This window comes from Oncorhynchus gorbuscha, linkage group LG03, assembly GCF_021184085.1.
Source record: "Oncorhynchus gorbuscha isolate QuinsamMale2020 ecotype Even-year linkage group LG03, OgorEven_v1.0, whole genome shotgun sequence".
Lineage (NCBI taxonomy): Eukaryota > Metazoa > Chordata > Actinopteri > Salmoniformes > Salmonidae > Oncorhynchus > Oncorhynchus gorbuscha.
In genome coordinates this window covers 81,631,971-81,704,059 of record NC_060175.1, presented here as the reverse complement: position 1 = coordinate 81,704,059, position 72,089 = coordinate 81,631,971, and the positions used below count along the sequence as shown (strand labels likewise).

Here is a 72,089-nt window from a genome sequence, read left to right as displayed (position 1 = left end):
CTTTTGTGGCACTTTTATACAACAATAATACTTGGGAACAACTTTGCATACTCTTGGCATTCACTCAAACAGCTTCACCTGGAATGCTTCTCCAACAGTCTTGAAGGAGTTCCCACATATGCTGAGCATTTGTTGGCAGCTTTTCCTTCACTCTGCTGTCCAACTCATCCCAAACCATCTCGATTGGGTTGAGGTCAGGTGATTGTGGAGGCCAGGTCATCTGATGCAGCACTCCTGTTGTCCTGTTGAAAAACAAATCATAGTTCCATTAAGCGCAAACCAGATGGGATGATGTATCCTTGCAGAATTTGGGCCAAGTCTTTTGCTCTTGTTTCTTGACCCAAGCAAGTCTCTTCTTCTTATTGGTGTCCTTTAGTAGTGGTTTCTTTGCAGCAATTCAACTATGAAGGCCTGACTCAAGCAGTCTTCTCTGAACAGTTGAAATGAAATGTGTCTGTTACATGAACTCTGTGAAGCATTTATTAGGGCTGCAATTTCTGAAGCTGGTAACTCTAATGAACTTAATTGAAATGCATCACACCTCATGAAGCTGGTTGAGACAATGCCAAGAGTGTGCAAAGCTGTCATCAAGGCAAAGGTTGGCTACTTCGAAGAATCTCAAATATAAAATATGTTTTGATTTGTTTAACACTTTTTTGGTTATTACATGATTCCATATGTGTTATTTTATAGTTTTGATGTCTTCACCAGTATTCTACAATGTAGAAAATAGTACAAATCAAGAATAACCTTTGAATGAGTAGGTCTCTCCTTTCGACAGGTACTGTAGCTAAAATGAAATGCAACACATATGGGCTCATCTGAAGTCACCTTTCAGTGAGATGGAAGCATTTCCTTTCTATTCTAAGATTTGAAATCTCCAAAATGTGCTTTCCTTGGTTGCTTTCCACAGCTACTTTATTTGGTTTTTACCAAAAAGGCAGACCCAGCTTTACTTCAAAGACACCCACTTAATGAATCATCCCAGATTCCATTAGGATTTTGGTGTCAAAAGGACATATTTGATTAGTCAACACAGGTCCATCTTTTGTCAATTGCCAAACATGCCAGATGCTTACTCAGATAAATCTGTGGTTTCAGTGTAAATTAGTTCCAAACTTTAAATAATCTACATTTTCACAATTGATCATCCAACTCATTAAATAAGCAGATTTCTCTTAGATTCCTTATTGAAGTATTTGGTCAGGACAGACATTCAAATTATAATTTCCTCCTTTACTGACCACAATCTGCTTGGTGGTCGTGTAGGCCTATAATTGCACAATCAAAGAATGAAGGTTAGGAAGGATTTCCCTGTAACTTGACAGTGAAGCTGACCTTTTAGTAATAATGCAATTTTATCAAGACGATACAGGCGGCAGCCTGGTTCCTTGCCTGGGGATCAAGTGGACCAAATTTCTAAATACTCCGTCTCGAAGATGACAGTGTTTGATCCTGGAAAGGGTCCTCTCAGGTCCTCTACAAGCCAGAATGTTGAATAAAATGATATTTGAAATCACTCTGGTGTTGGTCCTTCAGCTGCTCGAAATTTAGGACAAAATATCCTCAGGAAAGTATTGTTTCGCCGACCTTTTAAGGCACTGGGACTGAAGTTCACATTTCTATCACCTGGCTCAAAACTGTAAACACCGACAAGCATTCGGTTAGTATGCATGGCTCGCGTGCTTGTACTCCATCTCGTGCGAGTGCATTTTGAAGTCGGTTTAATAATACTTTCCTGTCAATATTTTCTCTAACATTTCAACAAGTTGAGGGACAAACACCTAGGATAAGTTTAAATATACACTGAACAAAACTATGAATGCAACATGTAAAGTGTGGGTCCCATGTTTCACGAGCTGAAAGATCCCAGAAATGTTCTATACGCACAAAAATCGTATTTCTCTCATATTTTATGCACAAATTAGTTTACATACCTGTATTTCTCCTTTGCCAAGATAATCCATCCACCTGACAGGTGTGGTATATCAAGAAGCACATTAATCAGCATGATCATTACAGAGGTGCACCTTGTGCTGGGGACAATGGGCGATGGCCACTCTCTAAAATGTGCCGTTTTGTCACACAACACAATGCCACAGATGTTTTGAGGGAGCTGCAATTGGCATGGTGACTCCAGGAATGTCCAACAGAGCTGTTGCCAGAGAATTGAATGCTAATTTCTCTGCCTCCAACGTCGTTTTAGAGAAATCCAAATGGCCTCAGAACCGCAGACCACGTGTATGGCTTTGTATGGGCATGCGGTTTGCTGATGTTGTGAACAGAGGAAAAGTTACAGTGCATTTCCACATAACATGTTGGGGGCGATGAAACAACAGAGCCACATATATTTTCAATGGAGGGAAGTGAAGTGGGCGGGGACCGTTGGGCCATGCAAGAATGGGCGATGGAGCGTGAACAGGGTGGGACCAAAGTCGGGGCAAGCATAGAGAATTATAGAGACTTCTAGTGGCCAAAAGGCTGTTTTAGCATGGACAGCACCATTGAGGGCTTCCACCATTTTAATGTAGTCAACTGGTTGGGACATCAAACTTTATTGGCTTATCCCTCCTGATGACCCTGTTGGAGTCATGTCAAACTGGGTCATCAGGAGGGATCAGCCAATCGTGAAGAAGAAAATTGACTACTTCACAATTGAGATTGCCTTAATGGTGCTGCCGTGCTCTCACAGAAGCCATAATAGGAACTATATAGGGATGTTTTCTCTATCATTCTCATTGTGAAAAACTTTATGCAAATACTCAGTCATATGGCTATGCTATTGACCAATCGAAGCTCACTAGCTTCCAGATCCTACTGGATTGGCTGTTGAGACCTAGCACCACCTATTCTGCTTGCTAGCACCCACATGAGGGTGAGGCTAGAGTGGCTATCCGAATGATCATGTTATATGGAAATTCCCTCTTCTTACACAGACATTTCAGTGTGTATGACCACCAGAAAGGAATAGGCGAAGTGAGAGGGTCGACTCCCCCCAAAATCTGTCCTCTCAGATTAAGCAGACTTGGTCTGTTTAAATGGATACTTTGAGATTTTGGCAATGATGACTTTTTTTACTTCCCCAGAGTCAGGTGAACTTGTGGATACCATTTGTCAGGTTACAGGAGACCACAACCCTACAGATTCTCTCTCAACCCCAACAGAGGAGGAGAGATCTAGGGGTCTGAAGATGTGGGGTTTTTATGACCCCTCACACCCATGGTAAATCTTAGGCCACAGACAAATTCCTTTTGTCCTGTTACTATGGAGAACCAGCCTCAGAACATTAAACATGAAATAAAGAGATTTGGATCAATGGTTTCCATCAGCCACAATGGTGGTCATGACGATTGACGGAATATGAAAATGTATGTCATTTTTGTTTTGTTATTAAAGGTTAATAGATTACGTTATTACAAAAACATTGTAACGTCAACAGTTTACCTAGTATATGTTTGATGTTTATACATTGTACGTTGTACGGAAAATGTCCAAATCAAAGAGAATGATTTGGTAAAATGAAATGTGAAATTAGTTGTCTAAAATTGGATTTGAGTCAAATCTAGACCTTGCCCATAACTTACTACGCCCAGAGAATTGCCCTAAAGGCGGTTACGCCCACTTCTGACACGAGGGTATAAAACCTGTGAGTGAAGAATTTACAGATAAGACTATGTGACCCAAGCTGCAGCCGAGGTCTAAAAAGTCAACGAACCCAAAACGCAACACAAGTTTGAAGACAAATAAATATTTTTCTACTCAAGCTAAGGATGAGTAACTGTGTCTAAGCGGGTGAATTCAAGTCGAACCACCTAGCCTCCACTCCCCCTCGAATTGTGGTATCTACACTGTTTCATTCCTAAGCTTTGAGCTCTGAGCTACAGAGCTGTCGGTCCTCAGAAGAGCCTTTCCAGAGCAAGGGCGAGGAAATTGACTCCTCAGCCAAAATGACACTGACATCGTGAGGGCGACCAGAGAGTTGCGCCGGAGAAGTGCGTCATTGAGCAGCCTGAGCGGTCCACGCGGAGAATCCACAGAGACCTTCCCCACGTAATCACATCATTATATTCTAACCTATAAGAGCGGCAGTTTGGGGCAAAGCTAGGGTTAGAATAAACATAGCTGACAAATTCACCCAAATGTATATTTCTCTCGTGTACTCTTTTTCTCTCTCTTAAACCCCATTTTGGGGTTTTCTAATCAATAGCTTATAATTTGTTTTGTGTATGTATATCTTTTACCATCATTTTAGCGTTCCAGTAAATAAATGCTCAACTAAGATTGGTGTGGTACGAACTCATTGGTGAGACCCGGGTCCGTGCAGATTCCCGGATTATGCGATGTTCAGAACGAGACTGTAGAGGTAACTGATTCGTTAGCGGCTGTTGTAAAATCGATATTCTGGTATTCTTTGAGTTAATTTGGGAAATAGAAACTCAATAAAACAAATTTTCCCATGGTGCCCCAGGTTAATGAGTTAATAATTGCTTGATTCAGTTAATCAAGCAATTACAAACCTTTAATCATTCGATGAGCAACAGTCGTCACATTAACTAATACAATGTCACGACACATTTGTGTGTCTCTGTGTCCAGTATGAAGGAAATTAGATGTAGTTTTGTGAGACAAAACGATGATGCAGCCAGTCAAGATGCTGTAAATTTTGTAGCTGTAGAACATTTTGAGGATCTGAGGGCCTATGCCGAATCTTTTCAGCCTCCTGAGGGGGAGGAGGCGTTATCGTGCCTTCTTCACAACTATGTTGCTGTGTGTGGACCATGTAAATTACAGAAGTGATGTGGACAGCAAGGAACCTGAAGCTCTTGACCTGCTCCACTACAGCCCCGTCGATGTGGATGGGGGCGTGCTTGGCCCTCTGTTTCCTGTCATCCACGATCAGCTCCTTTGTCATGCTGATGTTGAGGGAGAGGTTGTTGTCCTGGCACAAGTGTATTGATATGTTTTCTACAAAAGATCATTGGCTAGAATGTTGCCACCTGATCTTACCTCGTCCCATCCGCCTTCCGCCTTTACGAACATGTCTTTCCATTGTAGAGAGGTCAGTCGACCATCCAACCTGGTCTCCGGCATTTGTTATTATTCTGTACGTAAATCTGAGATGCTCCATTTAGTGTGATATGTTACATTTCATATGTTATCTATTCATTTATGGATGTCCATCATCCATTTCTTAGGATATGTTACGAATTACAATTCATATGACACGTTCATTGCAATTTGTTGTGACTAACCTTAGCTAGGTGGCCAAAGGAACATAACAGAAATATGATGCCAAGTTTTTGATCTACCAGTAGTTTCTTTGCAAAGATATATAAAGCGATCTGTGCATTTGAACAACAGCAGAAATACACCTATTTCACTTTTGCATTTCAAAAATCGAATGACTCCTTCTGCCTGCCCACTGTTTTGAACAGATTAGATAATACTATCTAGAACAAGCAGCCAGCTCATGAACAAACAAGTGCACCAGGGAGAACAGTCGTCACTAGTTACCACAGCTACAAATTGTTTTTATGGGTATCTGTACTTTACTTAACTATTTATAGTTTTAACATATTTTACTTCACTACATTTATAAAGAAAATAATGTACTTTTTACTCCATACATTTTCCCTGACACGCAAAAGTACTTGCTACATTTTGAATGCTTAGCAGGACAGGAAAATGGTCCAATTCACCCACTTATCAAGAGAACATCCCCGCTCATCCCTACTGCCTCTGATCTGACAGACTTTCTAAACAAAAATTATTAGCTTGTAAATTATGTGTTGTGTTGGAGTGTGCCCCTGGCTATCCGTAAATTAAATAAACAAGAAAATGATGCCATCTGGTTTGCTTAATATACGGAATTGAAATTATTTATACTTTTACTTTTGATACTTAAGTATATTTTAGCAATTACATTTACATTTACCCTAACATTAACCACACTGCTAACCTTATACCTTACCCTAACCTTATTAAACCAAGACAAAAAAACTAATGTAAGTTTTCATACATTTTTACAATATAGCCAATTTTGACTTTGTGGCTGTGATAACTAATGGAAACCCGGGCAAATGCAACAAGCATAGTATATGCAATAAGTGAAAACACATTATGTAACTGGGGATAGCTAGCTAACATAATGTCACAAAACATAATGTGTTAGCCAGGTAACATTCATTCTGAAATAACTTCATATTTCCCAAATTAAGTTAGATATTAGTTTAGAAATACTTGAAATTGATATGGGAGATAACTAGCTAGTGAGTTATCATATAGTTCTAGCTAGCTAACTAGTTAGCTGCTTATTTGACCTGAACATCTACCAAACTATTTCTAATTGTTTATTTAAATTACTGTAGTTGGCTAATTAATTTGATCCTGCTTTGTGATACACCAGGTTTAATGCTGTTTGAGTCCACACAACATGATGCCCTGTCACCATAAAACCTCATGAACAACATTTACATACATTACATTTAAGTCATTTAGCAGACGCTCTTATCCAGAGCGACTTACAAATTGGTGCATTCACCAACATGGGAGGAATGAAATTGGCCATGCTTTTTTGTCCTACCAGAGCCAAGATGAGAAGGTTCCTAGTTAGTGTATCCCTCTGTACTTTGAGTCTTGTTGGATGTACTGTAGTTTTCCAGTTTATCAGGTCCCAGGCTTCCATGACTGTTGTGATTATTTATTTACAAGTAAATTACAATGAGCTTTTTGCTTTACCGCCATATGTACCTGATAGAGCAGTTCTAGTCTCATGTGCGGAAGTAAGCCAGCTGTCTGGCGTGAGAGACTCATTGGGAGGAGACTAGAGCAGATCCAGAAGTTCTGACTGGTCGCACATTTGAACACACCAGGACAGCCCATTTACTTTGTGCTGTTATAAATTATGCTATGAAATCCTACGATTTCGTTGGGGCAGTTCCCCCTCATAGAAAATAGCTGGCAAGACAATCCAAGCAAGCAAAATCATGGGCATTGATATGGAGTTGGTCCCCCCTTTGCTGCTTTAACAGCCTCCACTCTTCTGGGAAGGCTTTCCACTAAGATATTGGAACATTGCTGCGGGGACTTGCTTCCATTCAGCCACAAGAGCATTAGTGAGGTTGGTCCCAGATGTTGCGCGATTAGGCCTGGCTCGCAGTCGGCATACCAATTCATCCCAAAGGTGTTTGATGGAGTTCAGGTCAAGGCTCTGTGCAGGCCAGTCAAGTTCTTCTACACCGATCTCGACAAACCATTTCTGGATTGACCTTGCTTTGTGCACGGGGGCTTTGTCATGCTGAAACAGGAAAAGGCATTCCCCAAAATGTTGTCACTAATTTGGAAGCACAGAATCGTCTAAAATGTCATTGTGTGCTGTAGCATTAAGATTTTCCTTCACTGGAACTAAGGGGCCTAGCCCGAACCATGAAAAACAGCCCCAGACTATTATTCCTCTTCCACCAAATTTTACAGTTGGCGCTATGCATTGGAGCAGGTAGCATTCTCCTGGCATCTGCCAAATCCAGATTTGTCTGTCGGACTACCAGTTGGGGAAGCATGATTTATCACTCCAGAGAACTGCTTTACATCACTCAAGCATTGCGCATGGTGATCTTAGGTTTTTGTGCGGCTGCTCGAAACCCATTTCATGAAGCTCCCGACTAACCGTTATTGTGCTGATGATACTTCCAGAGGCAGCATGGAACGCGGTAGTGAGTACTGCAACCAAGGTCAGATTATTTTTACGTGTTACGAGCTTCAGGAGTCAGCGGTCCCGTTCTGTAAACTTGTGTGGCCAAACCACTTTGCGGCTGAGCCGTTGTTGCTCCTAGACATTTCCACTTCACAATAACAGCACTTACAATTGACCGGTGCAGCTATAGCAGTTCAGGAATTTGACGAACTGACTTGTTGGAAATGTGAGATACACAGGTGTTGGTGGTTTGGATTTCATCAGAGATCTGTATATATTGACGAGATGCTTATGCCTCCACCCTAATAGTGGGAGTTGTTGTCCCAAGGCAGGAAGATAGGTGACAAGCTTAAATAAGAAATGCATTGGGCTTATTTTGGACAGATTTGGGTGAGTGTGAAACCTTTCGCTTCACCTCTCCTTCTTTGGTTTCAATCAACAGGTGATTTGGCATTCACTCATTTCACCTGGGTTACAGATGTAACCTTGGTTCTCTGAGTAAAGTAACGGGTCGCCAAACGACCTATAGGAACTCCTTCCCCTTCATCCGATGTTATTGAGATGCTTATTATATAATATGTTTGCCCTCCCTAGAATCCTGTGTTTCAGACATAAGGAAGTGGATGGCGGCAAATGTTTAACTTTTAAACTCAGACAAAACAGAGATGCTTGTTCTAGGTCCCAAGAAACAAAGAGATCTTCTGTTGGATCTGACAAATAATCTTGATGGTTGTACAGTCATCTCAAATAAAACTGTAAAGGACCTCGGTGTTACTCTGGACCCTGATCTCTCTTTTGACGAACATATCAAGAATATTTCAATTACTACTTTTTTCCATCTTCATAACATTGCAAAAATCAGAAACTTTCTGTCCAAAAATGATGCAGAAAAATGTATCCATGCTTTTGTCACTTCTAGATTAGACTATTGCAATGCTCTACTTTCCGGCTCCCCCGGATGAAGCACTAAAAAAAATTCAGTTAGTGCTAAACATTGCTGCTAGAATCTTGACTAGAACCAAAAAATGTGATCATATTACTCCAGTGCTATCCTCTCTACCCTGGTTTCCTGTTAAGGCTAGGACTGATTTCAAGGTTTTACTGCTAACCTACAAAGAATTAAATGGGCATGCTCCTGCCTATCTTTCCGATTTGGTCCTGCCGTACATACCTACACGTATGCTACGGTCACAAGACAAAGGCCTCCTTACTGTCCCTAGAATTTCTAAGCAAACAGCTGGAGGCAGGGCCTTCTCCTAAAGAGCTCAAATTTTATGGAATGGTCGGCCTATCCATGTGAGAGACACAGACTCTCAGACACTCGACCTTTAAGTCTATATTGAAAACTTGTCTCTTCAGTAGGTCCTATGATTGAGTGTAGTCTGGCCCAGGGTTGTGAAGGTGAACGGAAAGGCACTGGAGCGACAAACCACCCTTTCTTTCTCTGCCTGCCCGGTTCCCCTCTTTCCACTGGGATTCTCTGCCTCTAACCCTATTACGGGGGCTGCGTCACCAGGCTTACTGGTGCTCTTCCAGGCCGTCCCTAGGAGGGGTACGTCACTTGAGTGGGTTGAGCCATTTTCTAATCAATAGCTTATAATTTGTTTTGTGTATGTATATCTTTTACCATCATTTTAGCGTTCCAGTAAATAAATGCTCAACTAAGATTGGTGTGGTACGAACTCATTGGTGAGACCCGGGTCCGTGCAGATTCCCGGATTATGCGATGTTCAGAACGAGACTGTAGAGGTAACTGATTCGTTAGCGGCTATTGTAAAATCGATATTCTGGTATTCTTTGAGTTAATTTGGGAAATAGAAACTCAATAAAACAAATTTTCCCATGGTGCCCCAGGTTAATGAGTTAATAATTGCTTGATTCAGTTAATCAAGCAATTACAAACCTTTAATCATTCGATGAGCAACTGTCGTCACATTAACTAATACAATGTCACGACACATTTGTGTGTCTCTGTGTCCAGTATGAAGGAAATTAGATGTAGTTTTGTGAGACAAAACGATGATGCAGCCAGTCAAGATGCTGTAAATTTTGTAGCTGTAGAACATTTTGAGGATCTGAGGGCCCATGCCGAATCTTTTCAGCCTCCTGAGGGGGAGGAGGCGTTATCGTGCCTTCTTCACAACTATGTTGCTGTGTGTGGACCATGTAAATTACAGAAGTGATGTGGACAGCAAGGAACCTGAAGCTCTTGACCTGCTCCACTACAGCCCCGTCGATGTGGATGGGGGCGTGCTTGGCCCTCTGTTTCCTGTCATCCACGATCAGCTCCTTTGTCATGCTGATGTTGAGGGAGAGGTTGTTGTCCTGGCACAAGTGTATTGATATGTTTTCTACAAAAGATCATTGGCTAGAATGTTGCCACCTGATCTTACCTCGTCCCATCCGCCTTCCGCCTTTACGAACATGTCTTTCCATTGTAGAGAGGTCAGTCGACCATCCAACCTGGTCTCCGGCATTTGTTATTATTCTGTACGTAAATCTGAGATGCTCCATTTAGTGTGATATGTTACATTTCATATGTTATCTATTCATTTATGGATGTCCATCATCCATTTCTTAGGATATGTTACGAATTACAATTCATATGACACGTTCATTGCAATTTGTTGTGACTAACCTTAGCTAGGTGGCCAAAGGAACATAACAGAAATATGATGCCAAGTTTTTGATCTACCAGTAGTTTCTTTGCAAAGATATATAAAGCTATCTGTTACGATCTGTCTAACCCTATTACGGGGGCTGCGTCACCAGGCTTACTGGTGCTCTTCCAGGCCGTCCCTAGGAGGGGTACGTCACATGAGTGGGTTGAGCCATTGACGTGATCTTCCTGTTTCCGGGTTGGCGCCCGCGTTGGATTCATAACATGGGGGAGATCTTTGTGGGCTTTACTCGGCCTTGTCTCTGGGTAGTAGGTTGGTGGTTGAAGGTATCCCTCTAGTGGTGTTGGGGCTCTGCTTTGGAAAAGTGGGTGGGCTTATATCCTGCCTGTTTGGCCCTGTCCGGGGTTATTGTCAGACAGGGCCACAGTGTCTCCCGACCACTCCTGTCTCAGCCTCCAGTGTTTATGCTGTAGTAGTTTGTGTCGGGGGGCTAGGGTCAGTCTGTTATATCTGGAGTATTTCTCCCATCTTATCCGGTGTCCTGTGTGAATGTAAGTATGCTCCCTCTAATTGTCTCTCTCTTTTTCTCGGAGGACCTGAGCCCTAGGACCATGCCTCAGGACTACCTGGCCTGATGACTTCTTGCTGTCCCCAGTCCACCTGGGCATGCTGCTGCTCCAGTTTCAACTGTTCTGCCTGCGGCTATGAAACCCTGACCTGTTCACTGGACGTGCTACCTTGTCCCAGACCTGCTGTTTTGGAACCTCTCTCTACCGCTCCTGCTGTCTCTAACTGTGAATGATCAGCTATGAAATGCCTACTGACATTTACTCCTGAGGTGTTGACCTGTTGCACCCTCTACAACCACTGTGATTATTATTATCTGACCCTGCTGGTCATCTATGAACATTTGAACATGTTGGCCATCTACTGTTATAATCTCCACCCAGCACAGCTAGAAGAGGACTGGCCACTCCTCAGAGCCTGGTTCTTCTCTAGGTTTCTTCCTAGGTTCCAGCCTTTCCAATTGAGTTTTTCTAGCCACCGTGATTCTACATCTGCATTGCTTGCTGTTTGGGGTCTTAGGCTGGGTTTCTGTACAACACTTTTTTTTAACCTTTATTTAATTGGCAAGTCAGTTAAGAACAAATTCTTATTTTCACGGCCTAGGAACAGTGGGTTAACTGCCTGTTCAGGGGCAGAATGACAGATTTGTACCTTTTCAGCTCGGGGATTTGAACATGTAACCTTCTGGTTAGTAGTCCAACACTCTAACCACTAGGCTACCCTGCCGCCCCACCCTGAGGCATCGGCTGATGTAAAAAGCTCTTCATAAATACATTTTATTTGATTGAACTCCAAGGGAGTGATAATTCTGGATGAATAGGCTGGTGTGGCAGTCAAGGGGGGACTGGCATGACACCGCGGGTCGACAAGCGCCAACAACAGGTACGACAAGCTAATTAGGTACAGTAGCTATGTGTAGCTATGAGCTAACCTCTGAGGCAACGGGATAGACCCGAAGCTAACACACGAGGATGAAAATGCCCGGCAAAAGCAATAACAGTTAGCTAGTATGGGCAGCACAATTAAGAGAGAGAGGGGGAGTAGAGTCGTTGAATAATCGTAATTCCGTAAAACAGTAATTCAAAGGGGATTAATAGCAATCTTGTAATGTAAAATACATAAACATGAGAGTAAAGAAAAAGACAGTATGTCACAGCACACCACACTGCCTTTTATAGTGACAGGTCACGTGGGTACAGTAACGGGTGTGGCGTGACTGTAAACATCTTTGATATTATTAAGCATCTCAATCACATCGCCTAAAGGGGAAGGAGTTCCCATAGGTCATTTGGCGACCTGTTATGAAAACGAAAGACGATAGTATCTTCTGGCCGGGAGAGTTTTGACGACGCTCGTTCTGAACGTTAAAACGCTTGTGGTACGTTTTTTTGGAAACATAAGGAACAAATCTTTCATTTCAGCTAGAAATCTTTTTTACATTTTGTATTACTACACATTACTACACACCTTTAAAGGGGTAGTGTTGCCACACAACCATGTCTCCATGTTACAGCCCTTGCTAACATTTTAACGACAGATTGTGGTCCTTCTGTAGCTCAGTTGGTAGAGCATGGCGCTTGTAACGCCAGGGTAGTGGGTTCAATCCCCGGGACCACCCATACTTAGAATGTATGCACACATGACTGTAAGTCGCTTTGGATAAAAGCGTCTGCTAAATGGCATACATTATTATTATATATTATTATATATATTATTATTATATATTTATTATTATAAGACAGAAGCGAGTACCTGTGCTAATTAGCTATCTAGCGTGCTTTGAACACCTGTGTGTAAGCATAACTGGGAAGGAAGTGTAGTTAGTCAACTGGAGGCACACACAAGCGTATGAATCTGTGCACATCTGCTACAGTAAGTGTATCTATTTTATTTGGAAGATTCTTTCTCGTTGATATGTTAAGAGTATTAAGCCAGTAACCAAAAGGTTGCTGCTTCGAATCCCTGAGCCAACTAGGTGAAAAATCTGTAGATTTCCCCTTTAGCAAAGCAATTAATCTTCATTTCTCCTGCAAGTCACTCTGGATGAGAGTGTCTACAAAATGACTAAAATGTCAAATGTAATATATGAAAGATAAGGACATATATCTATCTGGCTAGAATAGCCAGTAATGTGAATTCAAGGGCTGTGATTAGTTTGACACGACCTCTTTGCAGCCATCAGACCTATTCCACCAACACTGTTGGTGTCATGGTAAGACAACTATACATACCATAGGCTCCAAACAAGTCTCATGTGAATAATGTAGCTGCATGTATGTGTTTTACATTCATAGTATACATGACTGTCAACTGAACAGGAACATTTTGAGCTCACTTGGCTAGGTAGCTGTAGATCAATAATGAAGGAAATAACTATTCTTCCTCTTTTCTGCTCAATCACAGAGTGCCCAATATGTTTTGCCCATGACCAGGGAAAGTAAACTTTGTGGACATCTCCCTGCAAGGATACGATGAAGAGAAGCATGAAGAGAGCAGCTATAGGATGGCCATGGGCGAGATGCACGGGATTGATGAGAAGAACGAGGTTAACAACTTGAGTTGGAATGACACAGCAAATATGCATAGATAGTCAGCATTAAGCATGGCAATCATGTCTATATTTGATTTTCTTTCTTCTGTTTGCTTTATTAGGTATTTACACCCACAGTATATATCTCCCTTAACTTCTTTCACTGACTCTACAACCTCTTACCTCCCTCCAGGTTCACTGTGGAGTCCCAGCCTTTACAGTCATGTACAGTGTATTGGGTTTAGGCTGGCTGGGCTGCTTCATGTCATACGTTAGACCAGTCATCGACAAAGCCTACTCAACTTTGCCAAAAACTGCCTGAAATGGACCGGACCAGAAGACTGTACTACAGGACGCTGTCTAAAGAAACAACCTTGACCAGGCAGTGCGTTTAAGAATTTAACCATACACAGACGAGACTGTGACAGCATCTCTTTACAGGTGTGGCACCACTTTACTTTAATATAAACTATATTTCCTCTCCATTTCTGGTGCTCTTGACTGGAACTTAATTATAGAGCTTCCGCTCCTTTAGCTGGAACACATGCAAGAAATGTACATTACATAAATGCCCTTTGAAGCCCTATCTCTTTGCAATACAGACATATTTTCCATTTGAAAGCATTGGGCTGATAAGGCATACCTACTTAAAGCTACCACTAGATGGTATCCTTATCTGAGACAATAATATTGAATAGATCCCAATACATTTTAAGTTATTGTTTGTAATTCACTCATGCACAAATTATTTGCTGAAGTTAATTTTGATTCCTCGACTGTATCCCTTCAGAGAGGCACGTCAACTCTTTCTAATCTTCAGAGTCCTTGCCACCTGTTTCCTCAGCAAGGAGTCACTGTACATCATGTGTCTGACAAAGATTGAGATGCATATTGATTATCTATGTTGTTTGTCGAAAATGGACCTGGGATGTGACAGGGTTGGTTCTAGGTTCTTGGGCTTTGGCCATTGTACCTGTTGACCTACTGTGTATTGCCTTATGCTTAAGGCTAATGTACATACTGCAAATATTTGGAACGTAAATTAACAATGCTAGTGGGATGAGAAATATACACTGTAAATGTGTAAACGTTAGATCTGAGAAGCATAACAAATAATCACTTGACTCCCACATCTGTCTAAAACACAGTATGTACTGGGTAGAACATAATTGGACAAAAGCTGAAGAACATTCGCACATCCAGGTACTTTCCGCAGGTGCTGGAGTTGTAGGCAAACTAAAAAAAATGTATAACATAGTTTCACAATATTAACACTCAATGTATGAAAGTATATGATCATACACAGGGAATATTCAATTAGGTTAAAAACATTTTTTTTAGACATATTGAGACTATAATAACGGTTTTAAAGTCGAACTCCTCATTAAGGCCAAGAAGTGTACTGCCCCTATATATAGGACCTTCCATCCCCACCTGGGATTACGGATGCCTGATAAAGACCTAAGAGTCGAAACATTGTTTTAAATCAATAGAACATAATTGTGTCATGCAAAGTGTGACTGACATCCATGACAACTTCCTTAACTCACTTTTAAATCCCTATCACCCCTTCTCTAATTCTAGACATCTACTCCATGTACTCCACAGCCTGTAGTCAGTCAGTGCTGACAGACAGGATAGAGCGCAAAATATTAAGGAAGAAAGGAGGACAACAGGAGGAGATTGACTCTCCAAGTCTGACTCATGTCATATTTGCTGAGAATGTAGTTTCAGAGGTGAAAATACTTTGTTACTCAGTGCCTGTAGTTTAATATCCTTTTGGATTTTTTTAAGCTTTGAAAAAAACTGTTCCTTCGTCCCAAATGCACATACAGTGGCAAGAAAAAGTATGTGAACCCTTTAGAATGACCTGGATTTCTGCATATTAATTGGTAATCAAATTTGATCTGATCTTCATCTAAGTCACAACAGACAAACAGTTTGCTTAAACTAATAAAACATACATTATTGTATTTTTCTTGTCTATATTGAATACATAATTTAAACATTCACAGCGTAGGTTGGAAAAAGTCTCCAATCAATGAGACAAGATTGGAAATGTTGCCTGGCCCTATAAAAAACAATTGCAAAATTTGTGTTTGCTATTCACAGGAAGCATTGCCTGATGTGAACATTGCCTCGTACAAAATAGATCTCAGAATACCTAAGATTAAGAATTGTTGACTTGCATAAAGCTGGAAAGGGTTATAAAAGTAATTTTAAAAGCCTTGATGTTCATCAGTCCATGGTAAGAGACATTGTCTATAAATGGAGAAAGTTCATCACTGTTGCTACTCTCCCTAGGACTGGCCATCCTGCAAAGATGACTGCAAGAGCACAGCGCATAATGCTCAATGAGGTTAAGAAGAATCCTAAAGACTTACAGAAGTCTCTGGAACATGCTAACATCTCTGTTGATGATTCTATGATACGTAAAACACTAAACAAGAATGGTGTTCATGGGAGGACACCACAGAAGAAGCTACTGCTGTTCAGAAAACACATTGCTGCATGTCTGAAGTTTGCAAAAGTGCATCTGGATGTTCCACAGCGCTACTGGCAAAATATTCTGTGGACAGAATTGTTTGGAAGGAACCCACAATACTATGTGTGGAGAAAAAAGGCACAGCACACCAACATCAGAACCTCATCCCAACTGCAATGTATGGTGGAGGGAGCATGATGATTTGGGACTGCTTTGCTTTCTCAGGGCCTGGACAGCTTGATATCATTGACGGAAAAATAAGTTCCCAAGTTTATCAAGACATGTTAGGAGAATGTTAGGCTATCTGTCCACCAATTGAAGCTCAACAGAAGTTGGGTGATCCACAGGACAACGGCCCAAAACACAGAAGTAAATCAAAAACAGAATGACCCGATTGAAATGCTGTGGCATGACCTCAAGAGAGCAGTTCACACCCGACATCCCAACAATATTGCTGAACTGAAACAGTTTTGTAAAGAGGAATGGTCCAAAATTCCTCCTGACTGTTCTGCAGGTCTGATCTGCAACTACAGAAAATGTTTGGTTGAGGTTATTGCTGCCAAAGGAGGTTCAACCGATTACTTTTTCCACCCTGCACTGTGAATGTTTACACAGTGTGTTCGATAAAGACATGAAAATGTATAATTGTTTGTGTGTTATTAGTTTAAGCTGACTGTGTTTGTCTATTGTTGTGACCTAGATGAAGATCAGATCAAATTTTTTGACCAATTTATGCAGGAATCCAGGTATTTCCAAAGGGTTCACATACTTTTTCTTGCCACTGTACATATACACCTTTCTGTTTTAATTACTGTGTATGTACGCAACCTGGTCTCAGAGAATTTTGCATTATTCTGTATGTAAATCCGAGACACTCCATTTATACTGAACAAAAATATAAACGCAACATGCAACAGTCTCAAAGATGTTTCAGCTCATATAAGGAAATCAGTTATTGGAAATCAATTAATTCGGCCCTAATCTATGGATTTCACATTACTGGGAATACAGATATGCATCTGTTGGTCACAGACGCCTTAAAAAAGAAAAGTAGGGGAGTGGATCAGAAAACCAGTCCGTATCTGGCGTGACCACCATTTGCCTCATGCAGCACGACACATCTCCTTCGCATATAGTTTATTAAGTTGTTGATAGGGGCCTGTGGAAGGGTTGACGTACTCCTTTTCAATGGCTGTGCGAAGTTTCTGGATATTGGGGAGAACTGGAACACGTTACCGCACACTTCAATCCAGAGCATCCCAAACCTGCTCAATTGGTGACATGTCTGGAGAGTTCAGGCCATGGAAAAACCGGGACACTTTCAGCATCCAGGAATTGTGTACAGATCCTTGCGACTTGGGGCCATGCATTATCATGTTGAAGCATGAGGTGATGGCGGCGGATGAATGGCATAACAATGGGCCTGAGGATTTCTTCACCGTATAAAATGCAATTGTGTTCGTTATGCCTGCCCATACCATAACTCCACCGCCAACATAGGGCACTCTGTTCAAACTTTGACATCAGCAAACCGCACAACTCCGTGCACGCTGTCTGCCATCTGCCCAGTACAGTTGAAATAAAGATTAATCAGTGAAGAGCACATTTCACCAGCGTTCTAGTGGCCATTGAAGGTGAGCATTTGCCCATAGCAGCAGGAAGTAGGGGTGCTGAGGGTGCTGCAGCACCGCCTGAATTTTTTTTTATTATAAAAAATTGCACAAAGTAGTGCACTGGGCCTTTACTAGTCCTGTATTAGCGGACCAATATAGCCTTCTGTAGCAGAGCCCCCAAAAACATGTATAGCACCGCAATATACTGTATCTCAGTTTATTGCATAAATCGGCATCCATTAGATTGCAATGCTGGTGCAGTAAAATAATCCAGTCCAGTTTAATGAAATACAGTGTAGGCTAATCCAAGTGTAGGCTATGACACAATGTAAATGGAGAACAACGCTAAAACGTGGCCAGTGGCATATCGAAATAGTGTTGTGAAGACTCTGGGTGAACAGAGGCGTTGTCCATGGTGCTGTCATTCAAGGGCCTTTATTTGCCCTGTTCTTATTGAGCACTGGACGGTTGCATTTTGGCTGCTGCGCAGATGGATGAAGCCGGTGGTGTGTACATGCAGCATACAGACACCACCGCCTACAGTCCTACCACAGATTTTGCTTGCAGTGGTGTAGTGCTATTTTTTTTAGATGAGGGTGCGCAAAAAAATATGTAAATGACGTCATAATTTCTTCAATCAACTTTGGTACAGACAGATGTAGCCTATTGAATAGCCTATCATTGCTCTCTAACCCTGTTTCCGGAGTGCTACTGTCCTGTAGAGTTATTCGGGTTATGTTATATTTAATCCAATTAATCGTTATGTGATCTTGCAAGACATTGATTCAGCTTTGATCTAACTTTACTAAACAAGCGCCATTGTGAGAAGTGATGATCTTCTATTTGTAGAAATACTAACAATATAATAAGTAAAAGAAAACAGAGGGCAGAACTATCAATTCATATCATTTATTTTCATAGATTTTAATCATCAAATCAGTTGACCAAGTAGTAAATATAAATCATTACTACTTAGAACTGCAGCATATTCATTTTAATAGAGTCATAATATCATGGGGTATTCATGAATCTACCTACATTTATCATTACCTCCAATTCACAGTCATCATAGCCTAACGATCCCAAGCAGGGCTACAGCAACTTCCAGAGAGGGTCAGGCTTTTGGGCTTTAAGGTGGCCAATCTGGTTTGGGTGTCCTCAGTAGAATGGTGTCGCTGTAACCAAGTGGTCACATATCGTTCTGGGTTCCATTGCGCAAGAGCAGGTCGGTGGAGTTTTATGAACATCAAGGCAGACCGGTACATTTTTTTGACATTATGAAGTTGTCAATGGGCCTCTACAGTGCTCATATGTAGCCTACAGTTCTTCATCATTCACCAGAGCGAAGACAGGGAAGAAACCACTATTTACCTACCACTAGGCTGTTGTAGCCTACATATTTATTTGGTTTGTCACTATCATATTTCATAGAATTTGTGTGGTAATTAAATATAATTTATTTCAAATTTATCCTGCAGGTGAAGAAGCCGGATGTGGAGGTCCTGAGCTGGCGTGGCTATACATGATCTGCAATTGTGAGGCTGGTTGGATGTACTCCCAAATTCTCTAAAATAGCATATGGTAGTGAAATTAACATTCAGTTATCTGTTAACAGCTCTTGTGGACATTCCTGCAGTCAGCACGCCAATTGCACGCTCCCTCAAAACTTGAGACATCTGTGGCATTGTGTTGTGCGATTAAAATGCACATTTAGAGTGGCCTTGTATTGTCCCCAGTACAAATCAAATCAAATCAAATTTATTTATATAGCCCTTCGTACATCAGCTGATATCTCAAAGTGCTGTACAGAAACCCAGCCTAAAACCCCAAACAGCAAACAATGCAGGTGTAAAAGCACGGTGGCTAGGAAAAACTCCCTAGAAAGGCCAAAACCTAGGAAGAAACCTAGAGAGGAACCGGGCTATGTGGGGTGGCCAGTCCTCTTCTGGCTGTGCCGGGTAGAGATTATAACAGAAAATGACCAAGATGTTCAAATGTTCATAAATGACCAGCATGGTCAAATAATAATAAGGCAGAACAGTTGAAACTGGAGCAGCAGCACAGTCAGGTGGACTGGGGACAGCAAGGAGCCATCATGTCAGGTAGTCCTGGGGCACGGTCCTAGGGCTCAGGTCCTCCGAGAGAGAGAAAGAAAGAGAGAATTAGAGAGAGCATATGTGGGGTGGCCAGTCCTCTTCTGGCTGTGCCGGGTGGAGATTATAACAGAACGTGGCCAAGATGTTCAAATGTTCATAAATGACCAGCATGGTTGAATAATAGTAAGGCAGAACAGTTGAAACTGGAGCAGGAGCATGGCCAGGTGGACTGGGGACAGCAAGGAGTCCTCATGTCAGGTAGTCCTGGGACATGGTCCTAGGGCCCAGGCCAGTTGAAACTGGAGCAGCAGCATGGCCAGGTGGACTGGGGACAGCAAGGAGTCATCATGTCAGGTAGTCCTGGGGCATGGTTCTAGGGCTCAGGTCCTCCGAGAGAGAGAAAGAAGGAGAGAAGGAGAGAATTAGAGAACGCACACTTAGATTTACACAGGACACCGAATAGGACAGGAGAAGTACTCCAGATAAACAAACTGACCCCAGCCCCCCGACACATAAACTACTGCAGCATAAATACTGGAGGCTGAGACAGGAGGGGTCAGGAGACACTGTGGCCCCATCCGAGGACACCCCCGGACAGGGCCAAACAGGAAGGATATAACCCCACCCACTTTGCCAAAGCACAGCCCCCACACCACTAGAGGGAAATCTACAACCACCAACTTACCATCCTGAGACAAGGCCGAGTATAGCCCACAAAGATCTCCGACACGGTACAACCCAAAGGGGGAAACCCAGACAGGCCGACCACAACAGTGAATCAACCCACCCAGGTGACGCACCCCCAGGGACGGCACGAGAGAGCCCCAGCAAGCCAGTGACTCAGCCCCGTAACAGGGTTAGAGGCAGAGAATCCCAGTGGAAAAAGGGGAACCGGCCAGGCAGAGACAGCAAGGGCGGTTCGTTGCTCCAGAGCCTTTCCGTTCACCTTCCCACTCCTGGGCCAGACTACACTCAATCATATGACCCACTGAAGAGATGAGTCTTCAGTAAAGACTTAAAGGTTGAGACCGAGTTTGCGTCTCTGACATGGGTAGGCAGACCGTTCCATAAAAATGGAGCTCTATAGGAGAAAGCCCTGCCTCCAGCTGTTTGCTTAGAAATTCTAGGGACAATTAGGAGGCCTGCGTCTTGTGACCGTAGCGTACGTATAGGTATGTACGGCAGGACCAAATCAGAGAGGTAGGTAGGAGCAAGCCCATGTAATGCTTTGTAGGTTAGCAGTAAAACCTTGAAATCAGCCCTTGCTTTGACAGGAAGCCAGTGTAGAGAGGCTAGCACTGGAGTAATATGATCAAATTTTTTGGTTCTAGTCAGGATTCTAGCAGCCGTATTTAGCACTAACTGAAGTTTATTTAGTGCTTTATCCGGGTAGCCGGAAAATAGAGCATTGCAGTAGTCTAACCTAGAAGTGACAAAAGCATGGATTAATTTTTCTGCATCATTTTTGGACAGAAAGTTTCTGATTTTTGCAATGTTATGTAGATGGAAAAAAGCTGTCCTCGAAATGGTCTTGATATGTTCTTCAAAAGAGAGATCAGGGTCCAGAGTAACGCCGAGGTCCTTCACAGTTTTATTTGAGACGACTGTACAACCATTAAGATTAATTGTCAGATTCAACAGAAGATCTCTTTGTTTCTTGGGACCTAGAACAAGCATCTCTGTTTTGTCCGAGTTTAATAGTAGAAAGTTTGCAGCCATCCACTTCCTTATGTCTGAAACACATGCTTCTAGCGAGGGCAATTTTGGTGCTTCACCGTGTTTCATTGAAATGTACAGCTGTGTGTCATCCGCATAGCAGTGAAAGTTTACATTATGTTTTCGAATAACATCCCCAAGAGGTAAAATATATAGTGAAAACAATAGTGGTCCTAAAACAGAACCTTGAGGAACACCGAAATGTACAGTTGATTTGTCAGAGGACAAACCATTCACAGAGACAAACTGATATCTTTCCGACAGATAAGACCTAAACCAGGCCAGAACATGTCCGTGTAGACCAATTTGGGTTTCCAATCTCTCCAAAAGAATGTGGTGATCGATGGTATCAAAAGCAGCACTAAGGTCTAGGAGCACGAGGACAGATGCAGAGCCTCGGTCCGATGCCATCAAAATGTCATTTACCACCTTCACAAGTGCCGTCTCAGTGCTATGATGGGGTCTAAAACCAGACTGAAGCATTTCGTATACATTGTTTGTCTTCAGGAAGGCAGTGAGTTGCTGCGCAACAGCCTTCTCTAAAATCTTTGAGAGGAATGGAAGATTTGATATAGGCCGATAGTTTTTTATATTTTCTGGGTCAAGGTTTGGCTTTTTCAAGAGAGGCTTTATTACTGCCACTTTTAGTGAGTTTGGTACACATCCAGTGGATAGAGAGCCGTTTATTATGTTCAACATAGGAGGGCCAAGCACAGGAAGCAGCTCTTTCAGTAGTTTAGTTGGAATAGGGTCCAGTATACAGCTTGAAGGTTTAGAGGCCATGATTATTTTCATCATTGTGTCAAGAGATATAGTACTAAAACACTTGAGCGTCTCTCTTGATCCTAGGTCCTGGCAGAGTTGTGCAGACTCAGGACAACTGAGGTTTGGAGGAATACGCAGGTTTAAAGAGGAGTCCGTAATTTGCTTTCTAATAATCATAATCTTTTCCTCAAAGAAGTTCATGAATTTATCACTGCTAAAGTGCAAGTCATCCTCTCTTGGGGAATGCTGCTTTTTAGTTAGCTTTGCCACAGTATCAAAAAGGAATTTCGGATTGTTCTTATTTTCCTCAATTAAGTTAGAAAAATAGGACGATCGAGCAGCAGTAAGGGCTCTTCGGTACTGCACGGTACCATCCTTCCAAGCTAGTCGGAAGACTTCCAGTTTGGTGTGGCGCCATTTCCGTTCCAATTTTCTGGAAGCTTGCTTCAGAGCTCGGGTATTTTCTGTGTACCATGGAGCTAGTTTCTTATGAGACATTTTTTTAGTTTTTAGGGGTGCAACTGCATCTAGGGTATTGCGCAAGGTTAAATTGAGATCCTCAGTTAGGTGGTTAACGGATTTTTGTCCTCTGGCGTCCTTGGGTAGGCAGAGGGAGTCTGGAAGGGCATCAAGGAATCTTTGTGTTGTCTGTGAATTTATAGCACGACTTTTGATGTTCCTTGGTTGGGGTCTGAGCAGATTATTTGTTGCAATTGCAAACGTAATAAAATGGTGGTCTGATAGTCCAGGATTATGAGGAAAACATTAAGATCCACAACATTTATTCCATGGGACAAAACTAGGTCCAGCGTATGACTGTGAGAGTGAGTGGGTCCAGAGACATGTTGGACAAAACCCACTGAGTCGATGATGGCTCCAAAAGCCTTTTGGAGTGGGTCTGTGGACTTTTCCATGTGAATATTAAAGTCACCAAAGATTAGAATATTATCTGCAATGACTACAAGGTCTGATAGGAATTCAGGGAACTCAGTGAGAAACGCTGTATATGGCCCAGGAGGCCTGTAAACAGTAGCTATAAAAAGTGATTGAGTAGGCTGCATAGATTTCATGACTAGAAGCTCAAAAGACGAAAACGTCATTTTCTTTTTTTGTAAATTGAAATTTGCTATCGTAAATGTTAGCAACACCTCCGCCTTTGCGGGATGCACGGGGGATATGGTCACTAGTGTAGCCAGGAGGTGAGGCCTCATTTAACACAGTAAATTCATCAGGCTTAAGCCATGTTTCAGTCAGGCCAATCACATCAAGATTATGATCAGTGATTAGTTCATTGACTATAATTGCCTTTGAAGTAAGGGATCTAACATTAAGTAGCCCTATTTTGAGATGTGAGGTATCATGATCTCTTTCAGTAATGACAGGAATGGAGGTGGTCTTTATCCTAGTGAGATTGCTAAGGCGAACACCGCCATGTTTAGTTTTGCCCAACCCAGGTCGAGGCACAGACACGGTCTCAATGGTGATAGCTAAGCTGACTACACTAACTATGCTAGTGGCAGACTCCACTATGCTGGCAGGCTGGCTAATAGCCTGCTGCCTGGCCTGCACCCTATTTCATTGTGGAGCTAGAGGAGTTAGAGCCCTGTCTATGTTGGCAGATAAGATGAGAGCACCCTCCAGCTAGGATGGAGTCCGTCACTCCTCAGCAGGTCAGGCTTGGTCCTGTTTGTGGGCGAGTCCCAGAAAGAGGGCCAATTATCTACAAATTCTATCTTTTGGGAGGGGCAGAAAACAGTTTTCAACCAGCGATTGAGTTGTGAGACTCTGCTGTAGAGCTCATCACTCCCCCTAACTGGGAGGGGGCCAGAGACAATTACTCGATGCCGACACATCTTTCTAGCTGATATGCACGCAGAAGCTATGTTGCGCTTGGTGATCTCTGACTGTTTCATCCTAACATCGTTGGTGCCGACGTGGATAACAATATCTCTATACTCTCTACACTCGCCAGTTTTAGCTTTAGCCAGCACCATCTTCAGATTAGCCTTAACGTCGGTAGCCCTGCCCCGGGTAAACAGTGTATGATCGCTGGATGATTCGCTTTAAGTCTAATACTGCGGGTAATGGAGTCGCCAATGACTAGAGTTTTCAATTTGTCAGAGCTAATGGTGGGAAGCTTCGGCGTCTCAGACCCCGTAACGGGAGGAGTAGAGACCAGAGAAGACTCGGCCTCTGACACCGACCCGCTGCTTAATGGGGAGAACCGGTTGAAAGTTTCTGTCTGCTGAATGAGCGACACCGGTTGAGCGTTCCTACAGCATTTCCTACCAGAAACCGTGAGAAAGTTGTCCGGCTGCGGGGACTGTGCCAGGGGATTTATACTACTATCTGTACTTACTGGTGGCACAGACGCTGTTTCATCCTTTCCTACACTGAAATTACCCTTGCCTAACGATTGCGTCTGAAGCTGGGCTTGCAGTACAGCTATCCTCGCCGTAAGGCGAGCACAGCGGCTGCAATTAGAAGGCATCATGTTAATGTTACTACTTAGCTTCGGCTGTTGGAGGTCCTGACGAATCGTGTCCAGATAAAGCGTCCGGAGTGAAAAAGTCGAGGAAAAAATAAATATATGAACGGTAATTAAAAAGTGAAACCCGTAAAGTTGTCAGGTAGCAAAATAGGTTGGCAACAAAACGCACCTTTGTATCGATCATGCTGTTTAATCAGCTTCTTGATATGCCACACCTGTCAGGTGGATGGATTACCTTGGCAAAGAAAAAATGCTCACTAACAGAGATGGAAACAAATTTGTGAGAAATAATATTTATGTGCATTTCAGCTTATGAAACATTGAACCAGCACTTTACATGTTGAGTTTATATATTTGGTCAGTGTAGATTCTCCCTCTTTCTAAATTTCTAACTGAGATTTTAATCTCTGTCACAACTGCTGGCATTAGGTTTGCTGTTTATAACTGTGTTTTCCGTTAATTGTATTTTGGCAAATTAAGAAAATTGTGTTTTATTAGCTACTTCATTACAGGAGTTGCATGTTCTATAATAGTCTCTATATAGCCTTTTGACTGTAAGATAATAGGCTTGCTATTGTTGCATGTTTCCATTAAGCTCATAGTGAAAAATGTCAGATCCTCGTGTGCATGCATAGTATCAGAGAGGAAGAAGTTAAGCAAGAGGTTTCACACTCGCAAAAATCTGTCCAAAATACGCTTATTTTGGGCCTAAGCTTGCCGCCTGCCTGCCTTCTCGCCTTGGGATGACTACCATTGTTAGGGCGGAAACATAAGCATCTCGTCATTATGTACAGATCTCTGATAGTCTTGTCTGTTGGTCACGTCACTTTAGTGTTTGGAAAAAATGTAACAGTTTGTTGACCGGTTAATGAAGGTCAGTTAGTCGGCAGCAAAATTTACAGAAATTAGCATCCCTATTACAAATTTGCAAAACGCATGAATTCTAGCTAGGTGGATAACGTTAGCTAGCTCACGAACGTTAGCTAGGATAGGGGTTAGGGTTAAGTTTAGGAGTTAGGTTAAATAGTTAAGGTTCGTGTTAGGGTTGGAGTTAGGGGAAGGGTTAGGGTTATTATTTATTTTAAAATTATATAATGTGTTTTTTTGTTATGATATTTCTGTCAACGTGCAATTAGCTTCAGCCTCTCAAAGCTATGAATCACTCTGATGTATACAACAACTTGTCTCGCACATAATTGTGAAATGTCTGGCCTCTGTTGGTCTGTTGTGCTCAGCTGAAGCCTTTACATTCAAGTAGTAACTTATCTCACTTCTCTCAGACCCAGTCATTCCCATCCCAGACTTGGATTGGTGTTGGTGATGCAACAACTGAGCAATTAAAAGCAGTAAGTCATGTATAGTTTTGACTGTGTTCTGCTGGAGTGTGAGGGGTTAACGGCAGCCTGCCTGCATCTAGAGGCTGTACCCTCCCTGGTCAGTGGTCAGTCAGTGTAAGAGACACTTTGTTTGGGACAGAAAGGCCTTGTGAGAGAGGGAATGAGTGTGTCCGTGCCAGCCAGAGAGAAGACACAAGGTCAGTAATCCCCCGCCTTTCACTCTGAAATAGCACAGATAACAAAAGGCATGAAATTACTTTTATCCAATTGACATTTTTCCCCTAAAGTTAATGTATAAATAAATGACATGTTATGACCTTTGTTTCCATTCTATTGACTTGTGAAGTCACTTTTGCTATCACAATGGACGGAGATGACGTTATCTTTGTATCCCTATTACACAAAGGACACATTATGGTGCCCATTTGACATGTCGTGTGACCAGAGAGTTTGACCTAATTTTGTCCCGCATGTGGTTGGAAATAATGCAAACTAAAATTCACAACACTCACACTAACTTTCAGAAGCTTGATTGTAGACTGATGTTAAGACCAGCTCTGAGTTCACGGAGCGAGCAGCAGAGGAGAAGCACAGTAGCTGCAACTGTAGGTGGAAAGAGACTGAACAAATACAGCAACCTAATTCTCCAGATAACTTTTGTTTTATTTTCTTGTATTGCATGACTTTTGGCAAGTATGAATGCCTTTCTTGGTGCATGTGATTTTCTGCTGCTCATTAGTGACTTCAACTAATAGAGGTTACCCTGTGATTGTTGAAGAATATGACTCTTACCTTCACCGTTGTTGATATTTTAGTTGTCTCTGAAGACTTACATTTTTTTTTTTTTTTTTTCATGACATTTATTTGTATTTTATAGACCTGAAACGAGAGTTGTGCACATCGTACGCACTGTACCTTTAAGTCATGGATAGATGTTGAGATCTTATTCCATGACAAGTGTCTTTGTTTTACTGTGTATGACTGAGTACTCTTCTAGCTGTTCGTCAGAAGGAATCAGAGGCAGGGTCAAGCTTTAAAAGAGGGATGTTCTTTCACTGAATCAGCAGTTTTGTAATGAGACAGCCAGTGAATAGTGTATATAGAATATATATTATAATATATATACAGTGTCTTCAGAAAGTATTCATACCCTTTGACTTATTCCAAATGTTGTTGTGTTAGAGCCTGAATTCAAATGGATTAAATATATTTTTATCACACTCATCTACGCACAATACCCCACAATGACTAAGTGAAAACATGTTTTTAGAAATGAAATACAGAAATATCTCATTTAAATAAGTATTCACACCCCGGAGTCAATACATGTTAGAATCCCCTTTGGCAGTGATTATAGCTGTGAGTCTTTCTGGGTTAGTCTCTAAGAGCATTGCACACCTGGATTGTAAAATATTCACACATTATTCTTCTTTAAATTCTTCAAGCTCTGTCAAGCTGGTTATTGATCATTGCTAGACAGCAATTTTCAAGTCTTGCCATAGATTTTCAAGACGATTTAAGTCAAAACTGTAACTAGGAACATTCAATGTTGTCTTGGTAAGCAACTCCAGTGTATATTTGGCCTTATGTTTGAGGTTATTGTCTTGCTGAAAGGTGAATTTGTCTCCCAGTATCTGTTGGAAAGCATACTGAACCAGGTTTTCCTCTAGGATTTTACCTGTTCTTAGCTCTATTCCGTTTCTTTTTATCATAAAAAAACTTCCTAGGCACTTGAAACAGAGCATCCTAGTCCTTGCGGCGACATGCATACCCATAACATGACGCAGCCACCACCATGCTTGAAAATATGAAGAGTGGTACTCAGTGATGTGTTGTGTTGGTTTTGCCCCAAACATAACGCTTTGTATTCAGGTCAAATGTTAATTGCTTTGCCATTTTTTGCAGTTTTACCTTAGTGCCTTATTGCAAACAGGATGCATGTTTTGGAATATTTGTATTCTGTACAGGCTTCCTCATATTCACTCTGTAACTTGTGGAGTAACTGGAATGTTGTTTTCTATCACAGCCGTTCACCTCTGTAACGGTGTTAAAGTCACCCTTGGCACCATGGTGCCCTTTGTGAGGTATTGGAAAACCTCCCTCGTCTTTGTGGTTCAATCTGTTTTTGAAATTCACTGCTGGACTGAGCGACCTTACAGATAATTGTATGTGTGGGGTACAGAGATGAGGTAGTCATTCAAAAATTATTGCACAAAGAGTGAGTCCGTTCAACATATTATATGACTTGTAAAGCACATTTTCACTCCTGAACTTAGTTAGGATTGTCATAACAAACAGGTTGAATACCTATTGACTAAAGACATTTCAGCTCTTCATTGTTTATTAATTTGTAAACATTTCAAAAAAAAATAATTCCACTTTGACATTATGGAGTATTGTTTGTAGGCCAGTGACACATGCTCTCAATTTAATCCATTTTAAATTCAGTCTGTGACACAACAAAATGTGGAAATTTATATATTTTTATTTTATTTTTTGGTTCCCATGATTGCACATAGAAGCTGTTGGCATGCATTTAGATGCATTCACTGTTTTGGTATTGACCATATTTTAGCTGTCTCTTTTGCGGACATACAGTATTTGCTTTTGATTGAAGATCACAGTTATAATGACAGTCTTGGTAGCCTGATTGTTTATACTTGTCCATGTTAATTTCATTTTCATGGCACTTGAAATGGTCCAGGCTCAAACCAGGCTTAAAATTCTAACTACCGGTAACAGTCAGGAGAAACAGAGCATTAGAGGGGCAACAGAGCATAAGCACTCCAGATCAGTCCAAATGAAGATGATGCTTAGTATTGCACCTGCCACCTGATGTTACCTCAAGAATACTCCTTTGTAATCTGGTAACTGCCACCCCTCCTCCTCACTGGTGTAGGCCTAGTGACACTGCTTGTACATTGAGTGATGGATTGTCTCTGACTCCGTTCCTGAACAGGCAGCTTGTGTAGAGATGGAGAAATCCTCCCACATGCCATCTGCTCCTAGCCAAGCCCTAGCCTCACGTGCCAAAGGGGACCCACGGGACATAGAGACATTGTTGTCCTCACAGAGCTGCCTCCACCCGCCTCTCGAGCCCTTCACACTGTGCAATCTGGTGCATGGCACTGGTCAGACTGAAACCCTGCTGAAGTCAAATGCATGGGAAGAAAGAGGCCATGCCAAGAGCCAAGCTGAACATACTTTTTGCTTTTGTTTCCTTTGTGAGGGGACTCAAGTTCTGTTTCAATCAAGATGACGTGGAGGGAAAAGCCCAGATCAGTACAAGTGGATGAGCCATGCTCAAGTTCTATTCTCATTCCTGTGACACTGTTATATGTCTGTTATTGCAGGGGCCTCAGTGGTTGACATCATGGTCATGGTCAAAACTGGTAGTGATCTGTGACTCCAAGCCCCGATTGCAATGGCTCGCCTATCACGACTCAGGATATTTTTATTTAACCTTTATTTAACTAGGCAAGTCAGTTTAAGAACACAATCTTATTTTACATTAAGAACACACTCTTATTTTACAATGATGGCCTACCCCGGCCAAACCCTCTCCTAAACCTGATGACGCTGGGCCAATTATACTCCATCGTATGGGACTCCCGATCACGGCCGGTTGTGATACAGCCCGGGATCGAACCAGGGTCTGTAGTGACACTTCTAGCACTGAGATGCAGTGCGCTGCACCACTCGGGAGCCCTATGGCCCAGATGCAGACACAGGAGGCTGGAGAAACGGAAAACACGCTGGTGGTGCACCAAAAGAACTGGCAACAGACAGACAGAAAACACAGTTATAAATACACAGAGGATAATGGGAAAAATCGGAGACACCTAGTGGAGGGTGGAAACCATCACAAGGCAGATGAAACAGATCAGGGTGTGACAGAATCCCCCCCCCACCCAGCGATGAGGGTGTTCCTACCCAGGCCCATACCTGGTTGATTGGGGTGTTGGTGTCGGAACACAGCGATGAGGGCTGGGTACAGGATGTTTCTAGTGGAAACCCAGCACCTCTCCTCTGGGCAATAACCCTCCCAGTCAACCAGGTACTGGGGCAACAGAAGACGAACAGCAGTGAAGATTTTAGAGATGGGGAAAGGGCAGATAAAGCAGGGGGAAAGTTTACGGGACTCCACCCTGAAGGGCAGATCCCAAGGGAAGAGCCATACCCTCTGCCTGAGATGATAGCGGGGAGCTGGCATCCGGTGGCGGTCCACCTGTCACAGATACCTGGAGTTGGTCTTAAATAGAACAGACCGGGCTCTCTTCCAGCGGTGGAGGGTTTGCTGACTTTTTCCTCTTGCTCAGGGAAGAGCGAAGGCTAGTAACTGAAGGAACACTCAAAGTGTGAGAGACCAGTGGCTGAGCAGGGAAGGGTGTTGTGGACGTACACCACCCACACAAGTTGCTGGCTCCAGGTGGTGGGGTTGGCAGAGACGAGGCAACAAAGAGTCATCTCCAGGTCCTGATTGGCTCATTCCGACTGGCTTTGGATTGGGGATTAAACCCAGAAAACTGTCTGGTTGATGCAAAATGGGTGCAAAATGCCTTCCAGAACCTGGACGAGAAGTGAGGACCACGATCGGAGACCATGTCGACCGGAAGTCCATGGATCCAGAAGATGTGCTGCACCATAAGCTGGGCCGTCACATTTCGTGTGCCGAAATGTGTGGCTTTGGAAAACCTATCCACAACCGTAAGGATGGTGGTGTTGCCATCTGATGGGGGGAGACCAGTGACAAATTCCAGGGATATATAGGACCAGGGTCAGTGAGGAACAGGGAATGGTTGAAGGCCAACTGGAGCTTGCCGCTGAGTCTTGTTCTGTGCGCACATAGTGCAGGCGACGATGAATGCGGAGATGTCAGGAACCATGGTGGGCCACCAAAAACATTTTTGGATGAATGCCAGGGTCCAACAGGAGCCGGGATAACTGGTAAGTTTAGAGGAATGAACCCATTCCAGGACCGGGAACCGGGCCGAATCATGGACAAACATCCGGTTAGCCAGGGGCCCCACCCCCTGGTTCTGGCTGTGAACGTTGCACCTTGTGGACCAGGCTCCCGATACCCCAGACAAGTGTAGCTGCAAGACAGGAGATAGGGAGGATGTTTTGTGGGTCAGAGGGTGTAGCCGTAGAACTAGACAGGCTTAACAGTCTTGGACCCAGGGCGGTAGGAGATGGTAAAATGGAACCGAGTAAATAACAGTGCCCAACAAGCCTGCTTTGAGTTGAGGCATTTTGCGGTGCCAAGATATTCTAGATTATTATGGTTGGTCTACACCAAGAATGGGTGTTCGTTCCCCTTCAAGGAAGTGCCTCCACATCTCCAGGGCCATCTTGACTGCGAGAAGTTCCCAATTAACAACGTCATAATTCCTCTCAGAGGGATTAGGGTGATGGGACAGGAAAGCGCACGGATGCAACTTTTGGTTCTGGGCAGAACGTTGGGACAGAACGGCCCCCACTCTAACGTCCGAGGCGTCGACCCCCACCACGAACTGACAGGACGGGTCCGGATGGATTAGGATGGGGGCAGTGATGAAATTATGCTTAGGATCCAAAAACAGCAGCTGGGGACCATGTGAACGGAACCTTGGGAGAGGTGAGTGCAGAAAGGGGGGAAGCCAGGGTGCTGTAGCCCCAAATGAAGCTGTGGTAGAAATGTGCAAATCCCAGGAAACGTTACATCTGCACTCTGGATGTGGGTTGGGGCCAATCCACTACTGCTCTCACCTTGTCAGGATCCATCTGAATGTTCCCTGCAGCGATGACATGTCCCAACAAGGAGATAATGGAGCAATGGAATTCACATTTCTCTGCATTGACAAACAGCTGGTTCTCCAGGTGGCGCTGGAGGACTTGTCGGATGAGGAGGACATGCTCTTGAGCCGAACAGGAAAAGACAAGGATGTCGTTGAGGTAGACAAACACAAACCAGTTTAACATGTCACAAAACACATCGCTGACCAGAGCCTGGAACACGGCGGGAGGGTAGGTCAGTCCGAACGGCTTAACCAGGTAGTCGTAGTGTGTGCTAGACGTGTTGAAGGCTGTCTTCCACTCGTCTCCTTCCCGTATCCGAACTAGGTGGTAGGCGTTCCGAAGGTCCAACTCTGAAAATATTATCGCCCCCTGGAGACGCTCAACTGCTGAGGAGAGGAGTGGTAGAGGGTAACAAATTTTTACTTTGTCATTGAGGCCCCAGTAGTAGATACACGGGCGCAGGGTTTTGTCCTTTCTGCCACAAAGAAGAACCCTGCGCCTGCAGGGGAGGCAGAAGGATGAATGCTCCCTGCAACCAGAGAGTTCTCAATGTACTCCTCCATGGCCTTGGTCTCTGGGCCAGACATTGAATAAAACCGCCCCTGAGGTGGTGTGGTGGCCGGAAGGAGATCAATGGCGCAATCGTAGGGTTGATGCGGTGGAATGTGCATGGCAATGTGCATGGCAGAACGAGCTCCAATCTAGGATAGACCCAGTAGCCCAGTCGATCAGGGGGTTGTGCCTCTGAAGCCATGTAAATCCCAAAACCACAGGAACATGAGGTGATTCAATTAGTAGAAACTGTATGGACTGTGATTGCCCGGCACTCCCAGGTTAATGGGAACAGTACTGTGAGTGGCCCTTTCAATGGAGCATCCGTCCAATGGATCGTCCGTCCAATGGTCTGGCATCCATAGGAATAGAGAGGGATTGTGTGGAGAAACCCAGCTCAGATACCAGGATAGCATCCATAAAGCTCTCGTCAGCCCCAGAGTCAATGTTGACCAGGAGAGATTTAGACCGGTCACCCCACAGCAGGATAGCATGGAGAGGTATACAAGTAATAGGAGTTTGGAGACTTCCAGTAAGGCCCACCAGCGTATTCGTACCTACTGATGAGCCTGATCTTTTACTGGACAGGTGGATATATAATGTCCTGTAGTACCACAATACAGGCAACTGTTGGAGCTCAGCCTGCGTAAACAGTCATTAGGAGACCGTCTAGCCCTGCCCAGCATCATGGGCTCTGGAGGAGACGAGTCGCCAGTCCCCGATGATTCCCGAGGGAACTTGGGTGACTTCAGATTCTCTCCGGAATCAAATCAAATCAAATCAAATTTATTTATATAGCCCTTCGTACATCAGCTGATATCTCAAAGTGCTGTACAGAAACCCAGCCTAAAACCCCAAACAGCAAACAATGCAGGTGTAAAAGCACGGTGGCTAGGAAAAACTCCCTAGAAAGGCCAAAACCTAGGAAGAAACCTAGAGAGGAACCGGGCTATGTGGGGTGGCCAGTCCTCTTCTGGCTGTGCCGGGTAGAGATTATAACAGAAAATGACCAAGATGTTCAAATGTTCATAAATGACCAGCATGGTCAAATAATAATAAGGCAGAACAGTTGAAACTGGAGCAGCAGCACAGTCAGGTGGACTGGGGACAGCAAGGAGCCATCATGTCAGGTAGTCCTGGGGCACGGTCCTAGGGCTCAGGTCCTCCGAGAGAGAGAAAGAAAGAGAGAATTAGAGAGAGCATATGTGGGGTGGCCAGTCCTCTTCTGGCTGTGCCGGGTGGAGATTATAACAGAACGTGGCCAAGATGTTCAAATGTTCATAAATGACCAGCATGGTTGAATAATAATACAGGCACTGGGGACTTCCGGGGTTCTTCGGAGGTGAGGCAGAAACCATTGAGGAACGAGTGTGGCCAAGAACAGACCTCCTCTCTCTCCTGCATTCCCGTAGGCGCCCATCAATCCTTATAGTCAACTCTATGAGGGAGTCAAGGTCCATGGGTAACTCCCAAGCTGCGAGAACATCTTTCATTTCCTCCGATAATCCATGAAGGAAGGTGTCAACGAGGGACTCCGGGTTCCAGGGACTCTCGGCGGCCAACATGGTATAGTCTACCGCATAGTCTGCCACACTATGGGAGTGTTGATGTAGCTGAAGTAGCTTCCGAGCCGACTCTCTCCCGGACACCGGAGAATCGAACCCCTTCCTCAACTCTACTACAAAATCCTCCAGACGAAGGTAAACGGCGGATTGTTGCTCCCACACCACTGTAGCCCAGGCGAGCACCCTTCCAGACATGAGCGTTATGAGAGACGCTATCATCGAACGATCTGAAGGAAACGAAGAGGGCTGCAGCTCAAAGATGGGAGAGGAATGCCCGGCAGGCTCCAGGATCCCCAACATAGCGCTCCGGAGGAGGTAAGTGGCTTCTCGGGAAGCCGGGGTAGGCTGGGGAAAAGCACCCCTGGTATTAGAGTTACTGAGCTTCTGGGAGGTTTCCGTTATGGCTTGCTGCCTGATAGATAGTCAGCGGAATTGCTCCAGTAATGAGTTGAAACCCTGGTCATGGCATTCCACCAAGGTATGGAGTCCTTCCATAAGGTTCAAAAGTAGCTCCTTGTGTCTTCTTGCAGGCAGACAGCGTTGTGAAGCTGGTCCGAGTCTGCTGGGTCAGTCATGGCCAGTTCGTAGTATCTCGACTCAGGATATGTTCTGTTATGTTCTCCGAATATTTATTATAACAAAGAGGCAGGCAAAGGGGCAGGTTGGGGGCAGGCAGGCGGAGGTTCGTAATCCAAGGCAGGGTCAAAAAGGGACAGAATGGCAGGCAGGCTCAGGGTCAGGGCAGGCAGAACGTTTGGAACAGGGTAAACTAGAAAACAAGAACTAGAGAACTGGAGAAACGGGAATCCGGAGACACCTGCTGCGGGGTGGAGACAAGCACAAGGCAGGTGAAACAGATCAGGGTGTGACATCTCCAAACAATTGCTTACAGTGAAACCCTTTGGATTCTTTAGAAAAAAATAGGCAGAGATAATTAATTGGTTTGGTTTTCATCTTACCCTCACCAGTCATGTTTGTCCATTTTAGCATAGAGTATAGTACATATGCATGAATTAGTGCTGTGGCTGCATTCCTAGGCCCCTAGCCTATTGGGTCAGAACTATGTAGAGGCTTAAGACTGCCACAGAGACAGAGGCCTCTTCTAGAGTTCTGTGCTGTTTCTAGAAAAAAAAGCATTTTATTCTCCTGAAGAGTCCTCTGCTGAACGGCTTTGACCAGTGCCCTTTCTGAGGATGTCAGTCAGCATGATTGATTGTTCTTGCTTAGGTGTACCACAGAAGGCTGGAATGGAGTGTTATCAAAGGCATGGAAACCATATGTTTGATGTGTTTGATTCCATTACATTAATTTCTGTTCCAGCCAGAATAGAATGGGAATAGAAAATGCTGATGAGCTACACATTGGAAGGAGACAATAGAGGGAAGGTGGCCAGAGTGCCAACAAGTGAAGTGTTTCTTTTTGTTTTCATACAAAAGGAAGTTAATTTGGCCAGAGGGTTAGACACCATAAAATCGCTTTCAACACAATTCACAAACAGACACAACAGACATTGCTTGCTACAAATATGCCTCTGTTTTGCCGATAAAACAGTCATTCCTTCTAACAGCCTTTGTGATGAGTTCATTTGCCAGGGTTTTTTCTTGCATATAAAATTCATTTGAGACAAACATTGCACTCATACTCTGTTCCCTGGTTGTCAGCAGCCAACAATAAGGCCCACATCATTGATGTCATCAAAACCAATAAAAATGCTAACCATGTGCAGACTATGGGATGGCTTGTGTTTCCACTGAGTACACAGAGTATTTCTGTGAAATTATTTTAGGCACTGAAATTGCTCAATATGAATAAGCTCATAAGCAGAGTGTGGGAATGCAATAGAGATAAAGCTTTGTTGTTACACAGCTTTGATGTAAATACAAACAATTCTGTCTGGCTTCCCTCATAAGTTTCCCCAGATGGGCATCATCAAATGAGTCAGCATACAAGGTTGTGACCACAAACCATGTATCAAAGCTCTATATCTATGGTTGTGACAACCATCTTTCTTTCCATGCAAATGATGTCATGTCCAAACCTCAACAATGCCAATCATTCCAATTCCAAGCAGTGCTCAATCATTCCACTCAAACCACATTTTATCATCTCATTGTTAAAACTATCCATGATACTTATTCACAAATTTCTTTGAACGAATATGTGCGTGTACACGAGAGAGCGAGAGAGAGGGAGCTTGGCAGGCACAGAGATGTGGGTGGTGAGGGGGGGGGGGGGGCTCATTCATTATTCATGAGATGGGTGGGCAGAGTGCAGAACGGCCATGGCACAGACCGAAACTCTATTACTGAGATGTTCACTCTGCTCTGCCTCTCCAGATTCCTGCTATTTGATTGACCAAGGAAACAAAATTGACTGATTGACCACCAAGGATTTTATCTGTTTACGGCACTAACTGGACATTGGAATTGTGGAGAAACTCAATGCATTGGAGTGTCATGGAGATGATGGGGAAGAGGGGAACCTCATGATATTCCACTTGAAGGATAGTACTTATGAAAGGTAATGCAGATGTAATGAGCTAATGTGTTCTAACAAGAGGAAGAAAAGTTCTGATAATTGTTGTAGATGAGTTGATCAATGAGTCTGATCAATGATCTGTTTTGTTACACTTTGTATCATATATATATATATATATATATATATATATATATATATATATATATATATATATATATATATATATATATATATATATATATATATATATATATATATATATATATATATATATATATATATATATAACTAACAGGGTAATATAGTAGTGACATATTAATTACATTATAACAATGTATTTTTTTAGGATTCAAGTACTTCCTACACAGCAACTAACAAAAGCTTTATTAATGTAGTCCTGTGGAGGAGGTAAGTTTTTCATAATGGCTTGAGACTGGAGTTAAGTGCTGGGCATGTGTTGCGTTGGTGGATCTATTGTTTGGAAACAGTGACAAAGAGACTCTGTCAGAGAATGTGACAGCGCAGACTGTTGAGTGGGACAGAGATTAAATACTGCTGTTTGGATACTAAATGGCATTTCATTTTATTTTGTTGTTTTGAGTTAGAAAATATTGTCTTACAAAGCAATTGGTCCCTTATATGTCATGACATTTAATTTAATTTGATTTCATGTAACATTTTAATTGCTTAATCGATCACTAATAAAACAGTTCCTAGATAAAGGCGTCCGGCAGTTCAACAGGATCAGTGAAGGTCATTCACTGTAGAGATGGGGATGCTGGCCAGATCCACTCTATTACTACTGTTATGGCAAGGACTGTCTGCCATTGACGTCCCACTGGAAAGTAAGTCAATACAACCTATTGTGTCCCTGCAATATGGTGATAATAGTGTACAGTGCTGTATATTGTCAAATGCAGTATGTAAATGAATGTACAATCCTAATGCAATCAGGTCTTTCATTTTGACTTGTCAACCTAAAGTCAGACAGCCCCCCACCATTATAAAACAGTCGTTGAAGGATCATATCGTGGACCCCAGAGACAACATGGTCGTTGAGTGTGAAGCCAAAGGCACCCCCCACCCAATGTAAGAACTGACAAATCAAAAACACTTTCTTTATAGTTCAAAACCATATAAAAATGGTGAGTAGCTATAGTACAACTCTTTTAACTACTTTAACCAAATGACTTGCCTTTATCCCTAAGTTTCTCATGGAGGCGTAATGGGAAGTATTTCAATGTGGCACGGGACCCTCAGGCCTCGATGAGGAGACGTTCGGGGACGCTGGACATCTATGCCTGGGCTGACCCGGAGGCTTATGAGGGGGAGTACCAGTGTGTTGCCACCAATGAGTATGGCACTGCATACTCAAACAAGATCAACCTACGCATCTCTAGTAAGCTGCCACTCCATTCAGGCTTTTGAGTCCATTGTCACAGAGTACATTCGAAAGCTAGGGCCTCAAACCGTGAAAATGCTCACCTTTGGTGGCAGAACCAAGCAAAGCTTAAAGGGACACATTTTGTCAGCCATTTTCAGACCTCAAAAGTGGTCTTGTGTTAAGATAAGTCCATATCCCGGCAAGATTCTGCTCTCTGTGTTAAATGCCACTAACCACATCTTCGTAACCCTATGTTTTCATGTCAGGGGCCCCTCTGTGGCCCAGAGAGGTTTTGGAACCGGTAACGGTGAGTGTTGGTCTTCCTCTGGTCCTGGACTGCAGCCCTCCTCCAGGCCCTCCCAAACCTGAGACCTATTGGATGAGCAAGTGTGAGTAGGCCTACCTCCTATTCTCAAATCAGAAGTACATCATGTCTAGGAATGGCATTGATATTCTATAATTAATGACAACCACTTGTCTCTCGTTCGGAACTGACAAGCTTATTTTGCTCATGTTTTTGTAATATGGCACTTATCCCAAACATTATCTGTATTTATCCTATCAACTCCAGATGACCTTAACAGGAAATGCATAAATAACTTATAGAAATAACTGTATTTATTTCAGGTTCATCAGGGAGACCTTTCAACTGGCCTCACCAGCCCCACCCCCCAGTCATGCTGCCTATCAAACAAGACCGTAGAGTGTCTATGGGGGTGAATGGAGATCTCTACTTCTCTAATGTCTACGTCAATGACTCTGCCACCGACTACTGTTGCAACGCGCGCTTCCCCTACAAAAACATCATTCAACAGAAGATGCCTATTACCGTTAGAGTCCTTACAAGTAAGTATTGGTATGTAGCACAAGGGATGTTGCATCATTTACTTAACTTACCATGTCCTAACTGGCCTTCCTTATTAAACTGTTGCTTTGGTTTGCCCCACATTGTTTTATTTCAGACTATCCCTAATACGACTCACCATAGCTCTTCTCCGATCTTACTGACCTAGTGCAGTGGTGAGTGTGTGCTCTGCTTCTTTTGTTGTGTTTAATTTTTACCAAGTATACTGTCAAGAATGAACAACCTCGTCTTAACAACCTGACCCTTCTTTAACATTGGTCTGCCTTGACACAGTCTTCAGGCCCAGGATGAGTTAGGCACCACTGTTTTCCGTACCCAGTGTAAAGTACCATGCGTAGTCAAAGCACAGTCGTAGTCCATGCTGTCAGGATATTTAAGTGAGAAAAGTTCTAACCATAGACATTGCATCATTGTATCTGTCCCATTATGATGTCTCTGAGAACACGGGCAGCGCCATTGAGGCCAATTTTCTTCTTCTACTACTTCTATGAGTTGGCAAACAAACTGAAAGAGTGCACACTGCCACCTAGAGTGTGTTGTTGGATCTGGTATAAAGCCAAGGTTGCCTATTTACTGCCATCTGCAGTTATGGAATATTTCCTCACAAGTATAATTCATTGGCTGATCCCTCCTGGTGACTTGGATGGAATTATATGATCCTTCCTTTAAGGTGCAATATGCCGAAATCGCTCCGCCATTTCCTGGTTGCTAAAATTCTTGTACATATGATAGGTAACGCAGATGTAATTTGTCCCAAATTTCAGTTTGTGACAAAACAAGCACTCAGGGGTTAGAGAATCATTGTATCATCTAAACCTCTGTGAAATGTATTTCCAATAACCAAAAATATTGTATTTTCAGCTGTTTGAAGCTGGTGTACAAAACCGGAATCATATAATTAGGGGAGAACATATTTACTGCTTATTAGACTTGCTTTCAATGAGAATGATAGAGCTATAACTCACATTTCTATGTGAATTGGGGCAGGTCGCCCAAAAAGTTACAAATTGCAGCGTTAACCCATAGGAAGTCCCACCCAGTTGACGACTTCAAAATGGTGAAAGTCCATAATGGTGCTTCCCATTCTAAAACGGACTTTTGTGGTAAAGAGTCCTTTATCTATCTCTGTGGTTCTAACTTTGTGTGGTGTGTTGTGTTTCCTCCACAGCTCGCATGGTGTCAGAGGCCGCTCCCACCTTCCTGTCTCCAGCCGGGAGGTCCAGCTCCCAGACTGTCCTGCAGGGGGAGGAGCTGCTCCTCGAGTGCATCGCTGCTGGAGTGTGAGTGATCCTCGGTCATCACTAGTTACCACAGGCACAAAGTCATAATTATGGCTAAACCCTGCCTATTTAAAAAATGTATTATTAAAATCAGATTTTTCCACCTGACCTTAAATCAAGACCAAAATGCAAATAGTTGTTTTCATGAATATTTACGATATAGCCTCTCAACCACAAACTTTTTGGGACATTCTTTCCCTCTGCAAGTCAGTTGAGAACCACTTCTTATTTACAACCACGACTTGACCAAAAGGCCAGCACAATAACACAGTAAAAACAGGAACATGGGACAACACAATAGTTCAAATATAGGAGTACCAGCAGTGCTCCAATTGAGGGTTTAGAAAAAAGGGAAAAAAGCGCACCCCTTTTTAATTTAAACATTTGAAGGGGGTAAAATGGATCCCGATTATAGGCCTAAACGATCTATAACAATGCTTTTCTCCATGAGGCTAGGAAAATAGATCATGCTGCAGACAGTATAGGGAAGGAAAATACATGTTTAGAACTGAACATTGATTGCATGGTGCTAAAAAGAATGCATGAACATAGCTTTATAGAACCAAAACCTACACTCAAAAACAAAATGAACTCGAGAACAAATCATTGCTAATCTCCCCCGCGGCAGTCAAGCAATTGAATTCCGCCAAGAATCGTTCACAATCTATGCCGGTTATGGCCGCAACTAGACCTCGTTTCAAAATTAAAATGTATCAAGAAATAATCTAAAAATGTATACCTAGCAATCACAATTGTACTGTACATTGTTTGAAGCAGTCATCAATGGCAGCTCCAATAAGCCCCTTGTGGTGAACAAGAGGCTTGTACAGTATAATGATGCTTTCGAGTTATTGTTTTTAGGGCCCTGAATTTAACAAAACCAACTGTTGGTGGTATATTTAACGTACTGTATCTCAATGAACAATAATTAAAATAGGACCAAATGTAGGCTCCGGTCATATTCCACACATATCTGTTTACTTTATTTGGTCTTTCACAATAGCTAATCAAGTCAGTGGAACAATTCTGATTGCTTATAATGGGCAAAACATATATGGTAATTAATGTGCTTATTCTCCATACTTCTTCTACTATTCCACTTCCCAGTTTTGCCGGTGCTAAAACTGTACTTGTTTTAAGCTATGTCCTGGACAGTGTTGTAAGTCATAAAAGGCTACATTGAAATGCCTCAAGTATCTTGTTTTCTACTATTACTTCTTCAGACCAAAGTCGTCAAGTTTTGAATGTTCATTCAACATTCAAAGCATTCTGAATACACCTGACGTGTGATTTTATTTGGTTTGAATTATAATTACCATATAATAGTCCAACCCCTGTCATCACATGGACCAAAGATGGACAGGAACTGGACACGACCAACATGAAGGTGAAGAACTACAACAAGTTACTGCAAATCCCCAAGGCCTCTTTTGAGGACTCTGGTGAATACACGTGCAGTGCCACAAACAAGATTGGATACTTGGAACACACCATCACTGTCCGGATCAAAGGTCAGCCAATCATCTACATCACGTCATCCTTCATCACACCAACACACAGATACTGGGACATGTTCAGCATATTTACTCTCACAAGGATTTTGATTTGAACTTTACATTTCACTGTTTGATTTCCCGTGGAAGGAAATAGCCCATTAGTTTGATATTCAGTAGTTTGATATAGCCTGGACAATGTTACTTGTCCTTGTATGGGGTTTGATATTACGGAAATATTTCAGATTTATGAAGTTTTATGTGATATGATATGTTTGTCTTTTTCTGCTGACCTGATCCCCATGACAGCTGCTCCGTTCTGGTTGGAAAAGCCCAGTAACCTGGTGCTGGCCCCAGAGGAGAATGCACGCTTAGTGTGCCGCTCGGACGGCATCCCCCGGCCCAGTATCCGTTGGTTCATCAACGGAGATACAATGGAGGGTAAGCAGCTAACCTAAGCACAATTATAGATGCCACTCACATTTTTCAATAATGATATGAATAATATCAGCCATTTTGTCACTTAATTGAAAAGGTTATATGATAAAGTAAGTTGAACTACTAGGAAATAATAGTTTACTTCTTCTTCTCCTATCCTTTCCAGATGCTACTCCAGTCCCAAACAGGGAGGTGTCCGGAGACACAATTACCTTCCGTTCTGTGACTGTGGCGAACACTGGTGTTTACCAGTGCAATGCCTCTAACCAGTATGGCTACCTGTTTGCCAATGCTTACATCAACGTACTGCGTAAGATATCACATTTGTTTGCAGAAAATAACCCTAAACCTCTTTATCAATTGGCATATGTGTAAATGCAGATATCAGGTCACCAGTGCAAGATTCTAGTGTGATACAGTTTATTTTTCTGTTCCTCAAGATGCAACACCAAGTATGTAGAGATTTCAGTGCCAACAGAAATGTTATTTCAATGTAGAATATTAGGATATTGAATTTGAATGTAATATTTTTGCATTTGTAGTGCACAAATTGAATCATTGAATTCATAAATCGAACTTGTATTTCATGATTTGAAACTAAATTGAATGAATATTGCATTCAGTTTCAAAGTTCAATTTCAATTTAATAGAATATTCAAATGCAATATTTATACTGTAAATATGGTGGATGATAGATATTGCATTCATTGTATGTGTATCAAGTTTACAAACCATAATTTCAAGTAAATCAAAGTTTCATATATTCAGTGGATTCAGATTCCGTTTTCAAATGCAGTTCTCTAAAACCAGAGACAGCATCCTGGTACTTTCCCAGCCAGGAAAGGTAGAGGAGAACAAATAGAATCAAACTCTCTGTGGTAAAGCGAAACCTCTGGCCGTTTCTGAAGCCAATTTGTCATGTTGAATTTATTTTCTACCTATGAACATAGAGAGTTGGATTCTATCTGTTCTCCTTTACCTTTCCTGGCTGGCAAAGTACCAGGATGCTGTCTTTGGTTTTAAATCTGAATTTAGAGAACTGCATTTTAAAATGGAATCTGAATGCGTTTGAGAAGTTGAATATATGAAACTTAGATAAACTTGAAATGATAGTTTGTAAACTGGATATTCAGACAACTAAATGTATAAATATTGAATTTAAATGTCAATTTGTCATTCATTAAATTCAGTTTCAAATCATGAAACAAAAGATCAATTTATACATTTTGTGATTTAATTTGTGCAAAATTCAAAATTATACAATTTCTGTTGGCACTAAAATCGCTCCACAGCCAGGAATGAAGATAAAAAGTATATGTGAGTTGTCTAATGTCTCATCTTCTTCTCTGCAGATGCAACGCCACGTATCCTTAGGCCTAGGACTGACCTGGTGAAGGTCATTGAGGGCAGACGCGCCTGGCTAGACTGCCGCTATTTTGGCTCGCCCGTGCCTGATCTGCGCTGGTGAGAACATGTTTATGATGCTCTTCTCTCGTGTGTGTATGCATGTGTATAACTGACTACCTGTTTTTTCACAGGTCTAAGTATGGACTGGGCAACCTGGAGGGGAATCGCTTTAAAGTGCACAGCAACGGGACACTACAGATCAAAGGCACCCGTATGGATGACCAGGGGACATATCTGTGTATTGTCAGCAACGTAGCAGGACGAGATGAAAACCAGGTCAAACTAGAAGTCAAAGGTGAAAGCCTTATAATAGATTTACTGTAACACTTTGCTTCTGCATGTCATCCAATCCAGAGTTACACTGTTCATGGATCACATTGCAGGTGTTCTCATGATCCTTATCCTCTCTTTTTCAGAGTCCACCAAAATTCTCAAACGCCCAGATAATATGAGAGTCCTCCGGGGGACTGATGTCCGGTTGGAGTGTAAGGCCCAACATGACCCCACGGTCGCCGTCACCACCACCTGGCTGAAGAACAAACAGTTCCTCATCATAGGCTGGAGGTGAGCCTGAATATGACTACTTGTCCTTGTAACCATTGTAACAATGGGGTTATAGTTATAGCTAACCAGTGGTGTAAAGTACTTAAGTAAAAATACTTTAAAGTACAACTTAAGTAGTTTTCTTTAGGTACTTTACTATTTATATGTTTGACTACTTTTACTTTTACTTCACTACATTCCTAAAGAAAACAATGTACTTTTTACTTCATACATTTTCCCTTACACCCAAAAGTACTCGTTCATTTTCAATGCTTAGCAGGTCAGGAAAGTGGTCCAATTCACTCACTTATCAAGAGAACATCTCTGGTCATCCCTACTGCCTACTACTTACTACTTAGCTTCGGCTGTTGGAGGTCCTGACGAACAACGTCCAGAAAAAGCACCCTGAGTGAAAAAGTTGAATGAAAAAAAGTTGAGTGAGGGAAAAAACTAAGATATAAACGGTAATTAAAAAGTAAAAACCGTAAAGTTGTCAGGTAGCAAAGTAAAGTTGGCAACAAAACGCACAAAACGCACAGCAAAACGTAAACAAGTCCTGCAAGTTGTGACCGGAAATGGCTTCACACTGATTGAAGTGGATTTCGATGACTGTAGCTAACATCAAATTAACAGAGTTATAGTCTATATCTGAGTATAACTAAAGGCTAAATGGTGAATAGTTCAACTGAATTTGTCAAGATGACTTCGTAATAATAACAGTATTGTGTCCTTTTAATTATGTCCAGGCTGTCGCTGGATGAATCAACTCTGGTCATCACAAATGTCAATAGAGGAGACGAGGGCAATTACACCTGCATCATCAAGACTGAGATGGACAAGAACACTGCCTCCGCCCGCCTGGTGGTGATGGGTAAGGACTATAACTTGACACTTAGTTAACATACATAGCTACAGTACATACACTGTGTTTCGGCAATCGCATTACATGTTATGTAATGTTAATTACATTGCATTATGTAAGAGTAGCAGATAAATACTTCATAAGCATGCTGTATGTTTTTGGAATTTGCATCAAAAGTTTCCTTACCTTCCTCCCAGATCGTCCAGACCCCCCTACAAACTTGCAGTTGTCGGACCCCTTTGAGCGCAGCGTCAGGCTTACCTGGACCCCTGGAGATAGCAATCACAGTCCTATCAAAGGTAACAGCTCTACCCTACTGTCTACACCTCAGGAGCAGGACATCCAGAGTAAACATAGGCCTGGATTCAGGCCACGTATACGTCATATTTTCATTGAAATAGTCAGTTAGCTACCATCAACTGAAGGAATCAGTGTGTTCTTCTGGGCTTTTCCTCCAGAAAACCTGGTGCAGTATGATGATGACGACTGGTTACCTTTCAAGTGGAGAAACCTTTCCACGTACCCTGGAAACCTGAACTCTGTCATTCTGCAACTGTCACCATTCATTATCTATGAGTTTAGGGTCATTGCTATCAATGACATTGGTATGAGTAAACCCAGTCGCTCGTCAGCCAACTTCCAGACTGGTGGAGCACGTGAGTATTTCATGCTTGATGAGTTTGATAATGTGATATGAATAATGGATTTCCCATTGGCTTCATTAATTGTATTAAACAGGAACACAGGTGACAATTATCTTTCATATTAAAAAAATTGGACCATGAGCTTTCCCAAAATAATCTGTGTACTTGCTATGATTCTCAGCTCCAGACGCCATCCCTAAAAACATCCAGGGAGTGGGAACATGGAGAAACAACATGATGATCAGCTGGGAGGTGATACATTCAAAGTGTTTTCAAAAGCTAATTCTCCATTCATTCGTTTGTAACTCAATGTTTATTCAATGAAGAATAACAACTTTTATTCCGTACAATTGAACTTCCGTGTCTGGTATGGGAAAAAGGCATTAAACAACAGAGAGTGGAACGGTCCCCACCTAAAGTACTTGGTGTGGTGGAAACGGAGGGATTCCAGGGAGGAGTGGAAGAACGCTACCACTTGGTGGTGTAAATACTACATCTACGACACAGACACCTTCACACCATACGAGATAAAGGTCCAGGCTGTCAATGACTTTGGGATGGGCCCAGAGTCCCCTGTCATCATAGGCTACTCTGGAGAAGACCGTGAGTATGACCTCCCATCCCTTCCTGCAGATACAGAGACACTTTTTTATATACATTTACAGGTAGCTATAGACCTAGATCGATCCATATCATATTTAGCCATACCGTAGTGAATTACAACTTCCTCCTGGTGTCTCTCAGGTCCCACTGCTGCCCCCCTCAACCTGCGTGTGTCCAGGATAGAGGCCACTAAGGTCACCGTGCACTGGGACCCCGTGGCTCGCAGCAGCATCATGGGAGAATTGAAGGAATACAAGGTTAGACTAATGGGAATAGGTGGCCTGTTTAGTTTCTGGTTTTCAATTCCAAGTGTGACAATCTGTTCTGACAAGTAGAGATCCAGGCGAAATTGTTATTCATTAGGAGAGAGGTGGAGGAAGAGCCCTTCACACACTGGCTGCATGAATGAATAAATGGATGAATGAGGGAATAAACGACAGATCAAAATAGAGAACGAATGCATGTGTTGTGTCCCCCCTATCCCAGGTCTACTTCTGGCGAGACAGTAGCCAGCTGAGGTGGCTGAGTGTGAGCAGGGCCATGAAGTCGAAAGCCTTTCCAGCCAGCGGGCCGCGTCTCTCTGGTGTCCTGCCGGGACTCATCCCTTACAGCAACTACAAGATGTACATAGTGGTGGCCAACAACCGATACGAGGGACATCCCAGTAACACCATAGAGTTCTCCACTCCAGAGGGAAGTAAGGAAGAGGACTGCGGTGCTGTATTAGATGTGGCAGACACTTTTTCTGTCAGGGTTATTTTCCTAATCATGTATTTACCAGTGTTTATTCTCAGACTTGACCTCTGATCTATGTCTGTAGCACCCTCTGCTCCAAGATCCTTCAGAATCCAGCAGAGACATTTGGACATGATCTGGGTGGACTGGGACACTCCTGCAGAGCCCAATGGCATCGTCACCGGATACATACTCAAATATCAGACAGGTAGGATGACTTACTCATAAGCCAGGTGAGCAAATAAGGTACAGTATCTACAGTAAGTACAGTAGCTGCATGTCTCTTAACCATACGTTCTCATGGCTCACTACTGTGCACTCTCTCTACAGTGAACGCAACTCAGGGGGAAGAATTGCACGTTGAGGGATTTCCCCCAAACACCACCAGTTTTGCTGTTCGCAGATATGATCGCTACACCCGCTATAGATTCACCATAGCAGCACAGACTAGAATCGGGGTAGGAGAGTGGTACACAGAGGAATCACCCCATTATACAACTGAAGGTATAACACTGCAGGTCAACCACAGCACACAATTACAAGCCATTAAACATCCACACATCTGCATTTGATCATGACAATTAATCATATGTGTGTGTTTACATACAGCTTATGCTCGGGAGCAGGTGGACCTCTCCACTCAGGGCTGGGTAATTGGTGTGATGTGTGCTGTGGCTCTCTTCGTGCTCATCCTGCTGGTCGTCTGCTTTATCAAAAGGAGCCGAGGGGGCAAATACCCAGGTACTGTAGCAATACTGTAGTCCACAAGACTTCTCCATTAAAGGACTAACATTCTTAGATGGAGAGACAGACCTAATACTCAGTGGCATGTCCAGGGGGTGCCCTGAAATTCAGATCCGATAGGTTGTCTCAGAATATATTTATAATTTTTACCTAGAAAAATAACCAAACAGCAAGATCCATCGGTCTCACCGGAGAAAGCATTTGAGCAAAACAGTGCCCTTTTTTCTTAGTATGTGTAGCCCATATATCTGATGCTGTCTGGACAAAAAGAGTTCAACTCAATGCTTTCAACTAAAATGTGTATTCCGCATTGAATCCAACCCCTCTGAATGAGAGAGGTGCAGGGGGTTGCTTTAACTGACATCATCAGCGCCCGGGGAGCAACTGCCTTGCTCAAGGACAGAACGGCAGATTTTTTCCACCTTGCCGGCTCAGGGATTCAAAACCTCAACCTTTCAGTTACCGGCCCAACAATCTTAACCACTAGACTGGGCTACAGATACTACAACAGAGGGTTGTTGTTTGCCTCACTCAGATGCTTTCTATAGTGAAATAGATTCAGCCTCTTACGAATTGACTGGAAAAGTATGAAACACGGATCGTCATGAATAAGAAATCATTGTACGTTTCGTTTCTTTTTTATTGTACATTTTTTGAGGGAGGCTGGCCTAGTTTTTTAAAGTGATTTGTTTGACAATCAGATGACAACATCATAACTAGTTGTGTTCATGACTCATTAAAAGGTAATACATTGTTACAGTTAAATTACATGTCTTTACTCTAAAGAGGGGGTCCCCAATTACATTAAGCCGTGGGTCAATTTTTGTCTTTGAGCGCATGGTTGTGGGGCTGGAACATACAGTGGATTTGAAAAGTATTCAGATCCGTTTTTTCACATTTTGTTAGGTTACAGCCTTATTCTAAAATGTATTAAATAGTTGTTCTCATCAATCTACACACAATACCCCATAATGACAAAGCAAAAACCGTTTTTTTAAATATATTTTTGCAAATTTACAATAAAAAAAATCTACTTTAATATCACATTTACACAAGTATTCAGACCCTTTACTCAGTATTTTGTTGAAGCACCTCTGGCAGCAATTGCAGCCTTGAGTCTTCTTGGGTATGACGCTATAAGTTTGGCACACCTGTATTTGGGGAGTTTCTCCCATTGTTCTCTGCAGATTCTCTCAAGCTCTGTCAGGTTGGATGGGGTGCTTCGCTGCACAGCTATTTTCAGGTCTCTCCAGAGATGTTTGATCGGGTTCAAGTCGGGGCTAAGGCTGGGCCATTCAAGGACATTAAGAGACTTGTCCCGAAGCCCTTCCTGCATTGTCTTGGCTGTGTGCTTAGGGTTGCTGTTCTGTTGGAAGGTGAACCTTCGCCACAGTCTGAGGTCCTGAGCACTCTGGAGCAAGTTTTCATCAAGGATCTCTCTGTACTTTGCTCTGTTCATCTTTCCCTCGATCCTGACTGGTCACTCTAACAGAGCTCCAGAGTCTCCTAGTCTCTGCCGCTTGAAAAACATCCCCACAACATGATGCTGCCACCACCATAATTCACCATAGGGATGGTGCCAGGTTGCCTCCATGATGCTTGACAAAGTTTATTTGTCACGTGCGCCGAATACAACAGGTGTAGAACTTACAGTGAAATGCTTACTTACAGGCTCTAACCAATAGTGCAAAAAAGGTGTTAGGTGAACAATAGGTACGTAATGAAATAAAACAACGGTAAAAAGACAGGCTATATACAGTAGCAAGGCTATAAAAGCAGCGAGGCTGCATACAGACACCAGTCAGGCTGATTGAGGTAGTATGTACATGTAGATATGGTGACTATGCATATATGATGAACAAAGAGTAGCAGTAGCGTAAAAGAGGTTGGCAGGTGGTGGGTGGCACGACACAATGCAGATGGCCTGGTTAGCCAATGTGCGGGAGCACTCGTTGGTCGGCCCAATTGAGGTAGTATGTACATGAATGGTTTGTCGCAGCGCATAACAGGATTTCTTGTAAGCTTCCGGGTTAGAGTCCCGCACCTTGAAAGCGGCAGCTCTACCCTTTAGCTCAGTGTGAATTTTGCCTGTAATCCATGACTTCTGGTTGGGGTATGTAAGTACAATCACTGTGGGGACGACGTCCTCAATGCACTTATTGATAAAGCCAGTGACGGATGTGGGGTACTCCTCAAAGCCATCGGAAGAATCCTGGAACATGTTCCAGTCTGTGATAGCAAAACAGTCCTGTAGTTTAGCATCTGCTTCATCTGACCACTTTTTTAAATACAGAGTCACTGGTGCTTCGTGCTTTAATTTTTGCTTGTAAGCAGGAATCAGGATAGAGTTGTGGTCGGATTTACCAAATGGAGGGCGAGGGAGAGCTTTGTACGGGTCTCTGTGTGTGGAGTACAGGTGATCTAGAATTTTTTTCCCCCTGGTTGCACATTTAACATGTTGATAGAAATTTGGTAGAACTGATTTAAGTTTCCCTGCATTAAAAAGTTTCCCTGCATCTCCGGCCACTAGGAGTGCTGCCTCTGGGTGAGTGGTTTCCTGTTTGCTTATTTCCTTATACAGCTGACTGAGTACGGTCTTAGTGCCAGCATCTGTCTGTGGTGGTAAATAAACAGCCACGAAAAGTGTAGCTGAAAACTCTCTCGGCATGTAGTGTGGCCTGCAATTTATCACAATAAACTCTACTTCAGGTGAGCAAATTCTAGAGACTTCCTTAGATTTCGTGCACCAGCTGTTGTTTACAAATATGCACAGACCTCCCCCTCGTGTGCTGTTCTATCTTGCCGGTGCAGCATATATCCCACTATCTGAATATCCATGTCGTAATTCAGCCACGATTCCTTGAAACATAGAATATTACAGTTTGTGATGTCCAGTTGGTAGGATATTCGTGATCGTACCTCGTCTAATTTATTGTCCAATGATTGCACGTTGGCAAGTAGTATTGACGGTAACAGCAGCTTTCCCAGTCACCTTCTCTGGGTTCTGACCAGGCATCCGGCTCTTTGTCCTCTGTACCTGCATCGCTTCTTCTTGCAAAGAGTTCAATCTTGGTTTCATCAGAATAAATAATCTTGTTTATCATGGTCTGAAAGTCCTTTAGGTGCATTTTGGCAAACTCCAAGCGGGCTGTCATGTGCCTTTTACTGAGGAGTGGCTTCCGTCTGGCCAGTCTACCATAAAGGCCTGATTGGTGGAATGCTGCAGAGATGGTTGTCCCTCTGGAAGTTTCTCCCATCTCCACAGAGAAACTCTGGAGTTCTGTCAGAGTGACCATCGGGTTCTTGGCCACCTCCCTGATCAAGGCTCTTCTCCCTGATCAAGGGAAATGCGCCAAACCTAAGCTGAAGCATTCACCCATCACAATTGCTTATATTATATTTGGTCAAAGTAACAAGACAGAGAATTTTATTTTCAGTACGGGACAAGAAAGAAGTGACATTGGAGCCAGTGGATGACAAAGATCAGGAGGGATCATTTGACTATCGGTAAGCAATATAACAGAACTGTCTGAAAATCAACTGAGAAAACCTTGACTTGAGATAGGTATCAGTGGTACCAATGCAAGATTTGTGTAGGTCAAAGTAAACCACATATACCATGTATAATAATTTTGTGAAGTATTCCTCATCATGTCAGTTTCCCTTTAAGACAGATATGGTATCTAAATAATTCCACATGAACAGCGATCTACAGTCATATAAACATGTATTCATACGGTAATATGTCATGGTAATAATATTCAACATTGGGGGAAAAAATCATTTAATTCCCTAACAATATTGTACCATTTGGTGTTGTCATTATTTCAGAATAATGTATTTTTCCTGTTAACTCCACAATACTCCCCAATTGATCTCTCTATTCTGACTACTAATGTGTTCAAATTTTCATCCTTGTTCTTTTCGCCTTTGGACTACTGAAGGTCTCTGGAAAGGTATGATAAGACTAACACTGACAAGTTTACACCATTTTTACTCTATTATTTTGTATTATTTTACTTATATATTGACTTTATTTCATATTCATAACCAATAATCAGAAATCTGAACAACAACAATAAACAACATAAAAAAGGTCTGTCTACGATTCAACTTGTTGTCATTGTTGAAACAAATGAATGGTTTAAAGTGATTTGATTGAATGATCAACCATTTTAGGACATTTTATAGCAAAGTTCTTCAACACTCTCTCTCAACATAATTCCTTAACAATCTATTTTAATGTTTCAGGATAAGTCGTGTCACCACCATTCCCTACTCTGCCCGACGGTAAATATTATAACCAGTTAGTCTAGAACTGTATGCAGAAAGCTGTGAAGCCATAACCACAGCTGCTGAAGCATATCCTCTGATATTGTCCTTTTTCTTCCAGGGAGGAAGAGACTAAAGTTGGCAGGGGCCAGACGACAGTAGACACCATGATGAAACGGACAGATAGTGACGACAGTCTGGTGGACTATGGTGATGGACAGGAGATTGAGTTCAACGAGGACGGCTCCTTCATTGGCCAGTACACTGGACACAAGGAGAGGGATGACAGAGATACAGAGTTCAGTGAGAGCAGGAGCCAGGAAGCCCACTCCCCGATGGCTAACTCCCCCATGAGCCCCATCTATTCATTTGCATAAGGAAACAAGACGTACAATGGGTGTTACACTCAGACTGGGTCCGGAATGAACATTGCCCACTAGCGCCTCTATAAACAGTTGTATATGCGGATCAGACTGGGTCTGGAATGCCCACTGCCCACTAACTGGGGGACACAGGTGCTCCCAAACAAATCCACCATCTTCTTCAATCCAGGCACACAAGATGATGTGGTTGGAGCCTGGTAGTGTTCCTCTATTCTCATGCTCTGCATTGACACTGGGTTGGTGCTGTAAATGCAATACAGCAGCAATTTAACAAAAATATGAAGGTTACAGTTACAGTCTGGTTACAGTTACAGTTATGAAGTTGTAAAAAGTACATGCTTTTCAGGTGTATTTTGTGGGTGTGGAAGTGCATGCGTACATGTTGATGTGCGTGTGTAATATTCCTACTAATGGAGAGATATTGACTGAACATTAGGCAGAGGGATACATTGATAAGTTTATCATGTTGATAAAAGCAGTGACACCTGGTAGAGAAACTATTTATATGATAAATATTATTTATATGATGATTTATATGACAGTGGGAGAAAAATATTAATTAACGATTCACTGCTAAGTCACTGGTTTAGGCCTGGCAGGATTGCTAAGGATCCTTTTAAGTTAATCTCCACCTGATGGCAGTAAATATAGTACCACCTTTAGGGCTCTGTGCCCTTGACTTGTTTGTCTGTTGCTTTGTCTAAACATTGTTCTGTGATTCTTGGCTGATGTTGTTATCGGTATGATGACACATTGTCATTGTGTACACACATTTCAGGACTGTGGGCTGTTTCAACATCTTTCATAGCTAGACAGATGTCATCTGTAGCCTTGAAAATGTCTGGACAGCAAATGGTCTACTTTTGGGTGTGAGCAGAAAGTGTAAACACAGACATATCCGTAATATCCCTAAACATATCCCTAATCAATGTCTATAGGACCATACCGTACCTTTTTGTCCCCTGTGCACTTTAATTTTTACGAGGAATTTGTGTAATTGTAATGTGGTGAGCTACAGTATTTAGAAGTTGTAAATGCTATGATATTATTTAATCATTTATTTACTTTCTGCTTATTATTAATATTCCTTGTAATTTTGACAATATTAACTGATAGAGATTTACCTTGTACTCATGGTACTCTAATTAATACACAAATAGATTAAAACACTGTTCTAATGACATGAAATGCTCAAGGCCAGCTGCATTTTTCCATCATGAGTAATAGTGTTGAAAGTACAATATGGAGGAGCAGCGGTACAGTATCATCATGTTCTCAAATGATATGATGCACACGACATACTGTATATTAACCTTCCAGTCAGGGACTATGAATCTGCAACATCGTCAGTAACATTAGTGGGGGAAAGCTGACAGGTGATTCAGAGCTGTATTTCAGACATAGTTTAGTTTTTTTAACTGTAAATTGTCTCTCCCCTTAATAACCCAGCACTTGTGCAGTGCCTTCAGAAAGTATTCACACCCCTTGACTTTTCCACATTTTGTTGTTACAGCCTGAATGTTAAATGGATTAAACTGAGATGTCGTGTCACTGGCCTACACACAACACCCCATAATGTCAGTGGAAATGTTTCTTCAACAAATTAATTAAAAATGAAAATGTTGAAATGTCTTGAGTCAATAAGTGTTCAACCTCATTGCTATGGTAAGCCTAAATACGTTCAGGAGTACAATTTTGCTTAACAAGTCACATAATGAGTTGCATGGACTCTGTGCAATAGTGTTTAACAGGATTATTTAATGACTTCTAAATCTCTGTACGCCACGCAAACAATTGCCTATAACGTCCCTCAGTCGTGCGTTTCAGTGAATTTCAAACACAGATTCAACCACAAAGACCAGGGAGGTTTTCCAATGCCTTGCAAAGAATGGCAAATATTGGTTGATGAGTAAAACATGTAAAAGCAGACATTGCATATCTGTTTGAGCATGTGAAGTTATTCATTACACTTCAGATGGTGTATCAATACACCCAGTCACTACAAAGATACAGGCGTCCTTCCTAACTCAGTTGCTGGAGAGGAAGGAAACCACTCAGGGATTTCACCATGAGGTCAATTGTGACTTTAAAACAGTTAGAGTTCAATGGCCGTGATAGGAGAAAACTGAGGATAGGGATCAACATTGTCATTTCTACACAATACTAACCTAAATGACAGAGTGAAAAGAAGGAATTATATTCCAAAACATACATCCTGTTTGCAATAATGCACTAAAGTAAAGCTGGAAAAAATGAGGCAAAGAAATCAACTTTATGTCTTGAATACAAAAGTGTTATGTTTAGGGAAAATACAACACAACACATCACTAAGTACCACTATTCATATTTTCAAGCATAGTGGTGGCTGCATCATGTTATGGGTATGCTTGTCATCGGCAAGGAGTGGAAGGTTTTTAGGATAAAAAATAATTAGAATAGACCTAAGCACAGACAAAATCCTAGAGAAAAACCTGGTTCAGTCTGCTTTCCAACAGACACTGGGAGACAAATTCAATTTTTCTGCAGGATAATAATCTAAAACACAAGGCCAAATATACACTGGAGTTGCTTACAAAGACGACATTGAATGTTAGGCCTAGTTACAGTTTTGACTTAAATCAGCTTAAATCTATTGCAAAACTTGAAAATGGCTGTCTAGCAATGATAAACAACCAACTGGACAGAGCTTGAAGAATTTGTCAAGAATAATGTGCAAATATTGTACAATACAGCTATGCAAAGCTCTTAGAGACTTACCCAAAAAGGCTCACAGCTGTAATCACTCCCAAAGGTGATTCTAACATGTATTGACTAAGGGGTTTGAATACTTTCTAATCAAGAGATATTAGTATTTTATTTAATTGTTTTACAAATGTTACAATTTTTCTTACACTTTGACATTACAGTTTTTTGTGATGATAATATAAAAGACAAATACATTTGAATTCCCCCTTGTAACACAACAAAATGTGGGAAATGTCAAGGGGTGTAAATACTTTCTGAAGGCACTGTTGATATCTAATTGATTGTCTATTTAGTTCATAGAGCTCTTATTATGTTGTGTCATGCTATCACAAGTGTTGCTACATGAATAAAGTGCTTATTTTTCAATCTCAAGTATTGTAGTACATTTAGTATACATTGTTTACATTTAATTTATTAAAATATAGTTTCAGATTTGCATTCATGTGTGGCATGATGACAACAAAATAGTTGGCAGAGGCAGACTGACTTCCAGGTTGAACCAGAGTGAATGGTTGTAAGTGATTTTGAAATGTAGTCAACTTCCTGTCTTTAAAGGTCGAGCAAACAGGTCACACTCAGTAGAATCCTCACACAGTAGACACCCAACTGACAGTAGACTCGCCAGGCATTGTCATGTGTTGCATTTACGGTGTTGTTCTGTTTTCTTGAACTCAATGAATCAGTACACCCCTGTACAAGATAACATTGAGTGTATTATCATATTGTGTTAATCCAAGGACAAACTTTTACAGTTTCAACAAAAGAAGAAAATAAAATCTTAAATCCAATACTGGCATTTGTATGACTAGTTTATCTTGTCATGTGTCATGACTGTCCTGTGAGGATCTGAATGGGTCAGATCAGCTTGGCAATGGATGACTGTAACCAGGCCCTCTCTCACCCATAGAGGGGGGAGGGAGCTGCTGGCGGGGTTGACAGTTCACACCCTGTTGTAAATTACAGGAGAAGGATACTTTCTCTTCCCCTCCTGTATCTAACCCAAGGAATATTCTTTGCTTCACAGAGGTTTTCCAGCCGAAACTCGTAACACGTCAAAAGTGAATACTGGAACAATAATTCTAACGTAAGAATGTGGTGAATAGTTAGTGGGGAGCTACAGGAAACTAATGTCATATTGGCTTTCATTTTGTCATGTCATTATAAACTGTATGGATGAAATACTGTAACTTGGAAAGGATATCCCCTTTATATGTCAAGTTTCCATCCAATGCGTTGTGCATATGATATGAACAATTATGAAAGCATTTTTGTTAAGATATGAATGTGGTTTTAGAAGGCATAAGAGATAACATCCCATCATATCCTTTGCACATTAAGTAGCCACGCCAGGAGTGAGGTCAGAAGATCGTGTCAGCGTGATGGAACCGTCCTTTTTGACCAGAGTGCTTAAAAGGACTGGCTAAGAATGAACATTTCAGACCAGGAAAGATGGGCAGTTGCAGCCCACATCTAAAGTGGTTTAAACGCTGAATCTCAGAGACCAGGAAATGGGAGGCGGGAGCTACACATTTGAAATGGTTGGAACTTTGAAACTCAACACGAGGTGAAGAAATAAACTCACCATCCTTTAGACCAGAACATTGCCAGGTTGCAGCTGTGTGTGTAAAGTGGTCTGAATCCTGAACCCTGAATAATCCACATGAGGTGTAGGCGAGAAGCTCACCTCCCAGCCAATCACTGGTATGGATGATTAGCTGTCCTAAGTCAGATATCGAGAAAAGTGAATCTAAGTGAGACTATCCTACTACACGCATCACCAATGGCTGGCTATCTTCCAGAGTGAACAACAGTAGAAGAGACGGTGCGGACCCTTCCAGACAATCAGAGCCTTACAAGCGTGCCGCTGAAAGGCCAACCCACATCCTTCCTAAGAAGGCCTGGTTCCAACAGAGATAAATGGTGAACAAAGGCACTCACATGTAAATACATTGATGATTTCTTATTCCAAATGGGTGGCGGTTCGTGTGCAAAGTATATGATAAATGAGAGAATAGTTTCGAAAATGTACCCAAGTGTCACGACTTCCACCTAAGTCGGCCCCTCTCCTTGTTTGGGTGGTGTTCGGCAGTCGACGTCACTGACCTTCTAGCCATCATTGATCCATTTTTTCATTTTCCATTGGTTTTGTCTTGTCTTCCTTCATACCTGTTTCCAATCTTATCAATTACATGTTGTGTATTTAACCCTCTGTTTCCCCTCATGTTTTGTCAATTATTGTTTTATTGTATGTTTGTGCAAGTCAGGTGTCGGTGTGCGACGGGTTTTGTACCCACTTATGTTATTTTTGTATATTTTGGTTTTTGGAGTTGAATGAGCACTTATTAAATGACTCTGTTTATACCAAGTTCTTTTTCCTGCGTTTGACTTCCCTGCCACCGACACGCACCCATTACAGAATCTCCAACCTCTACTATGGAGTCAGCAGGAGAGGGTACCCCAGCCATTGAGGTTGAGGAGCGTGTCCAGGAGCATGCAGTTTTATTTTACCATCTTGGTGCCGCCATGGACTGCGTTGTCCAGACAATGGACCGCTGGGAGAGACAGGGAGTTCTTCCAGCGCCTCCACCAGCACAACCGTGGTCTCCCCTGAGCACCCCTTTCCCACCTGAACCCAGTGGGATCTGTCTCTCCTTGCCACAGGAGTACGACGGGAGGGCTGCCAACTGTCAGGGGTTCCTCTTTCAATTAAACCTCTATCTGGCCACGGTCCACCCAGCTCCATCGGACTGTGAGAGGGTGTCCGCCCTCGTCTCGTGCTTCACCGGGAGAGCCCTGGAGTGGGCCAACGCCGTGTGAGAGAGGAAGATGCGGCGTTGGACCAGTTTGAGGAGTTCACCCTTCGTTTCTGGGCAGTCTTTGACCACTCGCCCGAGGATAGAGCGGCGGGTAAGCGCCTCTACCATCAGAGGCAGGAGACGAGGAGCGCCCGGGAGTTCGCCCTGGAGTTTAGGACCCTGGCTGCCGGCGCGGGGTGGAAAAACAGGGCCCTGATCGACCATTATCGTTGCATTCTGCGCGCGGATGTCCGTCGGGAGCAGGCCTGCAGAGACACCTCCCTCACATTTGACCAGCTGGTGGACCTGTCCATCCGGCAGGACAACCTGCTGGCCACTCGTGGACATTCAGATTGGGGTCTGGTGGTTCCATCTTCCCACGCTCCCTCTCTAATACCCATTGAGCTGGGAGGGGCGGTGCCTAAGGAGACCCGAGGGGGTTCCCACTCGTGCACCATCTGTGGCCGCAGAGGTCACACTGCCGGTCGGTGCCGGGTTGGTTCCTCTGGGAATCGAGGCAGCAGGCAGGGAGCTCTGGCGTCACCCCAGGTGAGCCGGCACCATTCTCACCCAGGGCCCTCTGTTGTACATATGTTTGTGTCTGTTATGTTCCCTGAATATTCCCTGCATAAGGCGCTTGATATAGTTTAGGGATCCCTATTGTTCCCGTAGATGTGCCCTTCCCTGTTCACATCTTAGATAGCCGACCATTAGGGTCAGGGTTAATTAGGGAGGTCACCGCGCCATTGGGCATGGTGATGCAGGGGGGTCATCCAGAGAGAATTAGTCTCTTCATTATTGACTAACCTGCATTTCCTGTGGTGCTGGTTCTACACTGGTTAGCTTGTCATAACCCCACTGTTTCTTGGCCACAGAGGGCTCTCATGGGGTGGTCGCGAGTGTGCTCATGTAGGTGTTTAGGGGCTTCCGTTAGTGCTACTATGGTGGAAAGTCCAGACCAGGTCTCCACCGTGCGCATTCCCCCTGAATATGCCGGTTTGGCTCTCGCCTTCTCCAAAAAGAAGGCGACTCAATTACCACCTCATCTACGGGGCGATTGTGCGATAGATCTCCTGGTAGACGCTGCACTTTCCAGGAGTCACGTGTATCCACTCTCACAGGCGGAGACGGAGGCTATGGAAACATATGTCTCCGAATCCCTGCGTCAGGGGTACATTCGGTCCTCCACTTTACCCGCCTCCTGTAGTTTATTTTTTTTGAAGAAGGAGGGAGGTCTACGTCCGTGTATTGACTATCTGAATCAGATCTGAATCAGGGTCTGAATCAGATCACTGTGAGGAATAGCTACCCACTACCGCTCATAGCCACAATGATAGAGTCAATGAACGGGGAACGCTTCTTCACCAAACTAGATCTCAGGAGCACTTACAACCTGGTGCGTATTCGAGAGGGAGACGAGTGGAAGACGGCTTTCAGTACCACCTCTGGGCACTATGAGTACCTCGTCATGCCGTACGGGTTGATGAATCAAATCAAATCAAACTCCATAGAAAGGCCAAAACCTAGGAAGAAACATAGAGAGGAACCAGGCTATGAGGGGTGGCCAGTCCTCTTCTGGCTGTGCCAAGTGGAGATTATAACAGAACATGGCCAAGATGTTCAAATGTTCATAAATGACCAAGATGGTCAAATAATGATAATCACAGTAGTTGTCGAGGGTGCAGCAAGTCAGCACCTCAGGAGTAAAGGTCAGTTGGCTTTTCATAGCCGATCATTAAGAGTATCTCCACCGCTCCTGCTGTCTCTAGAGAGTTAAAAAACATTAGGTCTGGGACAGGTAGCACGTCCGGTGAACAGGTCAGGGTTCCATAGCCGCAGGCAGAACAGTTGAAACTGGAGCAGCAGCACGGCCAGGTGGACTGGGGACAGCAAGGAGTCATCATGCCAGGTAGTCCTGAGGCATGGTCCTAGGGCTCAGGTCCTCCGAGAGAGAGAAAGAGAGAATTAGAGAGAGCATACTTATATTCACACAGAACACCGGATAAGACAGGAGAAGTACTCCAGATATAACAAACTGACCCTAGCCCCCGACACATAAACTACTGCAGCATAAATACTGGAGGCTGAGACAGGAGGGGTCAGGAGACACTGTGGCCCCATCCGATGACACCACCGGACAGGGCCAAACAGGCAGGATATATCCCCACCCACTTTGCCAAAGCACAGCCCCCAAACCACTAGAGGGATATCTTAAACCACAAACTTACCATCCTGAGAGAAGGCCGAGTATAGTCCACAAAGATCTCTGCCACGGCACAACCCAAAGGGGGTCGCCAACCCAGACAGGAAGATCACGTCAGTGACTCAACCCACTCAAGTGACGCACCCTTCCTAGGACGGCATGGAAGACCACCACTCAGCCCCTGTAATAGGGTTAGAGGCAGAGAATCCCAGTGGAGTGAGGGGAACCGGCCGAGACAGCTAGGATCGTTGCTCCAGAGCCTTTCCGTTCACCTTGACACTCCTGGGCCAGACTATACACAATCATATGACCGACTGAAGAGATGAGTCTTCAGTAAAGACTTAAAGGTTGAGACCAAGTCTGCGTCTCTCACATTAGTAGGCAGACCATTCCATAAAAATTGAGCTCTATAGGAGAAAGCCCTGCCTCCAACTGTTTGCTTAGAAATTCTAAGCAAACAGTTCTAAACAATTAGGAGGCCTCCATCTTGTGACCGTAGCGTATGTGTAGGTATTTACGACAGGACCAAATCGGAAAGATAGGTAGGAGCAAGCCCATGTAATGCTTTGTAGGTTAGCAGTAAAACCTTGAAATCAGCCCTTGCCTTAACAGGAAGCCAGTGTAGGGAGGCTAGCACTGGAGTAATATGATAACATTTTTTGGTTCTAGTCAGGATTATAGCAGCCATATTTAGTACTAACTGAAGTTTATTTAGTGCTTTATCTGGTTGGCCGGAAAGTAGAGCATTGCAGTAGTCTAACCTAGAAGTAACAAAAGCATGGATACATTTTTCTGCATCATTTTTGGACAGAAAGTTTCTGATTTTTTGCAATGTTACATAGATGGAAAAAAAGCTGTCTTTGAAACAGTCTTGATATGTTCGTCAAAAGAGAGATCGGGGTCCAGAGTAATGCCGAGGTCCTTCACAGTTGTTTTTGAGACGACTGTACAACCATAAAGATGAATTGTCAGATTCAACAGAAGGTCTCTTTGTTTCTTGGGACCTAGAACAAGCATCTATGTTTTGTCCGAGTTTAAAAGTAGAAAGTTTGCAGCCATCCACTTCCTTATGTCTGAAACACAGGCTTCTAGCAGGGGCAATTTTGGGGCTTCACCATGTTTCATTGAAATGTACAGCTGTGTGTCATCCGCATAGCAGTGAAAGTTAACATTATGTTTTCAAATGACATCCCCAAGAGGTAAAATATATAGTAAAAACTATAGTGGTCCTAAAACGGAATCTTGAGGAACACCAACATTTACAGTTGATTTGTCAGCGGACAAACCTTTCACAGAGACAAACTGATATCTTTCCGACAGATAAGATCTAAACCAGGCCAGAACTTGTTTGGGTTTCCAATCTCTCCAAAAGAATGTGGTGATCGATGGTATCAAAAGCAGTACTAAGGTCTAGGAGCACGAGGACAGATGCAGAGCCTCGGTCTGACGCCAATAAAAGGTCATTTACCACCTTCACAAGTGCAGTCTCAGTGCTATGATGGGGTCTAAAACCAGACTGAAGCATTTCGTATACATTGTTTGTCTTCAGGAAGGCAGTGAGTTGCTGCGCAACAGCTTTTTCAAATTTTTTGAGAGGAATGGAAGATTCGATATAAGCCGATAGTTTTTTATATTTTCTGGGTCAAGGTTTGGCTTTTTCAAGAGGGGCTTGATTACTGCCACTTTTAGTGAGTTTGGTACACATCCGGTGGATAGAGAGACGTTTATTATGCTCAACATAGGAGGAGAGTTGTGCAGACTCAGGACAACTGAGCTTTGGAGGAATACGCAGATTTAAAGAGGAGTCCGTAATTTGTTTTCTAATGATCATGATCTTTTCCTCAAAGAAGTTCATGAGGTTACTGCTGAAGTGAAAGCCATCCTCTCTTGGGGAATGCTGCTTTTAGTTAGCTTTGCGACAGTACCAAAAAGACATTTCAGATTGTTCTTATTTTCCTCAATTAAGTTGGAAAAATAGGATGATCGAGCAGCAGTAAGGGCTCTTCGATACTGCACGGTACTGTCTTTCCAAGCTGGTCGGAAGACTTCCAGTTTGGTGTGGCGCCATTTCCCTTCCAATTTTCTGGAAGCTTGCTTCAGAGCTTGGGTATTTTCTGTATGCCAGGGAGCTAGTTTATTATGACAAATGTTTTTAATTTTTAGGGTTGCAACTGCATCTCGGGTAATGAGCTAGGTTAAATTGAGTTCCTCAGCTAGGTGGTTAACTGTTTTTTGTCTGGAAGGGCATCAAGGAATCTTTGGGTTGTCTGAGAATTTATAGCACGACTTTTGATGCTCCTTGGTTGGGGTCTGAGCAGATTATTTGTTGCTATTGCAAACGTAATGAAATGGTGGTCCGATAGTCCAGGATTATGAGGAAAAACATTAAGATCCACAACATTTATTCCACGGGACAAAACTAGGTCCAGAGTATGACTGTGACAGTGAGTAGGTCCAGAGACGTGTTGGACAAAACCCACTGAGTCGATGATGGCTCCGAAAGCCTTTTGGAGTGCGTCTGTGGACTTTTCCATGTGAAATATTAAAATCACCATAAATTAGAATATTATCTGCTATGACTACAAGGTCCGATAGGAATTCAGGGAACTCAGTGAGGAATGCTGTATATGGCCCAGGAGGCCTGTAAACAGTAGCTATAAAAAGTGATTGAGTAGGCTGCATAGATTTCATGACTAGAAGCTCAAAAGTGCTTTTGGGGGGTAAATTGACATTTGCTATCGTAAATGTTAGCAACACCTCCACCTTTGCGGGATGCATGGGGGATATGGTCACTAGTGTAACCAGGAGGTGAGGCCTCATTTAACACAGTACATCCATCAGGCTAAAGCCATGTTTCAGTCAGGCCAATCACATCAAGATTATGAGTGATTAATTCATTGACTATAACTGCCTTTGAAGTGAGGGATCGAACATTATTTTTTTTATCCTAGTGAGATTGCTAAGGCGAACAACGCTATGTTTAGTTTTGCCCAACCTAGGTCGAGACACAGTCACAGTCTCAATGGGGATAGCTGAGCTGACTACACTGACTGTGCTATGGCAGACTCCCCTAAGCTGGCAGGCTGGCTAACAGCCTGCTGCCTGGCCTGCACCCTATTTCATTGTGGAGCTAGAGAAGTTAGAGCCCTGTCTATGTTGGTAGATAAGATGAGAGCACCCCTCCAGCTAGGATGGAGTCCGTCACTCCTCAGCAGGCCAGGCTTGGTCCTGTTTGTGGGTGAGTCCCAGAGACAATTACTCGATGCCGACACATCTTTCTAGCTGATTTACACGCTGAAGCTATGTTGTGCTTGGTGACCTCTGACTGTTTCATCCTAACATTGTTGGTGCCGACGTGGATAACAATATCTCTATACTCTCTACACTCGCCAGTTTTAGCTTTAGCCAGCACCATCTTCAGATTAGACTTAATGTCGGTAGCCCTGCCCCCTGGTAAACAGTGTATGATCTCTGGATGATTCGTTTAAGCCTAATACTGCGGGTAATGGAGTCGCCAATGACTAGGGTTTTCAATTTGTCAGAGCTAATGGTGGGAGCCTTCGGCATCTCAGACCCCGTAATGGGAGGAGTAGAGACCAGAGAAGGCTCAGCCTCAGACTCTGACTTGCTGCTTAATGGGGAAAACCGGTTGTTAGTTTCTGTCGGCTGAATGAGCGACACCGGTTGAGCATTCCTACAGCATTTCCCTCCAGAAGCCATGAGAAGATTGTCCGGCTGCGGGGTCCGTGGGAGGGGATTTATACTAATGTTACTATCTGTACTTACATCCTCACCATTTGCCTCGTGCAGTGCGACACATCTCCTTCTCATAGAGTTGATCAGGCTGTTGATTGTAGCCTGTAGAATGTTGTCCCACTCCACTTTAATGGCTGTGCAAAGTTGCTGTAACTGCGTCAATCCAGAGCATCCCAAACATGCTCACCAGGTGATATGTCTGGTGAGTATGCAGACCATGGAAGAACTGGGATATTTTTAGCGACATGAGGTAGTGCATTATTATGCTGAAACATGAGGTAGATGAATGACACAACAATGGGCCTCAGGATCTCATGTTGTCCGTAGTTTATGCCTGCACTCTGTACACAACGTTGACATCAGCACACCGCTTGCCCACACGACTCCATGCATGCTGTCTGCCATCTGCTCAGTACAGTTGAAACTGGGATTCATCTGTGAAGAGCACACTTCTCCAGCGTGCCAGTGGCCATCAAAGGTGAGCATTTGCCCACTGTAGTCTGTTACGATGCCGGACTGCAGTCAGGTCAAGACCCTTGTTATGCAGGTGAATGAGGACCCAAAAGCGACTTGGCGAAAACAGAGTCTTTAATCCAGTATAAGGAAATAGCAACACTCCTAGACAAATTGGAGCGGTAAATAAAGCATAAAAAACAATTCCACTCGTAATCACGAGAACTGACTGGAGACTCGATAATAAACTGCAGGTTGCCTCGGGAAGGCACTTGACCGTAGCAGACTCAGACACCTGCTCACCACGCAGCATCTGAGGGAAACACGACACGACAGGGCGATACAAAGACACAGCACGGTGAACAATATACAAGGATCCGACAGAACAGAAACGGAAAACAAGGGGAGAAATAGGGACTCTAATCAGGGGAAAAGATAGGGAACAGGTGTGGGAAGACTAAATGATTGATTAGGGGAATAGGAACAGCTGGGAGCAGGAACGGAACGATAGAGAGAAGAGAGAGAGGGAGGGAGAGAGAAAAAGGGAACGAACCTAAAAAGACCAGCAGGGGAAAACGAACAGAAGGAAAAGCAAAATGACAAGACAATATAAGACAAAACATGACAGTACCCCCCCCACTCACCGAGCGCCTCCTGGCGCACTCGAGGAGGAATCCTGGCGGCAACGGAGGAAATCATCAATCAGCGAACGGTCCAGCACGTCCCGAGACGGAACCCAACTCCTCTCCTCAGGACCGTAACCCTCCCAATCCACTAAGTATTGGTGACCCCGTCCCCGAGAACGCATGTCCATGATCCTACGTACCTTGTAAATAGGTGCGCTCTCGACAAGGACGGGGGGGGAGGGAAGACGAACGGGGGTGCGAAGAAAGGGCTTGACACAGGAGACATGGAAGACAGGATGGACGCGACGAAGATGTCGCGGAAGAAGCAGTCGCACAGCGACAGGATTGACGACCTGGGAGACACGGAACGGACCAATGAACCGCGGAGTCAACTTACGAGAAGCTGTCGTAAGAGGAAGGTTGCGAGTGGAAAGCCACACTCTCTGGCCGCAACAATACCTTGGACTCTTAATCCTACGTTTATTGGCGGCTCTCACAGTCTGTGCCCTGTAACGGCAAAGTGCAGACCTCACCCTCCTCCAGGTGCGCTCACAACGTTGGACAAACGCTTGAGCGGAGGGAACGCTGGACTCGGCAAGCTGGGATGAGAACAGAGGAGGCTGGTAACCCAGACTACTCTGAAACGGAGATAACCCGGTAGCAGACGAAGGAAGCGAGTTGTGAGCGTATTCTGCCCAGGGGAGCTGTTCTGCCCAAGACGCAGGGTTTCTGAAAGAAAGGCTGCGTAGTATGCGACCAATCGTCTGATTGGCCCTCTCTGCTTGCTTGACCGTTAGACTGGGGATGAAACCCGGAAGAGAGACTGACGGACGCACCAATCAAACGACAGAACTCCCTCCAAAACTGTGACGTGAATTGCGGACCTCTGTCTGAAACGGCGTCTAACGGGAGGCCATGAATTCTGAACACATTCTCGATGATGATTTGTGCCGTCTCCTTAGCGGAAGGAAGTTTAGCGAGAGGAATGAAATGTGCCGCCTTAGAGAACCTATCGACAACCGTAAGAATCACAGTCTTCCCCGCAGACAAAGGCAGACCGGTAATGAAGTCTAGGGCGATGTGAGACCATGGTCGAGAAGGAATGGGGAGCGGTCTGAGACGACCGGCAGGAGGAGAGTTACCTGACTTAGTCTGCGCGCGGTCCGAACAAGCAGCCACGAAACGGCGCGTGTCACGCTCCTGAGTCGGCCACCAAAAGCGCTGGCGAATAGAAGCAAGAGTGCCTCGAACACCGGGATGACCAGCTAACTTGGCAGAGTGAGCCCAATGAAGAACAGCCAGACGAGTGGAAACAGGAACGAAAAGAATGTTACTAGGACAAGCGCGCGGCGACGCAGTGTGCATGAGTGCTTGCTTAACCTGTCTTTCAATTCCCCAGACTGTCAACCCGACAACACGCCCATAAGGAAGAATCCCCTCGGGATCAGTAGAAGCCACAGAAGAACTAAAAAGACGGGATAAGGCATCAGGCTTGGTGTTCTTGCTACCCGGACGGTAAGAAATCACAAACTCGAAACGAGCGAAAAATAACGCCCAACGAGCTTGACGAGCATTAAGTCGTTTGGCAGAACGGATGTACTCAAGGTTCTTATGGTCTGTCCAAACGACAAAAGGAACGGTCGCCCCCTCCAACCACTGTCGCCATTCGCCTAGGGCTAAGCGGATGGCGAGCAGTTCGCGGTTACCCACATCATAGTTGCGTTCAGATGGCGACAGGCGATGAGAAAAATAAGCGCAAGGATGAACCTTATCGTCAGACTGGAAGCGCTGGGATAGAATGGCTCCCACGCCTACCTCTGAAGCGTCAACCTCGACAATGAATTGTCTAGTGACGTCAGGAGTAACGAGGATAGGAGCGGACGTAAAATGTTCTTTTAGAAGATCAAAAGCTCCCTGGGCGGAACCGGACCACTTAAAACACGTCTTGACAGAAGTAAGAGCTGTGAGAGGGGCAGCAACTTGACCGAAATTACGAATGAAACGCCGATAGAAATGAGCGAAACCTAGAAAGCGCTGCAACTCGACACGTGACCTTGGAACGGGCCACTCACTGACAGCTTGGATCTTAGCGGAATCCATCTGAATGCCTTCAGCGGAAATAACGGAACCGAGAAAAGTAACGGAGGAGACATGAAAAGAGCACTTCTCAGCCTTCACGTAGAGACAATTCTCTAAAAGGCGCTGGAGAACACGTCGAACGTGCTGAACATGAATCTCGAGTGACGGTGAAAAAATCAGGATATCGTCAAGGTAGACAAAAACAAAGATGTTCAGCATGTCTCTCAGAACATCATTAACTAATGCCTGAAAAACAGCTGGCGCATTGGCGAGACCAAACGGCAGAACTCGGTACTCAAAATGCCCTAACGGAGTGTTAAACGCCGTTTTCCACTCGTCCCCCTCTCTGATGCGCACGAGATGGTAAGCGTTACGAAGGTCCAACTTAGTAAAGCACCTGGCTCCCTGCAGAATCTCGAAGGCTGATGACATAAGGGGAAGCGGATAACGATTCTTAACCGTTATGTCATTCAGCCCTCGATAATCACGCAGGGGCGCAGAGTACCGTCCTTTTTCTTAACAAAAAAAAACCCCGCCCCGGCCGGAGGAGAGGAAGAAGGCACTATGGTACCGGCGTCAAGAGACACAGACAAATAATCCTCGAGAGCCTTACGTTCGGGAGCCGACAGAGAGTATAGTCTACCCCGAGGAGGAGTGGTCCCCGGAAGGAGATCAATACTACAATCATACGACCGGTGAGGAGGAAGGGAGTTGGCTCGGGACCGACTGAAGACCGTGCGCAGATCATGATATTCCTCCGGCACTCCTGTCAAATCGCCAGGTTCCTCCTGAGAAGTAGGGACAGAAGAAATGGGAGGGATGGCAGACATTAAACACTTCACATGACAAGAAACGTTCCAGGATAGGATAGAATTACTAGACCAATTAATAGAAGGATTATGACATACTAGCCAGGGATGACCCAAAACAACAGGTGTAAAAGGTGAACGAAAAATCAAAAAAGAAATAGTCTCACTGTGGTTACCAGATACTGTGAGGGTTAAAGGTAGTGTCTCAAATCTGATACTGGGAAGATGACTACCATCTAAGGCGAACATGGGCGTAGGCTTGTCTAACTGTCTGAAAGGAATGTCATGTTTCCGAGCCCATGCTTCGTCCATGAAACAACCCTCAGCCCCAGAGTCTATCAAGGCACTGCATGTAGCACCCGAACCGGTCCAGCGTAGATGGACCGACATAGTAGTACAGGATCTAGATGGAGAGACCTGAGTAGTAGCGCTCACCAGTAGCCCTCCGCTTACTGATGAGCTCTGGCTTTTACTGGACATGAATTGACAAAATGTCCATCAAATCCGCAATAGAGGCACAGGCGGTTGGTGATCCTCCATTCCCTCTCCTTAGTCGAGATGCGAATACCTCCCAGCTGCATGGGCTCAGTCTCTGAGCCAGAGGAGGGAGATGGTTGCGATGCGGAGCAGGGAAACACCGTTGACGCGAGCTCTCTTCCACGAGCTTGGTGACGAAGATCTACCCGTCGTTCTATGCGGATGGCGAGAGCAATCAAAGAGTCCACACTGGAAGGAACCTCCCGGGAGGGAATCTCATCTTTAACCACTGCGTGGAGTCCCTCCAGAAAACGAGCGAGCAGCGCCGGCTCGTTCCAGTCACTAGAGGCAGCAAGAGTGCGAAACTCTATAGAGTAATCCGTTATGGATCGATCACCTTGGCATAGGGAAGCCAGGGCCCTAGAAGCCTCCCTACCAAAAACTGAACGGTCAAAAACCCGAATCATCTCCTCTTTAAAGTTCTGGTAATTGTTTGAACAATCAGCCCTTGCCTCCCAGATAGCTGTGCCCCACTCTCGAGCCCGGCCAGTAAGGAGTGAAATGACGTAAGCAACCCGAACTCTCTCTCTAGAGTATGTGTTGGGTTGGAGAGAGAACACAATATCACACTGGGTGAGAAAGGAGCGGCACTCCTTGGGCTGCCCGGAGTAGCAAGGTGGGTTATTAACCCTAGGTTCCAGAGGCTCGGCAGACCAGGAAGTAACAGGTGGCACGAGACGAAGACTCTGGAACTGTCCAGAGAGGTCGGAAACCTGAGCGGCCAGGTTCTCCATGGCATGACGAGCAGCAGACAATTTCTGCTCGTGTCTGCCGAGCATGGCTCCTTGGATCTCGACGGCAGTGTTACGAGCGTCTGTAGTCGCTGGGTCCATTCTTTGGTCGGATCCTTCTGTTATGCAGGTGAATGAGGACCCAAAAGCGACTTGGCGAAAACAGTCTTTAATCCAGTATAAGGAAATAGCAACACTCCTAGACAAATCGGAGCGGTAAATAAAGCATAAAAAACAATTCCACTCGTAATCACGAGAACTGACTGGAGACTCGATAATAAACTGCAGGTTGCCTCGGGAAGGCACTTGACCGTAGCAGACTCAGACACCTGCTCACCACGCAGCATCTGAGGGAAACACGACACGACAGGGCGATACAAAGACACAGCACGGTGAACAATATACAAGGATCCGACAGAACAGAAACGGAAAACAAGGGGAGAAATAGGGACTCTAATCAGGGGAAAAGATAGGGAACAGGTGTGGGAAGACTAAATGATTGATTAGGGGAATAGGAACAGCTGGGAGCAGGAACGGAACGATAGAGAGAAGAGAGAGAGGGAGGGAGAAAAAGGGGAACGAACCTAAAAAGACCAGCAGGGGGAAAACGAACAGAAGGAAAAGCAAAATGACAAGACAATATAAGACAAAACATGACAACCCTGGTGAGGACAACGAGCACACAGATGAGCGTGAACTTGAAACATCTGTGGCATTGTGTTGTGTGACTAAACTGCACATTTTAGAGTGGCATTGTAATGTCCCAAGCTCAAGGTGCACCTTTGTATCAATCACGCTGTTTAATCAGCTTCTTGATATGCCACACCTGTCAGGTAGATGGATTACCTTGGCCAAGGAAAAATGCTCACTAACAGGGATGTAAACACATTTGTGCACAAAATTTGAGATAGATTCGATTTTTGTGTGTGTATATATATATACACTGCTAAAAAAAATAAAGGGAACACTTAAACACAATGTACCTCCAAGTCAATCACACTTCTGTGAAATCAAACTGTCCACTTAGGTAGCAATACTGATTGACAATAATTTTCACATGCTGTTGTGCAAATGGAATAGACAACAGGTGGAAATTATAGGCAATTAGCAAGACTCCCCCAATAAAGGAGTGGTTCGGCAGGTGGTAACTACAGACCACTTCTCAGTTCCTATGCTTCCTGGCTGATGACTCCATGAGGGTGGTATGAGGGCCTGACGTCCACAGGTGGGGGTTGTGCTTACAGCCCAACACCGTACAGGACGTTTGGCATTTGCCAGAGAACACCAAGATTGGCAAATTCGCCACTGGTGCCATGTGCTCTCCACAGATGAAAGCAGGTTCACACTGAGCACATGTGACAGACATGACAGTCTGGAGACACCGTGGAGAACGTTCTGCTGTCTGCAACATCCTCCAGCATGACCGGTTTGGCGGTGGGTCAGTCATGGTGTTTCTTTGGGGGGCCACACAGCCCTCCATGTGCTCGCCAGAGGTAGCCTGACTGCCATTAGGTACCGAGATGAGATCCTCAGACCCCTTGTGAGACCATATGCTGATGTGGTTGGCCCTGGGTTCCTCCTAATGCAAGACAATGCTAGACCTCATGTGGCTGGAGTGTGTCAGCAGTTCCTGCAAGAGCAAGGCATTGATGCTATGGACTGGCCCGCCCGTTCCCCAGACCTGAATCCAATTGATCACATCTGGGACATCATGTCTCGGTCCATCCACCAACGACACATTGCACCACAGACTGTCCAGGAGTTGGCGGATGCTTTAGTCCCGGTCTGGGAGGAGATCCCTCAGGAGACCATCCGCCATCTCATCAGGAGCATGCCCAGGCGTGTAGGGAGGTCATACAGGCACGTGGAGGCCACATACACTACTGAGCCTCATTTTGACTTGTTTTAAGGACATTACATCAAAGTTGGATCAGCCTGTAGTGTGGTTTTCCACTTTAATTTTGAGTGTGACTCCAAATCCAGAACTCCATGGGTTGATAAATTTGATTTTTGTGTGATTTTGTTGTCAGCACATTCAACTATGTAAAGAAAAAAGTATTTAATAAGAATATTTCATTAATTCAGATCTAGGATGTGTTATTTTAGTGTTCCCTTTATTTTTTTGAGCAGTGTATATATATCATTGGAGGCTGCTGAGGGGAGGATGGCTCATAATAATGGCTGGAACAGAGTGAATGGAGTGGCATCAAACACATGGAAATACGCTCCAGCCATTACCACGAGTCCGTCCTCCCCAATTAAGGTGCCACCAACCTCCTGTGATATATATACTGTATATACAAATCACTTCAAAAAGTAGACTACCTGCTGTGCATGTACATCCACTCCAAAATAATTCCAATGTCCAAACATGACATTTGACGAATATAACGGGGAAGCCATGCTTCCCCAAAAATGTGAACAATAAAAAAAGATAATTTTCCATCATTTCACAAGAGGCTGAATCTATCTCACCGTAGTAAGCATCCGCATCGCTCAGAGTTATCGCTGAAAGATTTCTCTGGTGAGATTGATGCGTATTGCTGTTGGCGTCTCTGTCAAATTATCAATATTGAGACCCCACCAAAGTTGGACTTTTGTTGCCTTTAGCGGAGCTCATGTCTCATGGGTCTCACGGCTTACTGGCGCACTCTGGGCCTATAGTAGCTGTTATGCGTGAATGAATGATGAATACTACAAGGGTCCAGATCCTGGACAAATTGTATTTCTTAACTAGTTCAAGGCCGGCTCTAGCCTTTTGGGGGCCCCCCAAATTCTGCACATTTTGACATCGGGTGAAGAGAAAATGTAGCACTTTCAAAGCACCTTTTCTGCAGTTCTACATATTTTTCCATAGAGTGTAGCGAACACTTAGCAATTTTTCCATGGGGCCGAGAATTTTTGTGTGTGTGCAATTTCTCAGCTAATTCCCTGCCGTTCTACCCATTTTGCCATGGAGTGGAGAGAAAAGTTTTCAGTTTCACAGCCTGCAATTGCCTGCAATTCTAAAAATGTTGCCATGACTTACGTTAAGGATATCTGAGTGACTAACAAAATTAATGGGGGCCCCTGTTGGTCAGGGCCCTGTGCACGTGCCCTGCATGTCCAGTCAGTATTCAGCCATGATTACTACAAGTTTAGATTGCTGGCTAGACTAACTTCCCAATCTGAAAATGTTTAGCTGACATGGAAAAGGAATACCTAGTTGTCACTCCCTGACCTTAGAGAGTCTTTTTATTTCTCTATTTGGTTAGGTCAGGGTGTGATTTGGGTGGGCATTCTAGTTTGTCTATTTCTTTGTTGGCCGGGTATGGTTCCAATCAGAGGCAGCTGTCTATCGTTGTCTCTGATTGGGGATCATACATACTTGGGCAGCCCTTTGTCCCACCTTCAGTTGTGGGATCTTGTTTGTGTG

General features: G+C 43.6%; 1 protein-coding gene across 5 annotated transcripts; it reads left to right on the top strand.

Annotated features, from left to right (window-relative positions):
- The first annotated feature begins 25,973 nt into the window (after positions 1-25,973).
- On the top strand, positions 25,974-54,371 carry nfascb (neurofascin homolog (chicken) b). 5 transcript variants are annotated; one of them, XM_046344003.1, is made up of 28 exons: positions 25,974-26,111; positions 36,146-36,329; positions 37,022-37,132; positions 37,271-37,376; positions 37,496-37,686; positions 37,938-38,060; positions 38,299-38,517; positions 39,705-39,816; positions 41,143-41,327; positions 41,619-41,750; positions 41,914-42,057; positions 43,100-43,211; positions 43,286-43,449; positions 43,571-43,718; positions 44,444-44,568; positions 44,757-44,858; positions 45,018-45,215; positions 45,385-45,455; positions 45,584-45,806; positions 45,948-46,063; positions 46,293-46,503; positions 46,627-46,749; positions 46,872-47,045; positions 47,151-47,282; positions 50,723-50,792; positions 51,230-51,241; positions 51,537-51,575; positions 51,679-54,371. In XM_046344003.1, exons 3-28 carry the CDS (start codon positions 37,057-37,059, stop codon positions 51,932-51,934), a joined length of 3,564 nt encoding a protein of 1,187 aa, XP_046199959.1. In that variant the 5' UTR covers positions 25,974-26,111; positions 36,146-36,329; positions 37,022-37,056; the 3' UTR covers positions 51,935-54,371. The 5 variants fall into 5 exon arrangements, with proteins under 5 accessions (XP_046199959.1, XP_046199958.1, XP_046199956.1 ...); XM_046344002.1 differs by having other exon boundaries at positions 37,005-37,132; XM_046344000.1 differs by having other exon boundaries at positions 36,998-37,132.
- Positions 54,372-72,089: the final 17,718 nt, after the last annotated feature.

Coding starts and splice junctions, on each gene's coding strand:
- nfascb (XM_046344003.1), top strand. CDS start 37,057: ATGGGGATGCTGGCCAGATCCACTCTATTACTACTGTTATGGCAAGGA. Junction 43,450..43,570: donor GGTCAAACTAGAAGTCAAAG/GTGAAAGCCTTA, acceptor TCTCTTTTTCAG/AGTCCACCAAAATTCTCAAA. Junction 46,750..46,871: donor CATACTCAAATATCAGACAG/GTAGGATGACTT, acceptor CTCTCTCTACAG/TGAACGCAACTCAGGGGGAA.